This window comes from Mytilus galloprovincialis, chromosome 4 (assembly GCF_965363235.1).
Source record: "Mytilus galloprovincialis chromosome 4, xbMytGall1.hap1.1, whole genome shotgun sequence".
Classification (NCBI taxonomy): domain Eukaryota; kingdom Metazoa; phylum Mollusca; class Bivalvia; order Mytilida; family Mytilidae; genus Mytilus; species Mytilus galloprovincialis.
Genome location: NC_134841.1, coordinates 31,544,353 through 31,616,441, shown reverse-complemented (window position 1 = coordinate 31,616,441; position 72,089 = coordinate 31,544,353). Strand labels below are relative to the sequence as shown.

The 72,089-nt window shown below is 31.5% G+C and overlaps 2 protein-coding genes across 2 annotated transcripts; both read left to right on the top strand.

Annotated features, from left to right (window-relative positions):
- The first annotated feature begins 1,254 nt into the window (after positions 1–1,254).
- On the top strand, positions 1,255–5,412 carry LOC143071882 (uncharacterized). The gene is made up of 3 exons (XM_076246523.1): positions 1,255–1,895; positions 3,731–3,820; positions 4,943–5,412. Exons 1-3 carry the CDS (start codon positions 1,406–1,408, stop codon positions 5,101–5,103), a joined length of 741 nt encoding a protein of 246 aa, XP_076102638.1. The 5' UTR covers positions 1,255–1,405; the 3' UTR covers positions 5,104–5,412.
- A 16,385-nt stretch (positions 5,413–21,797) lies between these two features.
- Positions 21,798–26,836, top strand: LOC143070553 (fatty acid-binding protein, adipocyte-like). Its single transcript, XM_076244801.1, has 4 exons — positions 21,798–21,948; positions 23,760–23,938; positions 24,980–25,081; positions 26,717–26,836. The coding sequence occupies exons 1-4, from the start codon at positions 21,879–21,881 to the stop codon at positions 26,765–26,767; spliced, it is 402 nt and encodes a 133-aa protein (XP_076100916.1). The 5' UTR covers positions 21,798–21,878; the 3' UTR covers positions 26,768–26,836.
- The last annotated feature ends 45,253 nt before the right edge of the window (positions 26,837–72,089 follow it).

Sequence of the window (72,089 nt, the reverse complement as noted above, 5' to 3'; positions counted from 1 at the left end):
TGGTGGATAGACGAAAGATAAACTCGCAGTTGTGAAAACTTGGGGGGAGGGGGGAGGGAAAGTTTAAAATAATATCTGAAGTGCAAGAGCCGGGCTTGGAGTCGGGTAAACTCGCCATATATTTTTTTTAGATAACTGAAAAACTGTATAGCGCGTTCCGACGAGAGAATGATTTTCTTTTTTTAAAGTAGGCCAATCTTGGAATTAAAACAACTTAAATAGTACTATAATCAAATTCTTATATATTTTCTTGCGTATACTTTAAAATTTTAAGAATTAGAATCAAAAATATTATTTGATGTATATATAATTATATATATATATATATATATCTTCAACTAAATATGTTTAGCCGGCTATAATTAAACCGTTACACATCCATTTTTAACATAAGGATTTGAACAATACTTAAATCAAGGATTTATATAGAGTAAAATATAAATCTTTTAATATATTGTTCTTTGTATATACTTAGATTACTATACCATGTATATATATTACCATGTATATATATATATATATATATATATATATATATATATATATATAATAAATATGTTTTAGTTAAATCTAAGTGATTTATGTCAATCTGTATTATTCAACATAATTTAAATCCTTGATTTTGCACGTGTTTGGTTCTTTCTTAACTGCTTATGCAATAAGTCATCCAGTGGTGGATCCATAAGTTTTCATAATGGGAGGGGGGAAGGGGGGGCAACCGACTGCCTTGAGGGCAGTGGCGGATCCAGAACTTTTCCTAAGGGGGGCCCGCTCCAGTCATGCTTCACTATGATGATTCCCTATATAATCAACCAAATTTTTCCCACGAAAGGGGGGGCGGCCCCCTGGATCCGCCTATGGAGGGGCCGGGGCACCGCTCTGGACCGAGCTCTGGACAGCTGGTGATATTTCGATGATTCTCTAAATAATCAACCAAATTTTTAAAACTAAAGGAAGAGACCGAGACCCCTGCTCGATAAATCCGTCTCTGTGATCCGAATAATTTTCTGTTTAACGTATTCTCCTTATAGTTGTACTACTTTAGCAAGGATTTTTATTCACGGTCAATTGTAAACACAAAGGTTTAAAAATAATTTCGCGGTTTTTCAGAAACCACCAATAAAATGAATGAAAGAGTAAATTTGACGTCAGTTCCGCTATGTGACACGCCCACTGCTGCACGCGGTAGCACATCTACGAGCGTTTCAGCTACTTATTTTCATATATTCGAGCATGAGATAGAAGAAATTTGATTAGAATAATGAAGAAAAAAGTATGGAATAACTAATTCTTTAAACCAGATCAAATTCCCTATCAAAGAAGGAGAGATTCATTGTTGTTAAAAAGACAACAAAGGCTTCTGAAACACATTTGTTTACATGGACGATAGCTTGCCTTATTCAGTATGACATTGGAAGAAAAGTGTAACGATTGTTTTGATGACAATTTAGCTGCAGAATGTTTAGTGGAAATGTCGAATAAAGTGGTTTACTCAAGAGCAGAATCCCCTGATTCACAATTTGATGAACACGGGGTTGACTTGGTAACCAATACAGAAACAGATTCTTTGTTTTCTCTAGCAAGAGTACTAACGGATTTAGGACGATATAAGAAGAAAAACACAGATCATGACTATTACAAAACAGATATCAAACCAGAACTCCTTCGATCATTAAGACATGATGAAAATTTCAATGTCCGAAATGACCAAAACAGACGATATCGAAAGCGCGCTAAAATGACCACGCCCACTTCGGAAGACAACAGTGACGATGAAGATTATTTAGAGACGACTGGTATTTCCTCAAGAAAAGTACACAAATGTATTTACAAAGAGTGCAACAAAGTTTACGGGAAAAGTTCTCACCTGAAAGCTCATCTGCGAACACACACAGGTTTGTACAAAAATGGGCGTGGCAGTACGATTTTGGTCAATAGATATGTTTCCGAATTAAAACTCACAAATATCTGGTCAAGTTGGTAAAGTTTTTAAAATTAAGACACGAATAGTTGTAAACAAAACTCTATTTTACAAATAAAACAAAAAAATATTTCTCCTTATTTGTGCAATCTTACGAAAATCATAATATGGTTATGCACATGTACACAAGTATTTAATGCAGATACCTGGTGATATGTGAATTTTGGTACTGTAACTGTTTCATTGATCTGTTGATGCACCTGCATATCAATTATTTTTTGACTTGTTGATTGCTAATTGGCATCTCATCTGTCCAACCTTAGCTATTTACCATAAAAAATAAAAAAATAAATGGATCAGTTGCAATTATCTGATAATGACATATGATTTGTTGGATTTAGATCATCATAAATTTGTAATGTTGGACATATGCGATAAGATAAGATAAGACATATGCGATAAGATAAGATAAGATGAGATAAATTTATTATCCAATTTTGGGCTCCAAGAGGCATTTATAAAGATTATAACAAAGAAAGAAAGAAAATCCAATGAATGACCGAATACATATCAAATGAAAATACAAATTGTTAGAATATGTACATGTAAGCCTCAAATCTATGTTCTTTCCTCAAAATGGGATATGTTTTGTCTGTCTACCGAGATGATTTAGTTTTTGGGCACTGGCTACAATTACCTCGAAAAGTAAGGATGAGAAATAATCATTGTTACTTTTAATTTGCAAGAATGAATTTCCCAACAGAGACCTCATTTCATACTGAAATTGTAGGCAACACTGAGATATATTTTTAATGTCAATTACTAATGAGCAAGATTTTTCAGTCCATCTGTTACTACATGTACAATGATAAAAAATTTTCAGAATACAGCAAATTTTATATAAATTAATGATGATAAAATCCTTATCATGGGCAGGCTTGATAATTAATTTTACAGACTTTATCTCTGCATTTGAGATAATAAAAAGCATATTTCATTGAGCATATTATTTTATATAATATACACTCTATCCAAGAACCAGTGTATCCCAATCTCTGTCTATCCGACAAAATCATGAAAATGTCGGACAAAAAATCATTTGGTCGGACAAAAATATTAAGATGTTTTCGTTGAAAATAAGAAGAAAAGGTCAACTCTCTTTTTCGGTCAGAAAACTCTAAAACAGTTTGCCACATTTTAAGAAATTTACCAATAAAATTTATAATTTAAGTTACAAATTAATGTGTATATGTGTAGAACCATATTTGTCACTGATAAATGCAATAGAAAAAGTAATATTTAAGATTAGAGTTATCTTCCTTTGTTCATAATTTTAGTTGAATATAACTACAATTATAGACAATAGATTGATTGTTGGCTGCTTAACATCCAGTGGCAAATATTCCCTGCATGTTCAGGAGGAAAGGATAACCGAAGATATCTCCCAATTCATGATTCATTACATTGCTTTACTTTGCTAAACACGATGCAATCTTCATTTTTAGATCCCACTACAAAAAACTATACACCAGGATTCAAATTTCGAATGCCAGACAGGTTTTGTCAACAAAAGTCTCAATGAAATTCTCACAATATAAAAATAATACGATGTGGTATGATTGCCAGTTATTCAACTCTTCACAAGAAACCAAATGACACAGAAATTATAGTACCGTATATTGATTCAGATCATAGCCAAGAGTTATCTTTATGTACCCCCCCCCCTTTTTCCCTTTCTGAATTGACAGTAAAAGAAAGTTGTGTGGAAATATAGTAATGAAAAAAATAATTTCATGTTTACTCTTTTAGGAGAGAAACCATTTTTGTGCAACTGGGCTGGATGTGGTAAAAAATTTGCCAGATCTGATGAGCTAGCCAGACACACAAGAACCCATACTGGTAGGTACAGATCTAATAGAATGTTAATAAAAACTATATACCACAAACCAACAAAAACAACCAGACAATCACATACAAGAACCCATACTAGTATGTACAAATCAAATCAAATAAAATGTCAATAAATATTATATACCCCCATGACCACCAGGAAACAAAAACAAAGTAAAGAAATAAGAATAATTCTTCATTAATAACAAGAAACCATCACATTTTTTTTCTCAGAAAATTAAACATGTTAAATGCTGGAAATAAAGAGAAACACCGGTGGTAATTTACATGCTAAAAATGCTCTAGACATATGCCTTTATTTGGTAGCAGGAATTTAGGAGATACCACCTAAAGGAATAAAAAAAGTTTTTAATATGTTTAAAGTTCAACAAATATTTATAGATTATCATTGGTCATCTCAATAAGATTGGTTTTCTCGCTTGAGCTGGTACGGCGTACGGCAAAAGTGAGATGAGCAATTGAGTTGAAATGACCAATGATAATCTGTTTATCACTATTTTACCTGTGACAACATTGTTAATTTCATTGACAACAAGCACGTGCACCCTTAGTTCTAGCGATAATTTTTCAAATCGCTGTACTGTGCTGAGAAAGGAAATTAGAAGTTAGTGAAATCAAATGAAAATTTCATAAAATAGCGATACAAATTGTTAAAAGAAGTGATCAGATTTTATTTATACATGATACATGCAAATAAAAATAAATAGTTGGGTAAATGACCATGTGACAACAACCAAACAACAAAAAACATGTAGAATTGTGTCCATGCCAAGTTAAGTTCTTAATTTCCGTAGTGTAGAAAATATATAAAGAAATAAAAAAGAGACTCTGCATAGTTAACATGTTTAAATATTGCAAGTGGATTCAAAATTTGCATTTTTGTAATATACTTACAAAATTACAAAAAGGCAAGGCATATCTCTATGTCAAAGTTTATATGGATGAAGGGATTCACTACAAATGGTGAAATGACAAACATTATATCCAATGTTCCTGCGAATTATCAGAATCACGTTATACCCCATTCTTTAAACAGTATTAAAGTTGTGGGGTTATAGCTTTTTGAAACACCTGTTTATACATTTACTAAAAGCTTTCTTCTATTTTCAGGTGAAAAGAAATTTCTGTGTCCATTATGTGATAAAAGATTCATGAGGAGTGACCATCTTAACAAACATGCACGGAGACATCCAGGTTTTGATCCTTCCATGCTGAAAAAAAGAACTAAGACAATACCAGAAGAGACTTCAACACTTTCATCAAGAGAATGAGAACATTGTTCTGATATAATGCAATAGAAATATTTCTTGACGTACCCCATAAGACAAAATGTTAGAATAGCAATGCAAGTCATAGACAACCAAATATTTTTTTTTTATATCATTCATGTGATATAAACGTTCTTGGCTTGCCACATGTGCAGAATTTAAATTTCTGTCATGGAAAATCAAAAGGGAAACTGATGTGTTTATAATCCAATTGTTTGAGGATTATATTTTTAACATGTGAATTACACATTGATCAAATGTAGTAATGTCCAAATACACACAGTGATACAATAAAATGCCTTATTTTAATAAGTAAGAAACAAAAACGTAAAGAATGTGCTCATGTGTGTTTAATTTGTATGCCCCTATGATAGTAGGGTGGCATTATGTTTATCTGTTAGTGCATGTTTTCAACTGTTCATCTCATACCAGGTTCAAATCTACTAGTAGTTAAAAATAGATTGAAGCTTTAGTTAAAGGAAGGTTTCCATGAAGATTTGGTCACATGATCGTGAAACTTTTTACACATGTTCAGATTGATGTGAACCTTTTACCATAATGCCAAATTAATAGAGGTTTTACCTTGCTGTTTACTGAACCTAAGAAATGATAGTGCTAGCAGGGAATGGTGTCCTATGGTCAGAAATGATAGTGCTAGCAGGGAATGGTGTCCTATGGTCATATATTGTTGTTTGTCTCATTATTTACAGTGATATCAAAGTCACTCTATAACAATTATTTTTCTGTCTTTTGTTTAATCTGGCAGAATTTTGACTCTCTCAATTTTGTAATGATATTAAAAATATGTAATTGTTTGTAGTTAGAATTTACCATTGTGAACTTGTATATGGGAAGTCTTCGTCCAACAGATAAGATTTAATTTGATCATATTCCAAATTAATATGTTTATGCATAACTGTTGAAATTATTGAATGTATGGGTGCTGCACCCTATTATGTTAAAATATAGATAAGTGTATAAAAAATGTTAAAAAACTAATTGCCAGTATGTAGTTTAAACTGTAATTTAAATTTATTTTATTTCCATCTTCATGGGCCTAAGGTCACCATCAAAATCAAAAACTAAACTCAACTCATCAAAATCAAAACATGACAATGACTACATCATACATGTACCTTCATGCTATGATACCACTTGCACACATAATATACAAACATGTACATACATTGATGCTCAAATAGTCATTTCAACCAATATTTTTATTCCTACAAATTTTCTGTTATAGATGTTTGTTTTTCAACCTTAAAAATAAATATACCTTTTATAAGTTTAATATGACACTGATTTTGTAAAGTTTTTTCACTTTCTGGATTTCCCTTCAGATTTTATACAGCAAAATTTGTTTAATTTTGATGTGATTTATGCATTTGTCTCCCCTTGACCAGAATGTTAAAAAAAACATCAAAGGATTTTGCAAAGCTCTTATTGTTTTTTATCAAAAGAGACTGAAAATCACCCTTTAATCATAGTAAATAGAATTTTGTTTAGTTTTCTTTCATTTTAGCAAGCATATTTTTTGTATAACTATTTAGTTTTTGAAAAGGTCAAACCAATTTTAAAATTTCTACACAAGTTCATGTTAAAAGATAAGTTCATATATCCTGATTTGATTTTAAAAATAGTAATAGTTTTCCTTAAATCTGTGTGTGTTTGAGAATTCTTTAGCCAAATACCAAGATAACTTTTTATCTTGCTAATTAATATTTTGTTGTTGAGTTCTTTGAATTTTATGCCTGTCTATACTTTCCTGGAAGAATAAAAAATAATTTCTGAAAAATGAAGGGTACTAAATAAATATGAGGGTTAATATGTGGATTGATATTGGAGTTGATGTTGCCACATCAGGGACTAAAGTGATATTACATACGGTAAACCAACATATTTTGGCAGATACTTTATTTTAGCGTTTTACTCTTTCTTATCCATTCCCAGCTATTTGATTTCAATATTTTCTAATTCATATGTAGTTTAATAAGGAAAGATCCAAGTTTAACATATTCATGACAATTAGGATATAACTGTATTGTATTTTGTGCTCCAATGGCATCAATTTGGATTTGATGGTCGCAAATTAAGTTTACTGGCGACACGTTAGTGGAGACAGTAAATGGGTATTTGCGACCATCAAATCCCCAATTGATGCCGTCGGAGCTTAAAATACAATATTGTTATTTCCATTCTAATGAAACTGACACAAAACAATGTTAAAAGCTGTATTAAAAAAATGTCATATGCCGTCTGCGCTTGTGCGTACGTCCCATAGCATCAATTGTCATTTGATGCCATGTAAATAAGTGACGTTATCCAATCAAAATGAACGTTACAAACGTTGTTGCATTAGAATTTATAATAGCGTAATTTTTTACCTGCGAAATTTCGGTAAATAAATGGCTTGCCAAAATAAGTTGGTTTACAGTATTTGCTTCAGCTCATTTCACATGGCATACTGATGGTAAATGAGATGATATTTGTTTATTGAGTATGGCATACGGATGGTAAATGAGATGATATTCTGTTTATTGAGTATGGCATACTGATGGTAAATGAGATGATATTTGTTTATTGAGTATATTATTGATGTGATGATTGATATTATATGTGATATATGTTGATATTTTGATCTGTTGAACTACCTCACACAGGTAATTTTTGTTTTATTCTTTTCATATCCCTCTGGTTTTAGTTTTAACCATGTCTAAATGTAAATTCAGAAATTATTGCATGTGTTTATTATAACTTTTGTATCATCCTTTTAATGCTAACTTTTCATGATAGTTTTGTCAATGATTAAAAGATTGTCTAGCATGAATGTTATAGTGAAATTCAACATTAATTTCCTTCATATTCCATGCTACTTCAGCACTTTATCGAACTTTAAGATTTCTATATAGTTAATCTTCACAGAGTAAAGCAATCTCTAATATTCAGTCAGTTTATAAATGATGATTTTAAAATTTTGTCAACATTTTGTACATCTCGTTTAGTGTGTTATATCCTAATGTTTTGTGATGATTGTATATTTATATTGTTTAAGAGACTTCAGTTGACTTTATCTACTGAAATTACAAAAGTGCATTCTCACCTTTTCTAACCTACTTTGAGCTGTTTTAATGTTTAGTAGTTAATTAATATCCTTTCCTATAAGCGTTCCTTCCTTTTGTCCATGCATTTGAACATAACAAGCAATCAAATATACTGTGTCAGCAATTTGGAATACTTAGTATTTAATGCTTTAAAGTTTCAACAAAAGAGTATTTAAAGCAAAGTTATTGTGACAATATTAGCTGAATAACGGTAAATCCAATTGTTCTGGAAAAGTACATACATGCACATATTCAGAAAGCATTGCATATTACCTTTTAGTAAGCTAGCTTAAGAGTAGTTACCATATTAAGGATTTCTCTGTCTGACATTTTATTCCAATAGTTTTCTGTGATATTATAATAGTGCTTGATCTTGTCAGATTTATAATGCTCTCAAACCATAATGTCTCATGTTTTTGTTTTATGAAAACCAAAGAAAAATCTTATGTTTCAATTCCTACAAAATATCTGAATGATAAGGTGAGGGATATTTTTTTTTATCTTAATAAAGGCTATAGTAAGTGTATTGGGGAGAAATTATTGATGGCATTTATATAATGGAAAGATGCAGTCATTAAGTAACTACAGTCTAAACTTATATTTTCACTTTTACTGTGAAGTTGATGTTTGACAGATTACTGTAACCCAGTACTGTGATGAGGAGAATATACATATATATATATATATATATATTACTTTCTTACTTAACATTTTTGTCTCTTGAAACAGTGATCTGTTTTAGTAGTGATCTGCTATTTTTGAATCTCAAAAATCAAATAGGTTATAACTTGCATATTTTACATTTTGTTTTGATAAGCATGAATTATAGCATCAGATGCATAATACACATAAATGCATTACATAGAAAACCATCAACTATTTTTACACAATAAACCATACATGTATATTTTCTGCAAGAGAAACTGTATATTTACCATATTGTTGATTAATGAATATTTTGTGTATAAAGATTAACTGTATTATAACTATTTGTGATTAATGATCATTTTGTGTAAGTTAAACTGTATTTGAAATTTTATTGGTGATTTATGAATATGTGATAAAAGCTGTTTTCATTCTGTACATTGTTAAACAGTAAACATACTTTTTAGAGCAATAAACAGACTTTAGATTTGCTCATTAAGTGTTATGTTTAGGGTTAAAAATAACTGTCTGCTACCATTGACCTGGAAAATATATGCTTGTTCTGTAAAAAAGTCATTGACTACTGGCTCATCATGTAACAACTTTTTTCTTGTGCATAAGAAGGGATATGTTTTCCCTATGTAGGAGATAGGTAGATGCCTTCCCTAAGACGAAAAAATCTCAATATACGGTTTTCAACAAAAGAGAGGTGTTTAATCAATATGTATTGCAAAATCACCGCTAGTAAAGACCAGGAGTTGATTTCACAAATAAACTTGCGACTAAGATTTATCGCAAGTATACTGATGTGTTCATGACTTAAGGCCAATCTTAGTCGTAAGTTTTTTTTTTTGTGAAATCGACTCCAGTACTGCCTGAATCAATTTGTACCACATAATATTACAGATATGCTATCAACAGAAGGTTGGTAAGGACCAAAAAAATAATAGTCTGCTAAGTACAACCACTGACATAAGACAGGCACATATGTATTTTGCCCTGTCTATTTCACTCTTTAAGCTCACATGGCATTATGAGCAATTAGAGCCACCACTTAGCCATAGTAATTGTCTTAGGCTGAACCTGACGGTAACCAGTATACAGTTTGAGTTTTTTGTTCCTGCAATTAACAAAAAACACCAAATCGTGATTAATTTCACATAATTGCCTAATGTCCCAAAACAATAAAAAAAAAAACCCAGAAAATCTGATGAAGACAAAATTCTCAAAATGTAAAAAAAGTACTTTATTTTTTATTTTAACCTTATTTTAAAATCTGACGAGGATAAGCATTCTGATATGACAGGAACATCATACTTGCCATTTTCACCTTAACCACTTATAGGAGTTCTTGTCCTTTGATACATCGTGGGATTAGAAAATTATAAATGCTTTTGCTTAAAGTCTTGTCGAAAGATGATTGAATAGACAGAACTTATCATATTAGATGTACAAAAATCTACAGCATGATTGAAACCAGCTGCTGACTCCTTGGTGTTATGTCCCTTAAATAGCAATCTTTATCTGATTATGTTGTATTTGCCTACTATCTTAAAACGTATTGTAGATAAAAAGAAACTAAACCGTCTAAATGATCAGCAAGATGGGATCTAAAAAAAAGTGCACATTTGACTGAAACTATCAATCCTTATAACATGATCAGACCCTAATTTTCAATTCCACATGTCATTACGACTATCAATGTCTCTACGGTGTTGCTAAAGAACAAAAAAGTAGACCTAAGGCCGTTCAAGGAAACAGAGCATTGAATGACGGAGATGCATTCCTTAGTTTAATATAATTTCCAATATTTTGTAACAACAAATTTCAATAACACGAAATCCGTATTTTCATGCCAGTTCAGAAGTACTGACTACTGGGCTGGGTATACCCTCTTGGACTATCAGACCATCAAAAGAGGCATCGACCTATTGGTCGTAATAACATAAAAAGAAAAATAACAAAAATACCGAACTTTGAGAAGATTCTAAACAGAGGACCCCTAGGCAAATGGCAAAATCAAAACTCATACACATCAAACGAATGGATAACAACTGTCATATTCCTGACTTGGAACAGGCATTTTTCTTGTGTAGGAAACCTCTCACTTGTACGGCACTCGCATATAATTCATTATATTGACACCGATGTGTGAACAAAACAAAACATACATAATGGGTATAAATGTCGAAAATAGGGGTACAGCGTAAACGGTACCAATTTTTCGACACCAGATGTACATTTCGACAGTGATGCCCGAGACCAAAATATTAGAAAAATCCAAAGCTTATTAAAAAGATGAGGAGCTATAAACCAAAAAGTATAGCCAAAGCAGTATAATGAATGATTCAGTAGACCTTTTCGCAAAAAATCTTAAGTCTAAAATATTCTTTAACAATTCAACTAAATATTTTTATGGTAAGATTTATTTTACACTAAGATTTTTTGTGAAAAGGGCTACTGTACTTTACATGTGGGTTAAACAGTCTTTAGTTTAAAATAATTTCAAAAATTGTGTAACAGCAAATTTTAAGAACACATAGTCCATACAAACTATTCAGAAAGGATCAAAGACAGGATTGCGAGATTTAATACAAATTAAGAGATCACCAAAATGTGAGCAAACTAATAATAAGACAACACCGGCTGGTATTTATGTACTTGGAAGGGGTTTGAGGAAAAAATAATTGAGATCCCATTGATAAATTCTGAGGAAATTCGTGTTAAAAAATTTCATAGAAGGATCATAAAACCTAGACATTTTGAAGACTGAAGTGTACTTTATTGATGGAGTACTATTAGTATTCATATGCACTTGATACCACTACATATAAGACTGACATGAATGAATACTCCGTTTTGGTGAGTAACTGGCAATATCTGTAAGAAGATATAAAGTGCAAGAGTTTATTTCACACGAAACAAAGTGTGTAAAAAAAGACATAAATTACAGATTACCTTAATTATACGTGATGTGCAATAGAGTTACGATGTAGAACACGTTTTAAATAGAGTTATCACTCCTTAACCAGGAAAAAACATTAGCTAGAAAATAACCAAATATAAAATACGTTCTGTCGCCAATTTAATCCACCATTATTAATCTATCTAAAAGATACGATATTTAAGCCAACCTATGCCTCCATTACGTTCTTATGAATCTACTCTGGGCGTCTCTCACATTATAACCATCCCATTACAGATAGGTCAATGACACATTATAATTTCTCTTCTCCGGAAATTTCTTACAATAAAACCTTCTCATCATTGGTAGTTCTATGGTACATTATTATTTCTCTACTTCGGGCATTTCTTACAATAAAACCTTCAGTTCATTGGTAGTTCTATAGTATATTATTATTGCTCTACTCTGGGCATTTCTTACAATAAATAGATCATAGATACCAGGATTGAAATTTCATAAATTTCTAATTATGAACATATCAATGATAACTCAAGTCAACACAGAAATGCTGACTACTGGGCTGGTGATACCCTCGCGGAAATAAATCTTCACCAGCAGTGGCATCGACCCAGGGGTTGTAAACAAACTCATCATAGATACCAGGATTAAAATTTCATTATTTACGCCAGACGTGCGTTTCGTCTACACAAGACTCATCAGTGACGCTCGAATCCAAAAAATGTTAAAAAGGCCAAATAAAGTATGAAGTTGAAGAACATTGAGGACCAAAATTCCTAAAAGTTTTGCCAAATACAGCTAAGGTAATCTATTCCTGAGGTAGAGAAGCCTTAGTATTTCAAAAATACAAAATTTTGTTGACAGTAAATTTATAATTATGAACATATCAATGATAACTCAAGTCAACACAGAAGTGCTGACTACTGGGCTGGTGATACCCTCGCAGAAATAAATCTCCACCAACAGTGGCATCGACCCAGTGGTTGTAAATAACCTCATCATATATACCAGGATTAAAATTTCATTATTTACGCCAGACGCGCGTTTCGTCTACACAAGATTTATCAGCTCGAATCCAAAAATGTTAAAAAGGCCAAATAAAGTGCGAAGTTGAAGAACATTGAGGACCAAAAGTAGTGAAAGTTTTGCCAAATACAGCTAAGGTAATCTATTCCTGAAAACCTTTCGTTCATTGGTAGTTCTATGCTACATTATTATGTCTCTTCTCCGGACATTTCTTAGAATAAAACCTTCCCTTCATTGGTAGTTCTATGGTACATTATTATTTCTCTACTCCGGGAATTTCTTACAATAAAACCTTCCGTTCATTGGTAGTTTTATGGTACATTATTTTTTCTGTACTCCGGACATTTCTTACAATAAAACTTACCGTTCATTGCTAGTTCTATGGTACATTATTATTTCTCTTCTCTGAACATGTCATACAATGAAACCTTCCCTTCATTTGTAGTTCTATGGTACATTATTATTCCTCTACTCCGGGCATTTCTTACAATAAAACCTTCCCTTCATTGGTAGTTCAATGGTACATCATCATTTCTCTTCTCCGAACATTTCTTACAATAACACCTTTCCTTCATAAGTAATTCTTTAATGCATTATTATGTCTCTTCTCTAGACGTCCCTTGCATTTTAACCACCCAGACATAGATAGATCTGATTCATTATTATGTCTCTACCTTGGACGTCTCTTACAAGTAAACCTTCCCGACATAGGTGTTTCAATAGTACATTCTTAATCACCCTCTACTCTGGACGTCCCTTGCTGTTTACTTAACACTTGTATCATTTTACGCATACTAGTTAAGTTGAAAATGTTCGTCACATTTTTCTCAGGAACTACAATACAAGGATTTTTAAAATTTGGTTTCAGGGTTTATATAAATCTGCTATACCGTATGATGGGGTTTCAGCTTCATCACTCAACAACTACCTGTTTACCGAACAGCTGTATCATTTAACACATGATAACCAAGTTGAAAACTTTCTTCACATTTTTCACACGAACTACCATACAAGGATTTCTGAAATTTGGTTTCAGGGTTTATATAAGTCAGCTGTACCGTGTGATGCGTTTTCATATTCATCACTTAACAACTTCCTGTTTACCGAACACTTGTATCATTTTACACATCATAGTAAAGTTAAAAAGTTAAAAATGCTCGTCACATTTTTCTGAAGAACTACAATACAAATAATATTTTGACCTCAATAACAAAAAAGTAATGATAAAATAAAAGTAAACCCAATCTAATGATTGGCTTGTTATAACCGACCGTGCACGTGATAGAGAGCTAGCCAAGAATAAAGATAAACATGGAGAGCTAGCCAAGGTCGTTTTAATCTTCCATTTGAGGTCAAAGTACGGCTCACTGAAACTTTAAAAGACAGAGAACTTCTTTAAAAGCAAAAGTGATCAGCTATCCTAAATCATCAGTCGACTAGTTATTGTAGTATTGCCCTTCATTGATAGAAACTTTGAATAGCAAATTGATAAAAAATACAGGATCTGCAAACAGGTCAGTGTAGATGGCATTGTCAGTTGTTACAAATGAAAGTTATTACCCTGAAATGGCAATGTTTATACTTTTGTAAGTGTACGGCAAAATATTGAGATAGAAAGAAATTGAAAAAGAAAAATGAGATTTTAGTCATGAATTATATTGTAGTCTTTATATTCCTCTTGTTACTTTTAATTCGATAACCTGATAGAGAAGATATAATTTGTCTTTGAAAAATTATACATAGAGCTATAACTGATAATCATATCGTACTCACTTGGCATATTTTCTTTTAGGAAAATTAATTGTACCCTCGGACTAGAAGTTTTTCTTTAAAAAAAACTCCTTAAATCACTATGCTTTGTAAATTTTAGAAACTTATCCTTTTTTAAAACACAACAGTTCATATATCTTTTTCGCAGTAACCCAAACAAAATTTTCTGTAAAATCCAATCATGCCTAAATATCTCATAAGTTGTTTTCTATTTGTAGGAGGAGGAAATTTGGAAATGGCTTCCACTTTGGCCATAATAGGTTTCACTTGACCTTTGCCAACTGTATGCCCTAAATAATCAACAGTGGCCTGACAAAATTCACTTTTACCAAGATTAATAGTCAAATTTGATTGTGACAATCTATCAAAAGTATCATACAAATGTGTTAAATGCTGTTCCCAGCTATCACTACATACAATTAGATCATCAATATAAGCATAACAACAGTTTAAATCTTTTATAACATTATTGATCATTCTTTGAAATGTAGCTGGTGCAATTTTCATGCCAAATGGCATTACAGTATATTGAAATAAGCCATCTGGTGTAACAAAAGCTGATATTTCACGAGCTCTCTGTGTCAATGGAATTTGCCAATAACCTTTCAACAAATCAAATTTGCTCACAAATTTTGCTTGACCAATGTTGTCAATACAATCGTCTATCCTTGGAATCGGATAGGAATCAGATTTTGAGACTGAATTTACTTTTCTGAAATCAGTCACGAAACGAAAGGTTTTATCTGGTTTTGGCACAAGGAGACAAGGAGAGCTCCATTCACTGTTACTCGGCTCAATAATATCATTGTCAAGCATATATTTAATTTCTTTTCTCATAGCTTCAAGTTTGAGTGGATTGAGCCGGTAAGGATGTTGCCTAATTGGAGAAGCATCTCCTATATCAACATCATGACAAACAGCAGTGGTTTTGTTTGGCACATCTGGAAAAAGATTTTTAAAAGAAAATACCAAAGTTTTTATTTCTTCTCTACGATCAAAAGACAGATGTGCAAGTTTTGAGTCTAAATTTGACAAAATTTCTGAATCTTTCAATCTAACTGTCTCTTCCAAAGTTTTAGAACTAAAAGGTGGTTCAATTACATCTGGTTTGTCATGATTGTTCTCAAATTTAACCATGCCTAAAGTGGCAACTGGTTTACTCTCACATTCATTAGTACGCTCAAAAAATGGTTTTAACATATTAATATGACACACTCTGTTTTGTTTACGCCGACCTGGAGTTTTTACAATATAATTCAAATCATTGATTTTACTCTCTATTGTATAAGGACCACAATATTTAGCCTGTAAAGGATGTCCAGGGACTGGCAAAAATACAAGTACCTTATCACCAGGCTCAAAAACTCTTATCCCTGGCATCTTTATCATACCAAATTTTCATCTTGTTCTGTACATTTTTTAAGTTTTTCTGAGCAATTTGACAAGCAGTATACAATATTTCTTTAAATCTAGATACATAGTCTGAAAGATTCAAGTCAGTATGTTCAGTAAGCCACTTTTTCTTAATCAATTTTAACGGTCCCCTTACAGTATGGCCAAATACCAACTCAAAGGGACTAAATCCAAGGGATTCTTGAACAGCCTCTCGGACTGCAAAAAGTAGAAAGTGAACTCCATCATCCCAGTCTCTGTCAAATTGAAGACAAAAAGTTCTAATCATGTTCTTCAATGTTTGATGAAAACGTTCTAAGGCACCTTGAGATTCTGGATGGTACGCACTTGATCTATACTGAGCAATCCCTAACTGGTACACGACTTGCTGAAATAAACCGGACATGAAATTTGATTCCTGGTCGGACTGTATAGACTTAGGAAGTCCTACTAATGAGAAAAATTTGATAAGTGCTTTGAAAATAGTAGGTGTCTTGATATTTCTTAGCGGAATAGCCTCAGGAAAGCGAGTTGATGTACACATGATTGTCAATAAATACGCATTTAAGTTTTGGTCTTTGGTAAAGGTCCAACGCAGTCAATTAAAACTCTGCTGAAAGGTTCGTCAAAGGCTGGAATAGGCAGAAGTGGTGCTGGTGGTATTTTCTGATTAGGCTTACCAACAACCTGGCATATATGACATGATTTGCAGTATTCTGCAACATCATTTCTAAGTCTTGGCCAGTAGAAATGCTGCAAGATCTTAAGGCAAGTCTTCCTTATACCTAAGTGTGCAGCCAAGGGGGTGTCATGGGCAAGACCAATAATTTCTTGCCTATAAACTTTAGGCACCACCACTTGGTATACAACTCTCCATTCCTTCTCTGGGGTAGCATCAGGAGGCCTCCACTTCCTCATTAAAATGCCGTCCTGATGGAAATAGCATTCAGCCACTTTGTCTGATTCCTCCTATGGTTGAGCCCTCTTGCAGAGCTGAAGAACCTCAGGGTCTTTATTTTGTTCTTCCAAAAAGTTCTTTCTGTTTAATGAATGGCTGTTTACGTCTGGCCATGGCAAAATTACATTCTTGTTAACATAAGTTGGTTTTATTATGGCCTTTTCTGAACTACCAGGACCTTCAATGTCTGCTAGGAAAGTGTCAGAAAGGTCCATGTAATCAAACTGGTTTTCTTGCAAATCCTCATCTTGTTGTTTTCTAGCCATCGCCCTAGTTACAACACAAGCTGGATACAATTCAGCATCATCTTCAGGTAATTTAACATCCACCAACGCTTCACTGGTAACAATTGGTTCAGCAACCACTTTGTTCCTAGCTAGATCATTTCCTAGCAATAACGTAACACCCTCAATGTGGAGATTAGGACGAACACCCACAATAACTGGTCCAGTTATCAAATCTGACTTCAGATAAATACGATGGAGAGGAACATCTATACAACCTAACTCTACACCTTGTAACAAAACGGAGGCACCAACAGAAGTCTTCTCGGACAAAGGCAACACACCTTCTAACAATAAAGACTGAGAAGCTCCAGTGTCCCGTAAAATCTTAATAGGCTGAAGAGTGGTATCATTAACAATAGAAATAAACCCATCAGACATAAAGGGTTTATATTCCTCCATGTAATCACAAAAACTGGACTTAAAAGCCTGACTCGCAGGACATTCCAACGTACTGGTAATATAAGGTGTCGTACAAGCACTGGACATCGGCTTATTATCTCGTTCATTCTTCTTCTGGAGTCTAAAACAATCAGCCATCAGGTGACCATTTTTCTTAAAATAAGCACAAATCATTGACTTCTTCTCAAAAGTATCAAATTTTGGACTAGACATATTATAACTGGACTGACTCTTATTCTGTGCAACAGGCTTACTATCAGTACGCTCAGTGCTTTGATTTTTGTAATTTCCACTTGAAGTATTAACATTTTGACACTTGAAACTTCTTTTATGTGAAAGGGTATAATTATCTGAAATAATAGCTGCATCATGTATTGTCCCAACAGTTTTGTCGTCTAAATGTGTTTTTAAGTCTAAATGAACACATTGTTTGAACTCTTCTAATAACATCAATTGTCTTAGTTTATCAAAATTGTTATCTGTTTTCTTTGAAGTAAGCCATTTATCAAATAAATCTTCTTTTTCCCGAGCAAATTCCACATAGGTTTGCGAATCAAACTTTTTATAAGATCTAAATTTCTGTCTATATGCTTCTGGTACTAGCTCATAAGCTTTCAAAACTTCCTGTTTCACCGTGTCATAATCGGAACTTTTTTTCTGATGGAAGTGCGGAGTATATTTCAGCGGCCTTACCCTCAAAAACACTTTGTAGCATTGTAGTCCAATATGGCTTTGGCCAATTCAAATTATGAGCAATTTTCTCAAACTGTAGAAAATATTTATCGACTGTTTTTTCACAAAATCTGGGAACCAAACGTATATTTTTTGCTTCATCAAAATATTCTGATTTCGGCTGGACTTTGCTTTCTTCTTTGACCATTTTAATTTTCAGTTTCTCCATCTCTAGTCTTTCCCTCATTTCAAGTTCTTTTAATTTAAATTCATCTTCTTTTTCCTTTTTATCCATTTTCAATCTTTCCTTCATTTCTAGTTCTGCCTGCTTTAACTTAAATTCATCTTGTTTTAGTTTAAATTCATCTTCTTTTTCTTTTATTTTCTCCATCTCCAACCTTTCCTTCATTTCCAGTTCTTTTAATTTAAGTTCATGTTCTAATGCAAGCTGTTTTAATTTGATAGCGTCAACAGTTTCCACCTTAAGTTCAAGAGCCTCTTCACCTAAAATTTCTGAGTCAACTAATTTATCTATTACCAAATTTTTTATAATTTGTTTTCTCATAGATACTTTAAAATCTAATTTCAGATGTTTAGCAAGCAACACTAATTCCTCTTTCTTTAAATTATCAAAAGTCTCCAGGTCTGGCGTTTTCAAAAATTTACCGGCATCAAATGCCATTTTGTAGAATTTTGTTGACTAGTTATAATAAAAATATTGAATAAATTTTGAATAAGATATTTTCGTTCTCCCGGACGAGCCCCCAATTTCTGTTACGGCCAGAAATTACCTTTAAATTGTAGCCAACAAAAGACACAAATCAATACTAAAATTTAACAATATTTATTATACAAAAGTTTACAAGAAGTATTACACAAATATTACTGTCAACTTAACTGTCAAAATATGAGTCCAATCTTTTATCTTTATCTGTATCCGGATATCTTTCGGAATCCAATCTGAATATTACGGTCACAATCCAGTATGATGTTGTTTGCAGAATAAAAATGTCAATCCAAATGCTATGAATATTAATGTCTATCGATGTCTAAGTCCAAATCTAAGTCTGAGAGTTTAACTTGAGTGTCTGTATATATATAATTGTCACGGAAAATTCTAGAACACTCTATAATGGAACGTCCTAGAAAGTTACAACGGAAGTTTCTAGTAAAATGTAGAAGTTTATATAACGCATCTTTTATTATGATTATTCTGGAATCATTATGTAAGTCAAATGGAAAGTTCCAATCATTCTGTGATTGTTCCAGTGATTTCTAAACTGCACAGTTATAAGATTATTTTGTAAACAACTATCAGGCCATACAACACAAATTAGGCCAACATAAATAAATACAATAATTACAATATCATAACAATATTAATGTTATAACATTATTTAATGATATAATAATAAACGAGATGAATAATATCGTAATGATAAATATTTCGACTCAAGAAATGGTGTTCGTTAGTGTCATAAAATTTATAATCATTCCAATTCCAAAGTAATATAACCAGCAAATATTTCTTTTAAAATAATTTAATGACAGTTTGAGGAACATCCACCCAAGAAAGTTCAGTGACAAAATATAAGGAAAAAGATGGATCGATATTTTCTTAATATGTGTTGCGTTTAAGAAAAAGTTTGCTGCAATGATCGAAATATAAGTTAATTTAATTTAACTTAATCATTTTAATGAGAATTCAACACAATTTTGAACACAATTTTGCCAGTTTAACGTATACTAGTTATAACGACACCAGTAGGATATTATTAATAAATAATTTCTAATTATTCCAAATTCTATTTAAGTATTAGAAGACATTCATTATTCTATTTTTTTTTTTATAAATATACACAAAAAATATCAAAACCAAACAAACAGAAACGCAAATCTATATTTAGAATCTAAAGATCGAGGCAACTCAGTTCCACTAAGGACTATTTGATTCATTTTCTTGTGCAGAAAATAAATATTTTTGTATAAAATCACGAACAAAGTGTTCTAGAAGCAGTGAAATCGGAATTAAATAAAAGATTAACTTTTTTTATCATGATGAATACAACAATCTTATGCATTAAATGATATCTCCAAAACAGCATCAACGGTACCAACCGTACCTGATACGTAGCAAATCGGGAAACCTCTATTTACCGAAATATTTCGGCGGAGGTATCACCAGTGAGCAGTAGCTCGCAGTTTTACTTGTTATATCTCTATTCCGGACGTTTCTAACAATACCCCGTCATAGATAATTATATGATACATTTCTCATTCTTTTCTCCGGACGCCTTTTGCATTAAAAACATTTCCGTCCTAGTTCTATGATACGTTTGTATGTCTATACACCGGACGCTTTTTACACTAAAACCTCCGTATCATAGATATTTCATTAATACATCATTCTTGGTCTACTCCGCACATCCTTTGCATTAAAACCTCCCCATCATAGCTAGTTCTATGATACATTCTTATGTCTTTGCTCCAGGGATGTCCCTTGCAATTAAACCTTCCTGACATATGTAGAGTAATAAAATACATTACTACTCTGGACGTAATCTTATATCTAAATCTCCTTGTCATAGATACATTTGTATTTCTATGATACATCTTTAGGTATCTACTCCGGACTTTGCTTACATTTAAACCCCACCGTCATACATAGTTCCATAATAATTTCTTAAGTCTCTGCTCTGAATAACTGTTACATTAAAATCTTACCGTCATACATAGTTCTATGATATATTCTTACGTCTATACTTAGACCGTCTCTTACATTAGAACCTCGCTATCATTGAAAATTCTATTATGCATGCACACGTTTCTAATCCGAATTCTCTTAAGCTTACATTATAACCTTAATATTACATTTAGGTCTATGATAGATATTTATCTTTGCCCTGGACTTAACTTACATTTGAACTAAACCGCCATATAAAAAATGGAAAACAACACGTTTAATAATTACATGCGTCCGAAGTGCTTTTCTGGATTTACCTTCATCATTTGAGGTACAAAGCCAAACATTTGAAATCCGAAGATGTATAAGTATGACACATTGTTATGTGTCTATTTCGGATGTTTCTTTCATTAAAATCTCACCGTTATAGATAGTCCCATGATACATTTGTATGTCTCTTCTCTTGGAGTCCTTTAAATTATAACCTTCCCAACACAATTAGTTCTATGATTAATTCTAATGTCTGAACGTCATTTATTTATAACCTATGTCACGGATAGGTTCTGGGGAAGTTTAGAAATCAGGTATGCTATGCTTTAACTATATTAAAGCATGAAGGTTTATTCATTTGTTTGTATTGCACGAAACTGTATAATGTTTATATGATAGCCGATCACTGTTAAAAAGTGCACCAGATCTATTAGCTGAAATATCAATTTGATATCTTCTGTCTTTCATATTTGTCAGTTATTGTCTGGTCAAACGAAATGAGACGCTATACAATAATCTAAATTTGATAAAAAGCAGGTGCTGTCATTGTACTATCGGTAGACCTATATAAAACGTATTTGATCATATCACCGGAAGCCCCATGAAATACACGGTATTTTCAGTTAACAATTTATTATAGGAGTAAGATATGTCTCAATTTCAAGGAAAATGGAAAGTTGTTTCAGAAGAGAACTTAGATGAATTATTTATGGCTTTTGGTGAGTACACAGTTGTCTTTCGAAGGCAGGAAGGGGGTAGTTTGTTTTATGGTTTATGATGTGTTTTTTGTGCTAAACATAATTACGAAATTAATTTAAAAAAGAAAGAACGACTTTATTATCAGCTCCTAGACTGAAAAAAGACTCAGAATACATTGTGTCTCCTAGTCGTGGATTTTCTGATTGTCTGAAATTGATATCACACACAGGCGTAATTACGATCGTCCTATCTCTAACATTTAAAACACAATAGTACATATTATCCAAGTGTAATAAGGTAAAGTGAAAATACATTTGAAATCACACATCAAAACCATAAATGAAAAAGGATTATATGACCTATCTGGCGTACAACTTAGGTTCCAACATTGAAGTAATAGCAGCCTAAAATACTGACCGTGTGAGATATTCTTATTGGTACACCGGCTGTTAAACGCCCCTTTCGTAGTTCTATAAGATAAGATAAAAGATATATGATTCATTATCAGAAATGTTATTTAAAAATCAAAATACTAATTAGTCATTGAATGCATGTTTTTGTTATAAGTTAAACACTTTTGTTCATGTTGTTTGTAAGATGAAACATAAAAGAATACGTATGAGCAAAGAGCAACAGGCCTGACACTTATAAAAAAATCATAATTGTTAATTCCAATTGATATTCATTTTGTACTTCCCCTTACTTGCTGGTTTTTGCTTCTTATTACCAAAATTAAAATCACAAAACTACTGAACTCCAAGGAATGTTAAAAAGGAAAGTACCAAATTGCAAAATTAAAAGCTCAAACACATTAAACGAATGGATAGAAACTGTCATATTCCTGACTTGGTAAAGGCATTTTCTTATGTAGAAAATGGTGTATTTAACTTTGTCTCAAAGCTAGCGTAATCTCTCACTTGTATGACAGTCACATCAAATTACATTATATTGACAACGATGTGTGAACAAACCAATCAGACATAATAGGTAAAAATGTCAAAAATAGGGATACAGCAGTCACTATTGTGTTATCACATGTTGTTGTCTGCTTGAAATCAGTTCTTCAATGGTAAAATAAAACTCTGACAATTAATTCCACGTCTTTCCTCAGACACAAAAACGCGACCTAATATGCTTCTGTAGCGTCAAAGAATCTATGGACAAAAGATCACACTACCCCATCTCGTGCGATACATTATTTTTCACCTCTTGACAGTTCAACTTTAAATATTTAAAAATAATGACTAATCTTCGTTTTAAACTGCACCTAGTCAGAAATACGGCAGTTGTTTTCCATTCGTTTGATGTATATGAGGTTTTGATTTTGCATTTTGATAAGCGAATTTCTGTTTTGAAATGTCCTTGGAGTTCGGTATTGTTGTTATTTTACTTCTGAATTTTGACTTTTTAAATGTCTTGAAAGTAGATATATCGTATCACACTCAATGCAGAAGAAGAATCTATGTATATTAAAAAAGAAATGTATTTACTAAATATCTGTAATTAAAACCAAATTCATGATTTTAACGATTTTGAATATATATATTTCAAAACAGATAAGTTCCAGTCAAAGATAGATAAATAGTCTTGATAAACCTCAAACGAAAAAATCCGTTTAAAACAAAGATTTGTGAAAAGAAAAGTTAAATAAAAAAAATACCAAAAAGAGGAAAATTCAAAACGGAAAGTCCCTAATCAAATGTTAAAGTCAAAAGAAATATTTATTTTGAGTTATTGTGAAAAACATAATTATGTAACATTGTTGTTCACATTTGTCATCGTCATCCTTAATTAAAGAGGTATAATTAGAATTACTTTTCATTGCAAGCAGGTGTTGATAGTGAGATGAGATCAAAGACTAAGGAAGGACTTATCAAACCAACACAAGAGATAAATGTGAATGCTAACGAGTACAGAGTCAAAACGATAGTAGGACATTTAAGTACAGAGGTCACTTTCAAGTTAGGAGTTGAATTCCCAAGTTCATCAATGGACGGCAAAAAGATTATGGTATAATCTCTGTCAATTGATTAGAGAAATCTATTAAAACTGCACATCAACTTTACACTCTTACTGCCTGACTAAAAAAAAAATATCTTTAAGAGCAAAATTAATACAAAACTTTCAAAGAGACACAATGAAATAAAATCAAACAAAAGTGACTTCGATTTCACTTAGACATATTGATGATAGTTTAGTTTAAACATATTTGTATTGTCAAAGAACATCAACAATAGGATTAGACACACAAGTTTTGCAACTTAGAACGTCTTCACCATTATTGATGATATCCTGTCATTTAATATACAACATACCAGTATGCTTGCATATCATAAATCCGTGTGAACTATTGAGGTTAGGGATACTGCCGAAACTGTTTCATATATTGATCCTTCCCTTGTGTTCTTTTCAGCAGTTAAATACCATTTGCCCAAATCGTATGTCGTTAACATATCCCAATTAATACTTTACGATCGTGTCTGATCATGGTAATTTAAGCAACAGTAATATACCACTGTTCAAAAGTCATAAGTCCATAGAGAGAAACTAAATCCGGGTAAGAAACATAAACCGAATGAAACACTTCAACATATGTTTGCTACTTTTTCAAAAACTGCACCAACAGAGTTTTGAGTAAGAAATACTGACATAATATTAGCTGTATGGTCATCACCACGAATTATAAACCGATACGATTTATATTTGTCTCCACTGCCTTTCGCCAAGGTTTGCAGTCTGAGAGATCTTTATGTATCAATGTAGTCAACGATTGTGTCCTTTTCAACATGGTTATGGTTGACTGTAAGGGGAATTGCACAACGATTGTTTCACGCTTAGGAGGAGATTCTTGTAATGTATAAGGTCTGCTCTTTTTGGAATAAAGGTGATTTTTTCATTTTATTCCATAGTTTTCATCTTTTTAATCGATAAAGGATATCTGAACATAGGTGATGCTTTTTTATAAAAGAGGAACGAAAGATACCAGAGGGACAGTCAAACTCATAAATCGAAAAAAAAACTACAAAGATGTATTCCATTTCTTTCAAACAGGTTCGCTATAATTTAGACGGTAACAAACTAATAGAAGTACAGAAATATGACAACCAGGAAGCCACAGTTACTCGAGAAGTAATAGGAAACCAATTAGTAACCGTAAGTATGTACTGTCACTACGTATTTTATGAAATTAGCTATACTCCGTTTCAAAATAACAAGCTTTTCATAACAGTATTGATAGGGGATTAGTAAAGAATTCAAAAGAGCAAACAAGTATATAGGTCCGTGTGCTTGTATTTGACGTATTAGCCATTACAATTTTGGCGGGAACATTTTCTCTATTGATTTTTCATAGCTTTATCATTGACATATTTAATTTCTCAAAAACTTTAAAAAACGAACAAAGATGTTATAAGAATTTCACAGATGGCTTATTATTATACATGAGAAAGATTTATAAAAAGAAAATTGGGGGTTAGTGGGCAAAATGTTTTAAGTCATTCAAATGAACAAAACCAGATGATTCTGAAAATCTGACAAAAAATCCAAAACATGACAACCGAAGATCCTTTATAGTGGACTCAGTTGTATAATTTGTAAACGAGACGAGATATGAATCCCTTGTATTTTTTCAGAGGGAATTTCTAAAACTAATTCAAGTTGCCATAGTCTAGGTAAACAAGATTTACTGTTGTAGACATAGTTTTGAAAATAAATAGAAGCGTAGATAAAAAAATAACCGACTAAAGGTAGTAAGGAAAGGAAACTGTTTGTCGACACACTCTTTCTTTACATTTTCTAAAAAAGCTTATAGAAAGATATTTAAGATACTTAATTTGATAATTCTTCATTCAATATGATGTCTATCTGTTTATTAATGCATTGTCTCTTGTATAAGGCTTACAAGATATGTCAACTTCTCACAACCTGCAACTTGATATAACCTCGTTGACCTATATTTTTTAATCCTATTTAATGCATCTATCCCCTTACCTTACGAAATTTTATTTTGTAGGCATAGAAGTTACCCAAGATATATACTTTTGATGCATTTGTAACCGACAATTCACCCTAATGACAATGGTCACAAATTACATTTAAAAAAAAATTGCTTATATGAGCACATTCACCTAGAGTTTTAAAATCAAAGTAAAGAAAACACGTTTTAGTATATATTCTTGTTTTCTCAAACAAATGTTGAAGCTGGTGAATATGTCAAACAACTTTGACCTTTGTCACAAAATCATGCACAAATTACGTGCAAAAACAGATTGAAGACGTTTCTTGACTTGTGTCTTCATTTTCATGATTCATTATTATTAACAAGTCCAATTTATAAAAGTAAACCATTATAGGTCAAAGTCCAGCCTTCAACACAAACTCTTTGCTCACACCGAACAGCAAGCAATAAAGGGCCACAATAGTGACTAATGTAAAACCATTCAAACAGGAAAACCAACGGTATAATCTATATTAAAACAAGAAACCAGAAACACTAATGAACCTCATCAACAAACGACAGCCCCCAAACATTAAGTTCCTGACTAACGACAGGTGCAAACGAATGAAGCGGGTTTTAACGTTTTAACAGGCACCAAAAGATTACTATCAAAAGCCTTTTTACATGTAGTATTTCGGTGGTGAAATAATGGCTGTTTATAAAAAAAAAAAAGTTTAAAGGTTGTAAAAACCGCTAATTCAGTATTTTTGTTATTTATTTTTTTCTGTACAAGGAAACATTACGCTTTGTAAGATATTTTCATCTCACATTGATTATTTTGTAATTTACAGATAATATCTGGAAATGGAAAGACGGCAAAGATTATATATTCAAAGATTTAAGAACTATTGCAATCCTCTGTGTCGTTTAGCTGTGTTTTTGATGAATTTAATTCATAAATTTAAACCTTTTGTCATTTTGATTGTTGTAAGATGCAGATGGTTCTGAAAATTTTGTTTTGGTGAGGTGGTGAAGTGTCTTCCGATTCATGAATGTGACCTACTGAATTAGACTATTAACCGGATTTTTTATAACATAAGCAACACGAGAAGTGCCACTTTTGGAGCAGGATCTGCTTACCCTTCCGGTGCACCTGAGATCACTCCGAGTTTTTGGTGGGGTTCGTGTTGCTTATTCTTTAGTTTTCTATGTTGTGTCATGTGAACTATTTTTTGTCTGTTTGTCTCTTTAATTTTTAGCCATGGCGTTGTCAGTTTATTTTCGATTTATTAGTTTGACTGTCCCTCTGGTATCTTTCGTCCCTCTTTTATCACATATTAAAAACATTGTTAGTCACACCTTTGGTTCTAATTATCACAAGCGTTAATTAATAATGACTTTTATGATTTTATGAAATGACTTACGGGTGCAAGATACGTGACTCTATGAAAACTTTCATCAGACATGCTAAATGACTAATTTGTGAAGCAAGCATATTAAAACCATATACAAATAGACATAAAAAGAGCAGACATAACCGTTAGGTAATTAACAAAAAATAGATACGAAAGATACCAAAGGATATTCAAGCTAATGATTCCAAAACGAATTTGACAATGCCATGGTAAGAAAACAAAACGATCAAAAGACAAATGGACAAATGATAGTATACAATAGACAACACAAAATACTAAAGACTGAGTAACACAAACCATACAAAATACCCAGGGATAATTGTCGGTACTCTGAAATGTTAAACAGATCCTGCTCCAAATGTGAAACTTGTCGAATTACTCTCATACAATTTGTTGATAAGCTATATGAAGTGAAAAGGCAAGAAAATTGTGTGTAAGGACACGTGTGCAATGTATGTATCCAATGCAGTGAAAGAAGTACCAGTTCTTTATTGTTGGTTGAAATTCGAAAAAAGCACAGAAAAGACCTATAATTGATTAATAGAAGTAATAAATAAATATCTTTCTATCTTTTTTATTTTACAAGGAGCAACTAGATTTCATACAACAGGAATATTGTCAGTATAAAAGATAAACAGACAAATAATAGTTCAAAAGACACAACATAGAAAACAAAAGACTAAGCAACACAAACCCCACCAAAACTGGGGTTGATCTCAGGTGCTCCGGAAGGGTAAGCAGATCTTGCTCACATGTGGCACCCGTCGTGTTGCTCATGTTATTACAAACCCGGTCAATAGTCTAATGATGTAGGTGACATTCGTGGTGAAAAGTATGAAAGATATTGATTGTGTTTTTTTTCCCCTGTCAATTGAAACATTATCACTGCCTTTGTACGGTTACTAGTACATGAATCCCTGCTCTATCTTGTCTTTTTGTGGGTTTGATTGACTAAATTTGGAGTTTTTGATAAGCGATAACACTTCTATATAAGTTTTATTACTAACAGATATTTTCATCTGTTTATTTTGTGATTTACAGATACAATCAGGAAACGGCAAGACGGTAAAGATGATCTTTTCTAAGATTTACACTCTTCAAGCCTTTGTTTCGTTAATCTGTTTATTTCTTAATTTCCCATTTCCTAGATTTAACCTGATGTCTTTTTGACATGCTTTAGCTGTATCTGGAAAAACTTTTAGGAAGTTTTGGTCCTCAATGTTTTTTTTTGGCCTTTTTATTTTTTTCTGATTCGAGCGTCACTGATTTTCTTTTGAGGACGTACGTCTGGCACAAATTCATAATGTCAATCCTGGTATATATGATGAGTTGTTAATTTTATTGTTTAATTAACGTATTCCAAATGAAATAAAGCAGGTGGTATCTGAAATCTTTGTTTTGGTGAAGTGTTTACAATGACATATATTATAAAGTATTGTTAGTCACACATTTGTTTCTAATTGTGACCAGTGTTGTTTTTATAATGAAATTGATTAATAGAATGATATATATCTCCCTCATGCAAAGCTCTGATTCCTTTCACGGATTTGGCTATACTTTTTGGACCTTTTGGATTATAGCTCTTCATTTTTTATATAAGCTTTGGATTTCAAATATTTTGGCCACGAGCATCACTGAAGAGACATGTATTGTCGAAATGTGAAACTGGTGCAAGAAAATTGGTACCGTTAATTTTATTACTACCACTGGGTCGATGCCTCTGCTGGTGGACTATTAGTCCCCGAGGGTATCATCAGCACAGTAGCCAGTACTTCGGTACTGGCATGAAAATACGGATTTTGTGTGTTATTAAAATTTGCTGTTACAAAATGATAGAAATTATTATAAATTAAGGAATGTATCTCCCTTATTCCTCTCACGGATTTGGCTATACTTTTTGGACCTTTTGGATTATAGCTCTTCATCTTTAATATAAGCTTTGGATTTCAAATATTTTGGCCACGAGAATCACTGAAGAGACATGTATTGTCGAAATGCGCATCTGGTGCAAGAAAATTGGTACCGTTATATTAATTTTATTACGAAATCAGAAATTCTCTGTAAAAAAGTTAATAAAGCCGACGGTATCAAAAATCAAAGTCACACCAAAGACATGAAAAATTAAGCAAACATTGTCAGAGATGGAAAGAGAGAACCCAGAGATACCAAAAGGAAGTTAAAAAACAGACTGACAAGAAAAGAAAAACTCCAAATAACAAATAACAGTTGCAAAACAAAACAATTACAACTAATTTCTGAGAAACAAAACCTTGGTTGTAATTTCATGAGCTCCGTAATGAGTATTCACTGCTTCTCTTATGCCACCCGTTATGTTACTCTTGTGAAATACGTTGATAATCTGTATAAAGTAATAAGGCATAACACCATAACGGATTGATACCAAATTTGTAACCCATCGGTAATGTGATTGTTTGAATCCCAAAACTTGACTAAGTGTTAAATTTTGAATTGAAACTTGTCTCATGACAAAAGATAGACAACATTGATAGCTGTAAAAATAAGAACGACATTCGAAAATTCAAATGAACAAAGAACAACATTTAAAACTAATTAAGCAAGTGAATCTTGTACATTAGTTTTAATATAAGTATATAATAAAATAACCATTTTGTTTTCTTAAAATGAACTATATCAAGTCAGGGAAATGGCCATTGTTTGTTTCTGTGTGTGTTTACATTTTAATGTTAAGTTTCTGTTGTGTCGTAGTTCTCCTCTTATATTTGACGTGTTTCCCTCAGATTTAGTTTGCAACGCGGATCTGTTTTTCTCAATCTATTTATGAATTTCGAAAAGCGGTATACTACTGTTGCCTTTATTTGGAATAGTCTTCACCTAGGTGTGTGTATATTCAGAGGTGAACTGGGCAGGTTTACAGGACTGAAGAAATATTTAAACCTTTCGACTATTGAATAGGGAATTATCTTGTACACCACTATAAAATAACCTGCACTTTAACAAATATCAATGCATGCTAGATAACAATGAAATTCAGGGAACAACTATTGGTAGAAATTAGCTTCTGGCGCAGTAATTGGTATCGTAAATGTTATTGCAAAGTGATAACCCTTTTTATTTGGTCTTAACCGTCATTTTACTTAAGAGTAGTAATAGATATTTTCATCTGTTTATTTTTAAGGTTTTAGATAATATCTGGAGACATCAAAATGACAATCTTTTCTTATATTGGGTTATAATTCTTACCCTTTGTGTCATTAACATTTCTATTTTTTAAATTCCCATATGAAAGATTTTACCTTTTTGCTTTTTAGGTTGATTAATAAATGTCGTCAACATGAGACAAACGCAGGTTGATCTATAACTTTTGTTTTTGTTGAGGTGTTTATTATCACATATTTAAAAAGTTAAAGAATTGTTAGTTCAATAGTTGTTTCTAATTATCACAAGCGTTGTTTTAATAATGAAATTAATTAATGGCATGATATTACTTCCAGTTGTCAAATACCTGCCCTTGAAATATTGTCTCTCCCAAATGGTCAATTACAACGATTGTGAATCCAAATATATTAAAAATGTAATAAGCATACAAATCAAAAAGACATAGACCGAGCAGCAAACACCGTTACAAAGTTGTAACCTTCAGTTATCAAAAATTAATACATTTTAGGTAATGGAAATAGTCAGACAATAAATATAATTTTAATTCACAAAAAACACACTAAAAACCGACCAATTAGCTTATGGAACGTATAAACGTATGCTATATTTTTAGAGCAGTAATACCGACACAGTTGTACGCAAAAGTGTATATCATGATTTCAGTGCAAAACACATGTTTCTCGAACATCATTCATCACGTGAACTCGAGACAAAATCAATGTTTGAAAAGTTAAAGATATGAGATATATTAGACAAATAAATAATCAAAAAGATACAAAGAGAGCAGATGAAAAACAGTCTTTCATTTTTTCATTTTCATTTAGTCAAAGGAATATGCCAAGCTCCAAATTTGCATGACCCTTATACAAACCAAACCGATAGCGTTTCATTTGCATATATGTTTTTTTCTTTTAAACTGTATCGCATGTTATCATCTGGGGGACTTTATAGCTTACATTAAATAAATCAGATGTTACTCTTTGTTGGTGGTCGTACCTGCAGTTGTTTCCATTCTTTTCCAGTGTTTATAGCTCTTATATGTCTTTATACCTTAAATCATTATATGTTTATCCATTGTTTTTCGGTATATTTATCATATTTAAAATGTTTTATTCAAATAAAGTTATTTGTCTTTCATTTTTTTTCAGTTACGCTTAAATGACAAAAAAAAAACCCATCTAACAGTGCTTTTAAAAATAAGAAGATATCAATAGGTAATTAAAAATCATAATTCAAAGAAAGAAGACGGACAAAACCAATGACCAAGGGAAAAAGACGAAACTACAAAACACAATAAAAACACCCATATAGAAAAACAATTGTCCTAAAACTAATTCTCAACAACAGCGACCATCCACTAAGTTGCTCCGAAAAAAGAACTGCAATTGTTTATCCAATACTCATAGGTATACAAGTCGATTTGATCATATTCAAATCAGTTAAATTTTCTGTCAATTTCAAGGGTTACTATTATTAATAATTGGAGGATATCTCTTTCTCTAGTCCTATTACATAAACAAATTCATAAAATATTATCATCATTCAAAATATAACTATCATTTAAGACACATTATTACCAGCAACTACCGTCAATGCTGTTGCTCCAAAACATGTATCAGTTATTGCTCCACTAGTTATACCAAGCGGTTTACTCATATTCAAATTGGTTAAGTTGTCTGGCAACTATTAGGGTTCCTATCTTAAATTATAATTGGTAGATGTCTCTTTCTCTGATCCTCTTACATAAATAACTTCATAAGTCTTATCGTTCAATATATGAATATCATTTAAGACTTGGTAGACATCACCTTCTATTCATGCTTTAAGGTCCCGCGAATCCAAACGCACTCTTCATATCCCGATATGGAATTACACTTGATCTGTTTATTTGCAGATCAGAATACTTTGCTGGTATTTTAAAGTTCCTCATAGGAAAACCATGTCTCTATTAGGTTGAAACATAGACACTTTATATCCGCCAGCCAAGTTCATGAGCGTGACCGTTGATCTTCTGCAGTGTCGATTTCAGTTTTTTTCCTGCATTACCCCTTTATTTGGACGAGTTGATGAAAAACCACATAATCGATACAAACAAGACACACCAAAAAAAGTTAAAGCAGTTGCAACTTGATTGTCAATAAACAGCTTTGGTTGATCAGTTTTGTAGACTGCTGAACACAGCAATTCTTACTGGTAGAACTTTATAAAACATAAACAAGCTTTAAACAATCATTCTTATAAATATTATTTCAATGTATGTATTTCCACATCATGAATGTTACATTAACCGATAAATCAATTTCCATGTCGTTCTTTTTATATGAAATTGTACCGTATGATATTAAAGTAAAAATAATTGACGTCCGGATTAGCAGATAAAAAACTTTTATTTTATGTTCAGTATCTACGAAACCTTGTTGAAGTTTAAGTAATACAATACAAGTACTCAATTTTTGTTTCCTTGACTTTTATCTTCCTCATAGATTACTGAGATTGCTGGTTACATCTTTCGACTTCGTATATATGTTTTTGCAGATATTTTATATATTACTGTGGTACATTTATTTTCGTGGGTATCAATTTTCGTGGATTGCTGAAAACGAGCATTTTCGTGGATATTTGTTTTCGTGGTTTTGCCAATCACTGTATACAGATCCTATTGAAAAATGTTATTCGTTGAACATTTAAATTCGTAGTTCACCTCTACCAAAGAAACCAACGAAAATTGGTATCCAACGAATAATAATAAATCCACAGTATTACTTTCATAAATGTCTTAAAGAATGAGACAAACGCAACACGACTCCTACTAACAAATATGGGTGAACCATTGTATTGACTGCTAAACACACATATTTGTTTTATAGATGACCACGGACATATTCCATCTGTCGACAATACACCTCTGTCCTTTTTCTTTGAATTTGACACCGACTAGTAGGACTTATTAACCAACATGTATGTGCATCGAGCGACACGACTGGTGCAACGAGCAAAGAAGAATCCGGTTACTACAGCAGAGCACATGAAATAACCTTAGTGTTTCCCGTGTTACAGTATTTAGTCTTCTGGGTATCGTTTTGCAGACTTTTTGTTCTTTTCTTTAAACCATGGTATTGTCTCTTTTTCTTCGACAACGGTATGTGTACATAACAAAAAGACACAATAAAATGTATAAAATTGTGTTCAGTGTTATAATCTTAATCACTTTTATAACAAAGAAATATATAACAAACAGAAAAAAACCACGAAAAAGCATAACGATAAGGCACATTAGCAAAAATGAAAGACTAGAATACAAAATACTACTATAGCACAATAACACAATAACACAATGACGGGATGTTTAAGTAAAGCCACGTCAAATGGATATACAAAAACAACCAGACTTAACAGTAAAAATAATATTCAGAAAGACAAAAAAGAAACCATAATACGTTATTAAGATGGTTGACAACATCATTATCCAGAATCTATACTTCATCGTGTATTATTTGTGAAAAAAAATCAACAATTAAAAGTATTGTCAGGTAAATCATCTAATATAATATATCTCCCATATGCATAGCTCTGATTTCTTGATGATAATTGATGATATCAGTGCAAGAGATCTGTTTGTTTGAATCTATTTGGTGTGATTTTAAGTGTTAAACAAATATTTGTATCTACATTAAACATGTATGTGCAACCAAGTTACATTTATTCCTTTGATCTGTTTTAAAATTAAGAATGAAGAATAATGGTATAAATGGTAGGTTTTTTTACTATGGCAATAATTTTTTTTTATGATTGACAATTGACAATTGCCTTACAATGTCCCCACATTATGTAGTTTCAAATGGTCTAAACTTCTAAACGAAGACAGTTAAGCTGATAAAAATCTTATGATTACATTAATATCGTACATTACAAGCGGCGGTTCAGCAACAAAAAATGTTGTAAATAACAGTTATCCCGTTTACCATTTATACAAGTTCTAGCTTTATTTCACATTTTAGATATTAGTTGTACATATCGTATTATTTTCATGAAAAAGCTTTGCTTGTTCGTTTAAATAGTTACAACACAATGAGCCATTTTCAAAGCTATTAAAAATGTTATTAAGATGAGTACACAAATTAAATATATCAACTCAAATTATACTTTTCAATGGTTTTCAACAACAATCAATCTGTTTATTCAAACTCTGAAATAATCTAAATTCAATTATCCATATTTAAATGTACAAGCAAGTTAGCCTATTCTAAAAGCTAAACGATGACGGTTGGTTAATAATTAACTGTAATGTACCCAAAATAATTTGATTCTCTTTTGATGTAATGATGAGTCTAAAGAAGTTATCAAAATATCTATTTACACCTTCTCAATGTGAGAATTAAGCACGTATCATGCAGGCGCCGCAGAAAATATATTTAATTTTGTTTGTTTCTTATAACACCAAATAATAAAACTCTTAATAGAAGTTATATCTTATTTTAATTTCTTTTTGGCCATATAAAGGTATTTGACATGCGTTTATAAATATGCTAACACAATAGCCCATTGAAGTTCGAAAAATGTTGAAAACGAATATATAATGAAGAATAGATTTTTTTGAGAAATATATTAATATCATTTCATGTAATTTCATAAAGATAACATGCGATTTGAAGGGAATGTTAATGTAATATGTATCTACAATATGAATTTCTAAAGAAATAAATAATAGGTTCGATAAATGTTGAAATGTTAACATAATAAATAGCAGTTCAATCTAGTCTTTTTTGGTATTTGATAAGTAATGAGTGGATTTCATTTCATGATTTATAAACAACATAAATTTTTCTTATATTGGCAAAATTAAGTTGAAAATAATCAGAGAGTTTCAACTGTTCAAACATACGAATGTTTCAAATACATCATTTTGCTCGATCTAATTTTATTTTGTCAATGTTCCAATCAATGCGATTAAAGGTGTTGGAAGCTTGCATACAGCTATTAAAATGTGTTATGTACAGAGTTTTCAGTTTACTATTACAATTATTTAAGTCCGTTAAACTTACTGTTTACTACAATCTGTCAACAACTGTCAATACAGCTAGTTATCACTAGTTGAGTGAGACACAGACACACTATATAGTATCAGTTAAGCCAATTGGTGATAATGACAGTAAAACTTTAGATTCGGTTTAAGTCGGGTTTTTTTTCCAAGAAGTATGTTGAAACACTGTGGAAAGAGTAATTCCTGCTAATTAAGTCGGTAAAAAAGTATTAACTAATACCAAACTGTAAATCAAACCAGGGAAAGTCCGTAAAACATATGACAAAATAAAACAATAGACTATATCAACCAAATGAACGAATGGAAAAGAACTACTAGTATAATATTCCTGAATTTGTATTTCCAAAGAAAATGGTGGATAAAAACAGATTAAAAACCTTAGCTCAACCTCCAACCTGTATGACAACTGTTAATAGTTATTTTCAAATTATATTGATAAATATAGGTAAGCAACCAAAATAGACATAATACGTTAATATGACATTAATTGGAATTAAACAGCTAAAACTAAGTGCACATACACCAGAGACATACTACACATCTGATAAAAAAATTCATACATACATACAAAGAAATCTAACAGGGACGGAAACAAAACTTGTTGTAGTCACTCTAAAATCTGCAACATTTTTTTGGCTTAGTTAATAGTACATACAGTATTAAGTATACATTTTCTCGATAGAGAACGCAAAGAATAAAGATAGATACAATTGTAATCAAAATGAAAACAACACTGTTAAATCTACATGATAAAGTTTCGTTAATGTTCATGTCCCTACAAGTGTCTGAAGAAACTCCGACTCGTTAATTTTTTAAAAGAAAAATCAACTAGAAGAGGTAAAAAAACAATTCCCAAAGTAATGCCGACTACCTGCTTGAAAATTCTACCTACAAATTTAACAAGGATATTGCCAATGAGAAACTTCAGCATACTAATTTTTCGATGAAGACTTTTGTATTTTAGGTCTCATTTTGAACAAAATATGCCGAATTTTACCCCAAAACAACAATTTTGTAGCCCATGGTACTATTGTTGTAAGGAAAATTTTTTGGATATTTTTTTTTTCAAACAGCTTTTCAATTGTTGTTGGTTGAGATTGGTTGTATGAGCTGTAATATTCTGAATCTGGAAATCAACTTTTCTTTTTATCTGATAATCATATATACAAAGTAATAAAATTTGGTATAATTGTCATTTTTTTAATAGAAGTAGGAGTAGGAGTTTTATTTCATAATCAAAATCACAGCCAGGCATTGAAATGCGTACATAGACCCATTTGTTATCAACATTAAAACATTTGTGATATTTGTTTTAAAACCATACTTTAAAGAGACGAACAAAATTTAGAAATAAGGAAGAAGTGGAAAATCTAAGAACGGTACTTTGTGTCTTGAAGATCTGATTTCGTTTAGGCTCAGGACCGATGTGTTAAGTCAACCCTTTTTAAAACTGATATTTATATTGTTCTAACTTATGAGGATGTTCATTACTATAACCAGTTTTTGTTGTGCCATAAAAGCGGGAAGTTTTGCATGCCACAAAACCAGGTTCAACCCACCATTTTTTTCTTAAAATGTCCTGTACCAAGTCAGGAAAATGGTCATTGTTATATTATATTTCGTTTCTGTGTTTGTAACATTTTAATGTTGTGTTTCTGTTGTGTCGTAGTTCTCCTCTTATATTTGATGCGTTTCCCTAAGTTTTAGTTTGTAACCCGGATTTTTTTTTCAATCGATTTATGAATTTCGAACAGCGGTATACTACTGTTGCGTTTATTTAAAGGCGCCAAATTTTCAAAACCACCATGATTTTCTTCTACTAATTGTGACTTAGATGGAGAGTTGTCTCATAGGCACATACCATATCTTCTTATATCTATATATGGTATTCGTTTTAAATAATAAACTTAATTCAGAAAGTATATTTCCCTTTATAATTATTTTGCATTTCGATATAGACATAAGGTACTATGTTGTTAATTTATCGATATAGTTTGGTCTGAAGGGCATAGTCGTGTTATTGAACATTATACTTTCATTTAATAAATATATACTTTTATATTTCCTGTAGTCCGATTTTGATAAGTTTTGATTGTTCTACATGTCATTGTTTCAAGTTTTTTCACAATTCACTCAAATTATTTTTCTGATTGAAAATTTAGATTTGAATTAAATGTTACAAAAGATAAAAAGCTGCTTCAATATAAAGCATAGAAAGGCAATTTGCATTGTCGGGCGAAACTGTTAGTATATTGTAATGAATAACAACAAACAACTACTGCAAATGTAAATCTGTTTGTGTGAAAATACATGTGAAAAACAAACATCACCTTTAGTTGATAAAGTTCTATTTCTATTCAAAATAGAAATATATGTCTACATTTTAAAATGTAAACATTAATATTCAGTCTTTATAATAGACTTTTGTCAAAGTATAAATCAATGGTGAAAAACAATATTCGATAACTATGTATATTCATAAATTGGAAGTTACGATGAACAGTTGAAATGTTTTGGAGTAAATTTTGCAATTTGATATTTTTACTTAAAAAATGTATACTAACATTATGACTGGATTGATAAGTACAGAGCCACGTCATTTGTATCAAATAAACACAAAATGGAATATAGACAAAGCACATTTGCACAGATGAAAGACAATAATACAAAAATATCATAGAACATTAACACAATGCTAGGATGTATATGTACAGAGCCACGTCATTTGTATCAAATAAACCTAAATAGGAATATAGACAAAGCACATTTGCACAAATGAAAGACAAGAATACAAAAAAATCATATAAAAATAACACAATAATAGGATGTATATGTACAGAGCCACGTCATTTGTATCGAATAAACACAAAAAGGCATAAAGACAAAGCACATTTGCACAAATGAAAGACAAAAATACAAAAATATCATAGAACATCAATACAATGAGAATGATGTATAAGTACACAGTCACGGCATATGTACAAAAGAAACACAAAAAACATATTAGCAAACATGAAAGACAAGAATACAAAAATTATCTTAGATCAATAACACAATGAAGACTAAGTAAATATAAAGTCGCCTATAATGGATATCATCATAAACAGACTAAACATTAAAAGTAATAGTTGTGAGAAAAAGAATAATATAACACGTTTTTAAGATAATGAACATGGTCAGTACCCAGAATTTATACTTCAAGACCATCGTGTAAAATTTGTGGAGTTGATATTGAATATTTACAACAAGGTCTTGGTACCCTTCAATCCTAAAGATAAGAACATCTTTATTCGGCATTTATCAAATGCAATTTCATTTAATTTTGTGCTTTTATGGTTTAATTTGCTCATGCAAATGGCGTTTATTGAATTGAAAAATAAAATATATAGCTGCATAAATATTCAAAACATTAAAATTTAAAAATGTCTATTACAATCATGATTTGGGACAAATCATTTATCAGAGTTGCAATAAAATTTAAATACAATATTGTATCCAGCGTATTATATACGTAATGTTTTACATTGATTGATTGTTTGATGTTTTATGCCACTTTAAGCACTAATTTTCTATAATGTTTTAAATAACTGTTGGAAAAGTAGAACAAAAAAATATAGATTGGAGATATAATTGTTTAGCCCCTTTAAGATTACATAGGTGATTGCATACCTATTTGTTGGCTTTCAACCCCTAGCAAAAATGAAAAAGTGGAATAAAATAACAATTATAGAACAATTTGTAAAAATCATTTCAACAGGATTGCTTGCGCATGACAAGGTAAAACAAATATTAAGAAATGACCCAAAGTCACCTTTTTAAAGTATATGAAAACTAGTTGAAAAAGTAAAAGAAAGTTAACAAATTCAAGGGTCAATTCATAAAGAGCAGTCCATAAAATTTGACATCATCAAAAGCTAAGGCAAATTCAACTAACAACTGTAGCTTTTGTTCAAACCTAAGTTATGGCTGTTGTTCTTTATAATTAGTTCATAGATATAAGTAGATGTGGTATAAGAGTCAATGAGACAACTCTTCATCAAAGTCAGTCCTTTTAACATTATCAGAAGTTATTAAGAGTGAATCTTAATGTTAATCAAATTGGAAAAACTAGTCACACATTTGATTTTGAATTGCATTTAAAACTACACTCGATGAAACATAGAATGGACAATGTCTGATGAAGAAGCGTTAGTATGTAGTAATTAATGACAACAACAAAACATCTTCTGTAAAGGTTGATCTGTTTTGTGTGATTTTGGGATGGAGATAATGAAACAAAAAATTAACACCTCTGATTCTTTAAAATTTCATTTTAATTCAAAGTGGAAATATGAATGAATACCGTGTTTACGATAGCATTATGTAATAGCATATGTCTTCTTTTGGTTTCTTTGTAATTTTGTAAACATGATGTTGCAAATTGAAAATTTAAATAGAAAATTCTTATAAAGTAGCATGTGTGTATTGTCAAAGTATTACTACGAAACTATATCCTATTTAATAATTTAAAGCAAATAAAGCAACTGTTCTAACAAATTAAAACTACCAAAAACTATCAAACAACTGTCATATTCCTAACTTCGGACAGACATTTCCTAATGTAGCAACTGATTTATTAAATATGGTGTTATAGCTGCGATAAACCTCTCACTTGTAATGCTCCGAGTTAAAGACCTTACTTTGGCCTATACTGTTTTACTTTTACCAATTGTGACTTGGTTGAGTTTTGTCTCATAAGAACTTTTACCTTATCTTCTTATATCTAGATATGAATGTAATCTGTAACTTCCATATATCTCGTCATTGTGTTATCGTTCTATGCTAATTTTTGTATAATTTAATGCTTTCATTTTTCTTATATGTGCTTTGTCGTTATGCTTTTTATTGCTTCTTTGATTCAATATTGCGTGGCTCTGTACCTATATAATATATTCCCAAGAACTAGAAATTAAAGAAACAACAGACACGGCTTCCTCCATCTCATTTTAAGACTTATTCCTCGAATTTGACATACATATCGAACATCCTTTATATAAATCTAGTATTTTTTTCTGAATTTACAATACCTCCAATAGTGAAGATACTTTATTGTCTGACAGTCACATTGAATCCAATTATATTGACAACAAAATGAGCAACACAAACAGATATACTAGGTAAACATATCATTAGTTGGGATACAGCAGCTAATATTGTGTATAATTCTAATCACTTTAAAAGCAAATACCCTTGTCAAAACAGAAAAAAACAAAATAGCATAAAGATAATCTACCGACAAAGCACACAGCAAAATTGAAAGACAAGAATATAATAAAACCCCAAAAAGACTTGTTTTTATATCAAAATAGGCTAAACATTAAACATTGAAAATATTCAAAGACATAAAAGAATACTTTTATACCTAACGAAGAACTTTATAACAATTGTCTCTTGGTATGCATGGATCCCCCAACAAGAGAATGAATTAGTTGCATTTGACAAAGTTATTTAAACAAAAATAAACGTTTATTGAATATATTAGAGAAGGGAAAAAATTCTAGAAAAAAAAGCTTTACCGCAGCCACTTTAATCAATATTGCGATAAAAATATATTAAATTACAGTTGAAAAAAAAAAAAAAACTCTTGATAGATCGGAGATATTATTGTATAGTCCCATGAAGATAATATAGATGTTATTAAACCTCTTTTTGGGCGCTGAACCCTATCAAAGACAAGAAAAAGGGGAATAAAATCTAAATTATAGAACAAATTGTAAGAATCACTTGAACAGGAATGCGAATGACAAGGTATATAAAAAATTAAGAAATGACCCAAAGAAATCTATTAAAAGTATATGAAAACTAGTTGAAAAAGTAAAACAAAAATAACTAACCCCGAGGCAAAATTCATTAAGAGGAGTCCATAAAAATTGACATTATCAAACGCTAAGGCAAATTGAACTAACAAATGAAGCTTGTTTTCAAACACAAGTTATGACCGTTGTTCTGTATAACTAGTTCATAGATATAGGAAAATGTGGTATGAGTGACATTGAGACAACTCTACATCCAGGTCTGTCCAAGTTTAACATTATCAATAGTTATTAAGAGTGAATCTTAAAAAAAAAGTCGCACATAAAATTTTGAATTGCCTTAAAAACTACACCATAATAAATATAGGATGGACAGTGTTTGAAATGGAAGCGTTTGTATGTTGTTATTAATGACAACAACAAATAATCTTCAGTTAAGGTTAATCTGTTTTGTGTGATTTGGGGACGGAAATAATGGAGATAATGAAACAAAAATGTAACACCTCTGATTAAATATTTTCATTCAAAGTGGAAATATGAATGAATACCGTGTTTACAATAACGTTATGTAATAGCATATGTCTTCTTGATCTCCATGATATTTAATTTTTGTAATTTTGTAAACAGGATGTTGATCAGACTCCGTGTTGAAGGCCGTATTTTGATCTTTAATGCTTACTTTTTACAAATTTTGACTAGGATGGAAAGTTGTCATTTTGGCACTCATACTACATCTTCTTACATCGTCGTTTAAATTAGTGCAACTTCTGAGCACTGAAAATGTAAAAAAATTGCGTAATTTGTGTAAATTCTTGTTTAATGCACTTAATCATAGGACCGAACTGTTATTGGTCAATACTTGATATTTATTTGCTTCTCTGATGTATTATGACATGTTGTGTTATAGAAATGTATTTGTATTTATTGCACTGATAAGCATAATGTGCTTAAAGTAATAAAGAATTGAATATCTAAATATATGTAGAGAAGGTCTAAAAATGTTTTTTTTCAGCTTCAAGCATAATCTTGTCAGACCTCTTACAACTTCAATAAATCACCAGTATATCTTACAGTTCATGACTCATTGTAGTGATGTCTGCATGCTTTGATATATTTTTTTTATCTTGATTGAACTATACAAAATTTCTTCGTTTTTAACGATGAAATTCAAGTTTTTGCATTGATACTGAAAAATTAACCAGGATAATTGATTTAAATAGTTGAATATTTATGTGTTAAAATTTTGACTTTTACCATGATCTTATGGAGGATTAATTGTTCGTTCATTCTTAAAATGAAAAACGATGGAAAGTTATTTTCAGCAATATACTGAATCTAGAGATTTTGAATGTGACATTGGGAACAGGATTTTTTTTACCATTCTGTTTTTTTTAATGAGAATTTGGATTAATTTTGTAGTTGTCTCTTGCCGATTTATGTTTTATGTGATGACGTTTTTCGTTTGTCTGCCTTTGACTAACGAGTTAGAATATATTGTTGGTATCTCCCGTTTATTTCTTGAATATTTGTTAAAGTTCTTCAAGTTGATGTTATAATATGTTATGAAATTAAGTCTGCTGAATTGAGCTGTACGAATACTTTGTATCTTTCTAAAATATTTATTTCTCTTTCAGTAACATTTTTCATGATCAGGCTTTGGTTTATATTTAAGTTATCTTTAACAGCCATAGAAAAGCATGACGTTTAGCAATGTTAAAATATATATACAGAATCTATACAATCTAACGAGTGGCCTACTAATCTTGAAAGAGTTAAAAAATCCCGGAAACGAAAATTTTTAACTGTACACATATTTAATAATGATGACAGAAAACTCATAAAAAAACATTAGTGTCTTCCCGTTAATCAAGGAATAACCTTTATAACTTTAAAGGTCAGTTTGTTTTTTAGATTCAGACACACAATTTGCATTAAAAGACGAGATACACAAGGTTTTTTTAATTTATATTGCATGTATCTAAACTTAAAACTGAATAAAGGTTTGCTGTACTTCATCAATAACTTCAATAAATATCAGGATATAATGTCCTGCCATTTCAGATCAAATTGACAATATATAACAGGCGAAAGATACCATAGGGGCAATTAAACTCATAAGTTGAAAACAAACTGACAAAAACATGGATGAAAAAGGAAACTACCAACAGACTAACAATAGTACACAAAGCACAACATCTAAAACTAAAGACTGAGCAATATAAACCCAACCAAATATGGGGATGATCTAAGATGTCTCGAAAGAGTAAGCCCATCCAGCTCCATATGTGGCACCCGTCGTATTTCTCATGTTAGTAGAAACAGGATGACAAGTATAATTCGGAAGGTCGTCTCGTGAATAGGGGACTGGATAGTTGTGACGACATTAGAAAACACATCTGCTATCATCTGTGAAACGAATATTCTATTACGGTCAACAAATTCTTGATAGCGTCTGTAAAACTTAAAAATGATTTTCAATATGTTTCTCCATGATGTTAAACACATGAGTTTCCCTCAGTTTTAGTTTGTTACCCCGATTTTATTTTTTGTCCATCGATTTTCGAGTTTTGAACAGCGGTATACTACTGTCGCCTTTATTGAGACATCATAAACTTTAATCATAAGTATCATTGCATATTTAAAAAATAGTTATAAAAAGTACCAGGCTTATAATTTGATACGCCAAGTGCGAGTTTCGTCTACATAAGACTCATCTGTGACGCTCAGATTAAAATTATTCAAAGGCCAAAACAAGTTCAAAGTTAAAGAGGACCCAACGTTCTAAAAAGGTGTGCAAAATTCGGCTAAGGTAAGACAAGGATGCCTGAGATAAGACAAAATGTTTTTTGAAAATGTTTTTCTCGCAGAATTGAAAATAATTGTATACATAATAGAGATTGTAAAAATGATCTAATAGTCCATCACAAAAAACAAAATAATCTGTTCGTATAGAAACAGACGAATAACGAAAAATGATTTTTCGCCAACTCAATTTTTTTTCATTTTGAGAAGCCCGTAATAAAGTGGGGCGTGAAGGGGCGGGGTGTATCTGCACGGAAGAACGCAAAATAAGATTGCAGTTTCACGATGAACGAACAATTTAAAATCTCTTGCACATTGATATTTTTACCGATTTCACGAAACACGGTGAATAACGATCCTTTTTCACGACTGCACGTGAAAAAAAAATGGCAAAACATGTTGCACGAAAATAACCCTTTACGACCCTCGATAAAGGTTAACGTGTTTGTACATTCGTCGTTTTCGGTTATTGCAATGGCATTGCAAATGCATTAAGACTTATTAGTTATAAATGGCAATCATGCTCCATATTCCTAATGATAAAAGTAAGCAGCTACATTTCTTCCTTGTTATATTCTTTTTACATGTACAATATGGAATGTCAACACAATATCCACCAAATTCAAAATCATCATTAATTTTCATTTTTTCTCAAATATGTTTTCTTAGAAATAGAAAAAGGGTTTTAAAAGCCATAGATACACATATAGTCTATGTTAATCTGAAATGACTAAATATTGTATGCTGCCTGTTTGCACATTTTCAAATGCAAATTAAGGAGCATGTAATAAAAGGTCAAACTTTAAAATTTTAGATTTACACGTTCTATTTTAAAATACGATAATATCTCCTACTTTGAATGCAAATAGAATCATCGAACTCGTATGCTGGAAACAAATGATATTTTCATATTTGCATTCATAATAAACAAGAAGACCCCAACGTGTTAATCATATTTGTATTTTAAAAAATTCCCTGCAACCTTTTGGACTATTTACGAAAAATGCAGTCGACATTTCATAATTATCTTCATGATATATTTTGGTTTATTCCACCATTTTTTACATCGTTTTATGTATTTGAGCTTTTTATTTTTTGGATAAGACAAGATGTTTTTTTGACAATGTTTTTCTCGCTGAATTGAAAATACATAATGGGGATTGTAAAAATTGATTTAATAGTCCATCACCAAAAACAAAATAATCTGTTAGTATAAAAACAAACGAATAATGAAAAGTAATTTCTCGCCAACTCAAGTTTTTTTTTTCATTTTGAGAAGCCCGTAACTCAAATAAAGATTTACGTGTTTCTACATTTGTCTTTTTCGGTTATTGCAATGACACCGCCAATTCATCTACACGTATAAGTTTTAAATTTCCCCTGTCCTTGGCTATCATGCCACATATTCTTATCTTAATATTGACAGAAGTAAGCAGCTACATTTCTTCCTTGTTAAATTTTTTTTACATGTACAATATGGAATGTCCACACATGATTTACCAAATATTAATTGAAACTCATCGATAATTTTCATTTTTTTTCAAATATGTTATTTTAGAAATAGAAAAGAGTTTAAAAGCCATGTTAATGTATAATTGTTATCCTCTTGAAGCACCATACGTGTGCCTAAGTTGCAATAAATTGTCTTGTCTTGTCTTGTCTTGTCTTGTCTTGTCTTGAGAACATATATTCTATGTAAATCTGAAATGACTAAATATTGTATGTTGCCTGTTTGCACATTTTCAAATGCAAATTAAGAAAAATGTTATAAAAGGTCAAACTTTAGAATTAAGATTTACACGTTCTATTTTAAAATACGATAATATCTCCTACTTTGAATGTAAATAGAATCATCGGACTCGTATGCATGAAACAAATGATATTTTCATATTTGCATTCATATCATATTTGTATTTTAAAAAATTCCCCTGCAACCTTTTGGACTATTTACGAAAAAAGCATGCGACATTTAAAAATTAACTTTATGATATATTGATATATGAAAAACTGAATTAAGTAAGGAATATGACGTTTGTTATGCATTCGTTTGTTGTTTTTGAGCTATTAACTTTTAAGTTTGTTTATGGAATTTTCGTTTCGAATTTCCTTGGACTTCGGTATTTTGTAATTTTTTGGTTGACAAAATGTTAAATATATTTGTGTCCGAAGTACATCACTGCTAATGATTTGTATTATTATAATATATTACTTTGTGTGATTTTTTTTAAAGGCTAAGGATAAAAGTTTACGTCCATGTCTTTTTGTTACTTTGAAAAGTTTTTTCATAGATAATTATGCAACATATCTTTATTTTAAATGTGATTTATGTGATACGAAATCTCAAGCACACCTTTAAGACCGGTCATTTAGGTCATTGTAAATGCAATTTGATTGAGGATAATTAAATTGGTATGCATTTAAACGGGCACTTGCTGTCAAATTCATATTCACCGATTGGACTCAAATTCTCTTATTTGATTTATAACAATGTAAAACATTTATCCTAATTATAAAAAAGTATATAAAAAAACAATTTACAGAACCTTGTCTCGACGCCATCTATTTTTATCTATAGAGCTGACCTCAGTAGAATTTTAATGGCCGTATAAACGATTTTAACATAAATACATATAGATAAAAATAAAAAAATAGAATTTGTGCAGTTGGATTTTTCTATTCTATGTCTGTTTAATTTCATAGTATAGATTAAAATATATGTTAATAATCGTTTTACCTGTATAATAATGATGTTTTGTGGATCGAATCTGTCAGTCAAATAGTTTACCTCTGTTACACTTTCAATGATGATATGCTTTTCCTTTAGATAACTGAACATGCACAATTCGTGTGTTATCCGTCTCTAGCTAAGGTTTTAAATTAAAGTTCATATCAATAAGGATTTAATGAGGTCGAATTATTCACTTGCAAGTGAATAATAAATCATCAGTGTTTCTTAGCTTATTTTGACAAAATTGAACCAGACTGGCGGCTAAAAGCGAAAATAATTATCTAATTATTTCACTTTCATTAATGATTGAACAATAAAGATCACATTTTAGATTTTCCATATACATCGTAGCTAGTGCTCCTTTAACACAATAAAATTTTTGCGTCGATTAGTCAGAACTTTGATAATGGAGCAGAGACTAGAATAATGAGATACATTTGATCTCAAATACATGTATTCCCTACTTTGAATAATTTAAAGTATCTAGCCTTATCAGCTCAATCATAATTCAGAAGATTATTTTTGATTATTAGTGCTAACAACGATTTATTGTAAAAATAAAAAAAAATACATATGTACAAAACAAATACGCATACATTCTATTTCATTCAGAAACAAGGAGTTTTTTAATGGCAATTAGAGCTGTATGATTAAAAAAACAACAGCAATGGTACGTAGCAAACATCCATTAATTTAGGAAACGATGACAGAAAATCGTCTATAAAATGTTAATGAATATCGAATTTAATAAGAACTCAAACTCTATATGCATGTGCTGCTGCACAGAAATGGACAACTTAATGTCATGGAAAAATTTAAATCATCACTTTCGTCAAAACATTGAGTTTTCTGTTGGTCATTAGTTGTCATAAAATTAAGTTATTATGTGTTACGGAGTATTATTTGTATCCCTCATTTAAATTCAAATGGATAGAATCAATAAACATTCTCGTCGAACTATTATTCAATAAGATGACATTTTCTTTATATGGTAAAAGTAAAATACTAGTTTCTATTCATTCTTGAGCGGCTCGCTTATTAAATGTGCCTGTTACAAGAAAAGAAAATAAGAAAATGTGGTAAGGCAATGAGACAAAATTACGTAGAAGGTAGCTATGTCACCGTACAGCTTTCACTAATGAGCAAAACTAATAGTAATGTATAACAGACAACGAAATGAAGAATGTTAATCAAATCAAATGAAATAAACAACTGCATGATGTATGTATAAAACATATACATATACAGCACCAAACGACAACCAGATAAACTTGGGATCACTATAGAATTCTTTTAAAAATCTTGAAATTGTCAACAAGGGTCGATGAGAACTAAACATTACGACATAGATGATGCCAGCATCCCAAATAATAACTGTCCATTTCTATCTAGAAAAACTGAAGAAACACGTTATAAAAATTCCATGCGTTCGAAGCGCTTTTCTGGATTTGCCTTTACCAAGAACGCTCAAAGCCAAATATGTGTTAGCCTAGGATTTATAAGAACCGAAACAATGAAGAGATAGATGACTAAAAAAAAATTCTGATTACTATGGATTCATTTCTTTTCGTGGATACCAATTTTCGTGGATAAAGGAAAACGTGTATGTTCGTGGATATTTGAAATCCTCGAAAATTGGTATCCAACAAATAATAAGGAATCCACATAATGTAGCAAAATCCACCTAAGACCAACTTTGCCTGAGGGAGTAACATTTCAGCTGCGCCTGCATATGAAGTATATATCAGTTAAAACGATATTCTTGGACTTGTGTTACCTATAAAGATTTGATTTGTTGACAGAGAGTTGCTGTTAAAAATGGACGTTTTAAACAGAGAAGTCCAGGTAGTGAAATTGAAATCAGCCCTACGAAAATCCAAAGGACATCATCGCGAGTTGTGCAACCGTTATGGAAAGTCTACTTTACAAAATAAAACGAATATGTTCCAATTGTCGTAAACCCCAATCTGACCTTCTTTCCCCCTAAATTTGACCTACGGATAAAGTGTAATCGCCCGTTTGGATTTACATAAACAACACGACGGGTTCCATATCTAGAGTAGTATATGCATAACCTTCCGAAGCACATAAGATCCTTCCAGTTTTGTTTTAAAATCAAACTGAAATTTTCTATGGTGTGCTTTGTTTACAGTGGTCTGTCTTTTGGTCCTTTTTTTTTTATCATGGTCAATTTATATTCAAATTATGAGTTTGAATTATGCTTCGGTATCTACTGCCTTTCCATATCAAATATTTAGGAAGCCATATTATGCTCTCTGCTCAAGAGAAAATTGTTTGTGGTTGTCCTGCCAAGAAGCTCTTATATTCAGATGAAAGGTTGTTAAATTTTTCAGCACTAGCCATGATAATGTATAGTTTTGACATGAAATGTATGTCATTTTATTTTAATTGAAGACAAGGTAAGGTATAGTTTTGACATGAAATGTTTGTCATTTCATTTTAATTGAAGACAAGGTAAGGTATAGTTGACATGAAATGTATGTCATTTTATTTTAATTGAAGACAGCAACACTATGATTGCTGCTGTTTCAAAATTCAAAACAATTAACAATAGTCTATGAATTAGCAGTTTCATTTTCTTCATTTTAATTTTTCCATCTGAAGTACTACAGAAAAAAAGATTTAAACTAACCATATCCATAAAGTCTTACTTTTAGACTTTTAAGTCTAGTTTAGATATTGTTCTGTAACTTTTTTTTATTAAGTGTTAATTCTTATGTTGTATATCTGTCATCTAATACTGGGAGATATCTTTGCAACACTTGATAATTATAATGCACACATGATGTTAAATGGTATAAGCTGTCAAATTCATATTCATCGATTCATGCCAAATTTTCATTATTCATTTATATATTACTAAAAAGTATATTATAAAAATGAAAAGGTCAAAACAAACATTTCAAAATGCATAGGCACACTATAATTCAAAATTTGATAACTGTTGAATGCATTTATCCCATCGAATTAGAGATAAAGGATACAACAGATAAGTTAAGTCTGCCTTACATCTTGACTTACATATAGAAATCGACAATGAGGGTCGGTTGAAAACAAAACTTTACGACAATCGAGATGATTTCAGCTTCAAATTGTAAACTTTCCATTCATTTCTATGTAGCACCATTCCAGCAGCGCCTACATACGGAGTATATGTCACCCAACTGATACGATATCCTTGCGCTTGTATTTCCTATCATGATTTCCTTGACAGAGGGTTGATGCTCACAAGGAAGCTATTAAACCAATAGTTCCAAATGGTGGAGTTAAAATCATTCCTTCGTAAATCTAACGGACGCCATCACTAGTCGGTTGACCGTTATAGAGTAACCGTTTAACAGATGATATCAGATATGTTTCTTACGTCGTCACTACAATCCCCTTCCCTTTTCATGAATGTGCCCTACCGAATAAGACTATTTACCGGGTTTGTAATAAAATTAGCAACACGACGGATGACACACGTGTAGCAGGATCTGCTTACCATTCCGGAGCACATGAAAGCACCCCCAGTTTTGGTGGGGTTCGTTTGGCCCAGTCTTTAGTTTTCTATGTGGTTTGTTGTGTACTTTTATTTGTCTGTTTGTCTTTTTCATTTTTAGCTATGGCGTTGTCAGTTTATTTTCGATTTATGAGTTTGACTGTTTCTCTAGTATCTTTCGTCCCTCTTTTATTAGAATTTTGTGCTTATTTTAAATAAGACATCATTTAATTATCAATCGAGATTACCTCCGGAGACAGCCGATTGTATCAAAACCCAATAGGCAAAAAGACAAAGGAATCAGGCACAAGTTTAACCACTTAGTAACGTCTCCCGAAAATCCGTAACGTGCACAAACCCCGATATATATATAAAAAAAAACATAAATAGACAGATACGTACGTGCAATTAAATTTGACCAGGTCTGTTTGATTCCATGTGATAGGTTTAAAATAAATTAATCAAAGTTTTACATGTACATGAATGTTTTTTGTAGTGCTGGATCAGTCAGGGAATTATTATTATCCTGGTGTCTGCTTTCTTTAGATTTTCAATGTTGACTTTCTTTTCTTTTTAATTAAAGAACATTTTGACCACTAAATGCTGAGTGGATGCTCAATAGTCACAATTATTGGTGGCATGAATATTTATGTAACTGATTTGAATTATTGACTTGCAAGTTAATGATACACGAGTAAGGTTTTGTTTAATCTCATTTTGCGAAATTGAACTAAGGGGCACTAGAGATCAACATCATATTCACCGATTTGACTCAAATTTTCATATTTGATTTTTAACATACTAAGACACATATTCAACTTATGATAAGTCTTAAATAAACAGTGCATATACTAGATAATATATATCAGAATTTATTGTGCATTTTAGATTAGACGCCATCTAATCATCTATGTGATGACCTCGAAATATACCGACGGTCACATAACACGATATAAACATAAACATAAATATAAATACACATGGTCCTCGTGCAAATGGATTTTTGTATGTCTATTTGATTTGATGTTTTAGTTAAGAAAATAAGTTAATTTTCGATGTTACCTGTATAAAAATGATTTTCTTGTGGATTGAATCATAAAGTTGAGAATGGAAATGGGGAATGTGTCAATGAGACAACAACCCGACCATAGAGCAGACAACAGCAGAAGGCCACCATTGGGTCTTCAATGCAGCGAAAAACTCCTGCACCCGAAGGTGTCCTTCAGCTGTCCCCTAAACTAATATGAATACTAGTTCAGTGATAATGGACGTCACACTAAACTCCGATTTATACACAAGAAACTGAAATTAAAAATAATACAAGATTATTTACGATTAACGTTTGTTTCACTTTCAATGTTGAAATTCTTTTCTTTTAATAAATGAACATGACTCAACCATGTGCAATCCATCTCTAGCTAAGAGACACCACATGAATACGGATTCAATGAGGTACATTTTCCACTTGAAAGTGAATAATTCATCATCGATGTTTTTTTAGCTAATTTTGACAAATAAAGGCAACAGTAGTATACCGCTGTTCAAAACTCATAAATTTATGGACAAAAAACAAAACCGGGGCAACAAACCAAAACCGAGGGAAACGCATTAAATATTAGAGGGGAACAACGACACAACATTAAAATGTAACACACACAGCAACGGACTAAGCATTAGACAAAATCCGATGAGAATAACCAATACAACACCAAAACCAAATACATGAATTTGGGACAGAAAAGCACCGTGACACGTCTTATAGTACACTAAAATATAGGAGAAAACAAACGACACAACGGAAACACAACGTAAAAATGTTACACACACAGAAAAGAACTATGATATAACAATGGCCATTTTCCTGACTTGGTACAGGACATTTTTAAAGAAAAAAATGGTGGGTTGAACCTGGTTTAAAATTGACCATACTGGCTGTCATTAGCAAATTTTATTTCACTATTTCCGTTTCATTAATGACTGAACAAAAAATTGGGATTTTTTTCAGGTATCTCATGGCTAGTGTCCCTTTAACAGTTTCCTTCTTTGGTGTGTTTAGATATCGTAACATATAACCTTCTCAACACAATTTGCAACATATTTTATCGTTCGCTGCACTAACTCAACTGAAATGTTCGCATTGTAGCTCTCGTGAAATACTTTACGAAATTAATGTTTGGTGCAAGTAAGAATTATCATACTGTAGAATTTAGGATCCTCAATGCTCTTCAACTTTGTACTTGTTTGGCTTTATAAATATTTTGATTTGAACGTCACTGATGAGTCTTAGCGTCACTGATGAGTCTTATGTAGACGAAATATGCATCTGGCGTACTAAATTATAATCCTGGTACCTTTGATAACTATTAACACCACTGGGTGGATTCCACTGCTGGTGGACGTTTCGTACCCGAGGGTATCACAAGCCCTGTAGTCAACACTTCTGTGTTGACATGAATATCAATAATGTGGTCATTTTTATAAATTCCCTGTTTATAAAACTTTGAATTTTCGAAAAACTAAGGATTTTCCTATCCCAGGCATAGATTACGTTATCCGTATTTAGCACAACTTTTTGGAATTTTGGATCCTCAATGCTCTTCAATCTTGTACTTGTTTGGCTTTATAAATATTTTGATTTGAGCGTCACTGATGAGTCTTATTTAGACCAAACGCGCGTCTGGCGTACTAAATTATAATCCTGGTACCTTTGATAACTATATTCATGTATAACAGAATGAATCGTCAGTTGTATACTAGAAATTGTATCTCCTTTTGAACCATCGGACACTGGCGCAATTTAATGGCATATTCATACAAAGATGTTAGGTTGTAACAGAATAAGATAAAACAAAAATGATATGATTTTTGTGCAAAATAACGTGTTTTCGGAGTGAGGCGTATCAGGACGGCTCGTGTCTGGAATACTAAGTATATCAAATGTTTGAGACCTAAAAAAAAAAATTTAAGATCACAAAAAACAACCAGAACATCCTCGTCAAGTTTTCCTAGTGTAATTGCAACTAATTTTAGTTAAAATATAATAAACAATTATGTATACTCTTCATACAGCAGCTGCTGGAATCTACTGTAATGTTAGTTTTATGTTCACTTATGATCTAATACCCGAATAACTTGCAGTTATACTACACTATCAAAAAAGTTCTTTTTTTCGGCTGGAGCGGAAGCATCTGTTGCGCGAAAGCCCATCATAAAGTAGCGACAAACATAATAGTTGTGATTGTTGAAGCTGCCCTCTTATCCACGCATAGAATTCTTATCTCGACACCGAAAGTGCCAACACATTCGTGCAATTATCATTAATTTAGTCGTGATTTTTCAAACTTTCTTTCTTCTACAGAAAAATAACAGAATCTATAAAAGCTGAACGTCAAAGTTTATTTATTTCACGAGTTTGAGAATGACTAAACTGAAATGTTTAAAAAAGGGGTTCCCCTTGTAGTACAAAATAAATCAGATGATGTCCAAATCCAGCTAGACAAATTGAAACGGGAAAACATCGAGTATGCATACAGCACAGCGCTATGTAAACAGGCAAATAAAGCTATATGTACAATCCATTCCAAATATTATCAGATAGATTTAGTTTCAACAAAAAGTAAACAACGAATTTTGCAATGGCGTTGTTCGTTTTCAAGACTCATACGTGTGATTATTCTTTTGGTACCTTCTGAAAAAGGATAACAAAAATACAATTTTGAATAGAATACAAAAATGTTATTTGAATAAACTTATTCTTTATTGTTATCAAGGTATCATAGGAGTTTTTTTTAAAATATTGTTTTGATTAGTACTGATATTGAAAAATCAAAACATGACTAAATACATATTACTATATGTGTACAGTTATGTGAACTCATGATCCTGTACCATATCGACACTGTGTACTCGTATGTTTGCATTGCATAATAAGGGGGAGAACGATACACGAGGGACATTCAAACTCATAAGTCGATAATGAACAGACAACGACATGGCTAAAAAAGAAAAAAGACCAATCGACAAACAATATAACACAAAACACAACATATAAAATTAAAGACTACGCAACCCGTACTCTTCCACAAACTGGGTGTGATCTCAGGTCCTCCGGAAGAGTAATCCTATCTTCTAAGGTCATGCGTTTCTCTAACGGTTTATGTTGACTCGTGGATGTGTACTGATGAATACTTAAGTCTTGAAGAACATAATATATTTATAAATTGAATTTGGTTTTGAAATTCAGAGTGAGTACTCTTTTTTTGTTGCTTCATGTCTTTTGTGTTCATGTTATTTGTTTTCGTAGATTAAGTTGGAGCAATGGTTATTTCAAATGTTTATCAGCCGTATGTATCGTTCACGCTGTCCACCTTTATATAAATTGATCTTAATTGTTTTGTTGTAACAAAGTGTTTGAAAGACATTAATGACATCCACTAACTGTTTACAATTCAATTTAAACACTAACATTAACATACTCTTGAATCCTACCATATGTTTCGTTCAAATTGGAGTAGTACTACATCCTTCTATTATTGATATTTAATGCTGATTGAGTATCATACTTTAACTCCTTTTAATTTTGTTTAATTTGTACAAATTGACGTTAAACAAGTATTATTTTATGATTTAGATAATCTTGCACTCAACTATGTGGTATGCACCAAAGCCGTTATCGGACATGGGCATAACATGCAAAGTAAAATTTTGTGTGATTGCAGATTAAATTCTGTTTGCATCTTCAAGCCAAAATTTAAATGTTCTTAATACGGCATTAAAACTTTAGAGAGGATATAGGGACGAGTTTAAAACCCTCAATGTACGTCAATAAAAAAAAGTAAGACAAGATAAAAATGTTTCAATACAGAGAAGGATGTTACATTTAAAACGATCTAAAATCAAGACACACAAATCACCTCATCGCACTATAAAAAAGCATCACCAACAACTACTAAAATAAGGACTAATGTCAATAGGGTATGCATATCCTTTTCCATTAGTGATAGTCACTAATTTGATTTGTACAAGCTCAGTGAAAATAGACGTCATACAAAACTCCAAAACATATTTTGATAATGCATGTCCAATATAAAAATGAACTATCGACGAGTGCTTTTGTTCTTTGATATCTGGTATATATGGTATCTAAAAGATGAAGGCCGATTTGATAACATGCAGATATATAAATTCAAAAAATGAAGTGCTTACAAACACTTTTATTTTTAGTGATACACACATTTAAGCATACGTACCAAATGTTAATACAACCATGTTTTCTTGATAATGCAATAAACACGAATTTGCACAATCTATTAGAAAAATCACTTTGATAGAGACATGTTAATCAAGACGTCTCTTATTGTGCAAAATATCATTATCGATACATGTAGTGCAGTGAGTCATTATTACGGCCACTATCTGATAAAATAAATGTTGTATTGACTAGAATATGACATTTTCCATTGCAAAAAGTGAATTATCAGCATATATAATTTAATTTTTTTTTTATTCCAAAACAAGATGCAATAGAGGTCCAAGTCAGGAATATGACAGTTGTTATCCATGAGGTCCAAGTCAGGAATATGACAGTTGTTATCCATGAGGTCCAAGTCAGGAATATGACAGTTGTTATCCATTCGTTTGATGTTTTTGAATTTTTGATTTTGACATTTGATTAGGGACTTTCCGTTTTGAATTTTCCTCGGAGTTCAGTTTTGTTGTGATTTTTTTTCGTAGATTAAAGGAGTAGGGGCAATAAGGCCCTTATTTGGCCCAAAAATTACTGCATATTTAAAAGTTATCATAACATATTTTAAAATTACTGAAAAGTATCTCAGGTAGAAGGTTTTCAGAAAAACAAAATAATTTTGGACATTAAACAAGTTACCATAGCAACAAATCATGCCGTAATTTGCATATTTTGTAAAATTTTTTGATTTTCCTTGTTTTTCATCAAATTTTTAAGTATATTTTCGATTGGAAAAGTATCTGCTCACCCAAGAAACAACTTTATATTTGGTGAGATTTTGTCAATAGTAATGATAAAGTTTCAGTTAAATTATTTTGTTGTTTCTTGGCTGCGCACGATGTTTCCACAACAGAAATAAAGATAGAAAACTGCATAAATTCTGAATTTTCATCGTTTTTGTGAAAACAGTATATATTATGACGTAATTGTGACGTCATCACATAAGAATCTTAATGTTTTTCATTTATATTTCTTGACCCTATGCATTTCTAAAGATTATGTTCCAATTTGAAAAAGTTATCAAACATTTTATTTTCTTGGGCCAAAACCAGGCCTTAATGCCCCTACTCCTTTATTCGTTTAATGTATGTTCACTTGTTTTTGTTAATATGTCACTCGTAATTTTATTTTTGATATACAAATTGATAAATAACATATGATCAAAGAAGACCCATTGGTGACCTTGGGTTGTTTTTGATCTTTTGACGGGTTGTTGTCTCTTTGATACATTTCCCGCTTCTATTCTCAATTTCAAACTTATATATTTCAGTTTAATACACTTAAACATACAGGAAATCAATTTAAATTCATTTTTGTTTAGGGACCAGGTGAAGCCCGCGTCCGGGCGTGGGATTTTCTTGCTGTGTTGAAGACGCATTTGTGGCCTTTTGCTGTTTTCTGCTCTTTGGTGGGGTTGTTGTCTCTTAGTCAGGGAAAACCTGGTTTGAGGTTTATATTTGTTTTTTAAGAGAACAAATTGTTCAACAGGAGCCTGTAATTCAGTGGTTGTCGTTTGTTTATGTGTTAAACATTTGTTTTTCGTTCATTTTTTTTTATATGAATAAGGCCGTTAGTTTACCCGTTTGAATTGTTTTACATTTTAATATCGGGCCTTTTATAGCTGACTATGCAGTATGGGCTTTTGCTCATTGTTGAAGGCCGTACGGTGTTCATGTTAATGTCAGTGTCATTTTGATCTCTTGTGGACAGTTGTCTCATTAGCAATCATACCACATCTTTTTTTTTTTTATATTTTAGTCTTTCATGTGAAAATAGGAGGGATTGAATACTTCACCAAAAATATCGTTTTAATCATTCATCAGCAAGGACATGGCTGCGTATGTACGTTTCCTGTATAAACAATATCCTCAGAAATTTTAGGAAGGAAAGAAATCTGATCCAATTTCCTATATTTTCTTATATATAAAACATAAAGCCATTCCTAGGGTTTATATATAGGTTCATGAAAACATATGAAAATTACTATGAGAGTTCGATAGATAAAAAAGCTTTCAGAAGAAATAGATGACGGCAGCTTTCCAATTGTAAACTTGTCATTTCCATGTAACAACATTCAAGAAATACATGCAAATGCAGTATATATATCCAAGTTAATACAATATTCAAGGAAGGGTTTGTTTTATATGTCATGATTGTGTTGGTAGAGTACTGTTGCTCGAAAGGAATATATAAAATCAATAGTTGAAATCAAATCTTCGAGCTGGTTAACCATTTTGGAATACCTTTTTCACAGATAATAACGGTAATGTTCCAGTTGTCGCAATTACGATCCAAGCCTTCTATCGAACGAGTGCCACATGTGGAATAGAATCTGCTTAAATTTCAGAGTACATAATATCTGTTTATTGATTTTTTTAAAAGTGGTTCGTGTTGCTCTTGCATTCATTTTTTACTGTAGTCCTGTTATTTAATGTTGTCATTTTAATTTAATATTTAACATTGTCATAAAACCAGCAAAACCATGTTCAACCCACCATTTTTTCTTAAAATGTCCTGTACCAAGTCAGGAAAATGGCTATTGTTATATTATAGTTCGCTTCTGTGTGTTACATTATAATGGTGTGGCGTAGTTCTCCTCTTATATTTGATGTCTTTCCCTAAGTTTCACTTTGTAACCTGGATTTTTTTTCTCAGTCGATTTATGAACTGCAAACAGTGGTATATTACTGTTGCCTTTATTTCTTGCTTAAGTGTTTAGTGTTGTTCATTGTGTTTTCTTTCAATTCATGTGACGATAACAAAGGTGTCGGTCTAGTCTTTGGCATAAAGAGAATGATTTCAATGTCAAAATGTCAAATGATTAAGTTTTAGGGTTATAAAATCTACATAACCAATTCCGTAATAATTTGGTGAAGTCTTACGGTTAGATAAAAGTTATTTACCAATCCGCTATTGCATTAAGCCTCATAACTGGATATAACTTATCATTATATTTGATATGAGTAACACGATGGTGTAACATATGGAGCAAGATCTGCTTACCCTTCCAGAGCACATAAGATTACCTTCGGATGTTTTCGGTATTGATATTTATCAGGCGAAACGTAGTGTTCAAAATCGGGCAGACGACACAGTACTTCTTGATGGTGCTATTTTTAAAATAATTTGTTCATGTATCACTCATTATTAGAAAGATTACATAACATAAAAGTTTAGCGGACCCCTTTATTTTTCTTTTCATATTTTTTAGATCGAAAATGTTCAATGCCATTAAATATCTTTTTAAACACAGTGTTGCTGTCAGATTTTCGAAAAATGCTTTTATAATTTAACACATAAATGGTTACTAGTTTATATCATAAGGCTCATTTTATACTTAAGCTACGATCTCGAGCTTATCTGATGGTTTATGCTGCCAAAATATTTTATGTGCACACAGACGTAGTAACCATAGAGAAAATTCCTTATTAGGTCTTTCCACTTTTCGTGGAAAAACCTTTTGTTTTTCTTCTGATTATTTGTTTTTCTTCTGCCTTCTGAGATGCTTTTTTGTCTTACAACATATCGAATGGTTTTTTGGCCAATTAAGTTGTACAGTAATGGGGGTTTCAAAACTCACCCTGTGTGACCGAACACTTATTCTTATAGGAGTTATCTTATTTTTTTTTATATCAGTTTGAAGTACCAAATTACATCAACAAGGAGTGACATTTTCTAACACCGTTTTTTAAATTTCATTCTTATTATCGAGGTGGAAGTATCTTCAATTGTTCTCTGAAGAATTGGTTTTTAATTTAGTTCATAATATTCTTAACCAGACCATACATTAGCCAGTACTCTAACTCACATTGTTAAACATGTGAAAATATTTCTGACGTCTTAAATGACATTTGAAATTAATTTAGTTATTATTTTGAGAATAGTTTCTATCAAACAGATTTACAAACAACAAAAGAGCAGAAAGAGTTATTAATGCCATATTTAAGTGGGTCTTTTGTCACAAATAAGAATACCAAGTTTGGGGAGATTTTTGTTTACTTTTTTGTATTTCACATGTATTTTCTTGGATTTTTTTATATATGAATTTCTTTATTTATTTAAGAAAAAAATATACTGACTTTCGAACAATACTGTTCTCAGCTATCTACCACAAAATCTTCCGTCACAATCTTTACAATTGTATAGTAATACCAACATTTTTTTTATTTTCAATCTATTTCCCGATTTTTTCTCTTCATTGCTTCAGACTGAACATATCAGCTCACTCAACTGAGTTTTATGACTACGAAATCGGATCTCGTAGATACAAAATTCCTTTTTAATGTCAGGAAAATTGTTTCTTGAAAAGAACCACCTTACAACAAAATAATTTACATTTACCTGTGTAATTTTTTTGTTGCATTTTGTCCAAGGTTATGTTTGTTTTGTGATATCGTTAAACATGCCAACCCTTATTTTATTAATTTTGTATGTACATTGTGTGAAAAGAATTAAAAGCCACTTTTATACATGTGAGAGGTTTAGCTAGCTATAAAACCAATTTTTATTCACCATTTTTCACATAACGAAACGCTTGTACCAAGTCAGGATTATGACACTTTTATACATTCGTTTGATGTGTTGGAGCTTTTGGTTTTGCCATTTGATTAGGGACCTTTCGTTTTGAAATTTCCTTGGATTTCAGTACTATTGTGATTTTTTTTCATAAATAAAATTTATCCGTTTAGTGTATGTTCACTTGTTTTTGTTAATATGTCTTTAGTTTTAGTTAATGTGGTACCTAACACTACAGGGAGATAACTCTGTAAAATCAGCTAAACGTTTTGATTATGTTGTGTTGTTAAGGGGATATTTAGCTTCTCAATGATCAAAATTAGTGTTTGTCAAACTACTATATAACCAGTGTAATTTTTCTGATACAACGGTTGGTTCAATTTTTTTGAAATTTTTATATTTTTGTCAAAGGGTCAAAGTAAATACTTTGTCAAAATTTTAAGAAAATTAAACGCGCCAAATTAATTTTAGTTAAAGTGTTGGGTACCACCTTAAGTCATTTCAATTGATATTTTATAACATGTTTTTCTATGATGTGATGTTATGTTACACTATTGTTACAGGCAAAAGTGAAGGTTGTTACCTATTTAAAAAAATGTTTAAACCCTCTGCATGTGTTTGCACATTTTCTAAATCAGGAACCTGATGTTCAGTGGTTGTCATTTGTTGATGTGCTTCATAAGGGATTCTCGTTTTTTCAAAATATAAATCAGACCGTTGGTTTTCCTGTTTGAATGGTTTTTGAGTAATTTCGGGGGCCATATATAGCTTGCTTTTTGATGTGAGTCAAGGCTCCGTGTTGAAGACGACAGTACTCTGACCTATAGTTATCAAAGGTACCAGGATTATAATTTAGTACGCCAGACGCGCGTTTCGTCTACATAAGACTCATCAGTGACGCTCATATCAAAATATTTATAAAGCCAAACAAGTACAAAGTTGAAGAGCATTGAGGATTCAAAATTCCAAAAAGTTGTGCCAAATACATCTAAGGTAATCTATGCCTGGGATAAGAAAATCCTTAGTTTTTCGAAAAATTTAAAGTTTTGTAAACAGGAAATTTATAAAAATGACCACATTATTGATATTCATGTCAACACCGAAGTGTTGACTACTGGGGTGGTGATACCCTCGGGGACGAAACGTCCACCAGCAGTGGCATCGACCCAGTGGTGTAAATAGTTATCAAAGGTACCAGGATTATAATTTAGTACGCCAGACGCGCGTTTCGTCTACATAAGACTCATCAGTGACGCTCATATCATATCATATCATCGCTATGATTGTTTACTTTTACAAATTGTGACTTGGATGGAGAGTTGTCTCATTGGCACTCATACAACATGTTCTTATATCTACACACTTATTCAATAGACAGTTGGTTTTCAAATGGATACAAATTATTACTGGCCGACTTGTTTTTATTATAACATGAATGCGAATTCAAACATATTACTACACAATAATCTTGCAATGTCCCTTAATTTACCTTTGAGATATGTTAATGATGTCCCGTCAATCGGTTACCAGATTTGTTGTGAGTGCTGCGACTGTTGCACAAGTTAGAGGTTTAGCTAGCTATAGAACCAGGTTTAATTCACCATTTTTTACATAAAAAAATAGCTACACCAAGTTAGGATTATGACACTTATCAATTGGTTTAATATGTTGGAGCTTTTGGTTTAGCCATTTGATTAGGAACTTTCTTTTTGAAATTTCAGTATTTTTGTGATTATCATTTTCATAAATAGAATTTAATCTTTTAGTGTATGTTCACTTGTTTTTGTTAATATGTCTTAAGTACACTATTGTTACAGACAAGAGTGGAGGTTGTTACCTATTAAAATGTTTAAACCCTCTACATTTGTTTGCACATTTACTAAATCAGGAAACTGATGTTCACTGGTTGTCGTTTGTTGATGTGCTTTGGTTTCTTGTTTTTTTTTATATTAATCAGACCGTTGGTTTTCCTGTTTGAATAGTTTTAAACTAGTTATTTTGGGGACCCTGTATAGTTTGCTGCTTGGTGTGAGCCAATGCTCCGTGTTGAAGACGACAGTACTCTGAATTATCATGGTTTACTTTTATAAATTGTGACTTGGATGGAGAGTTGTCTCATTAGCACTGTTACCATATCTTCCTATATCTATATTTGACAAAAGAATAATATTGCAATTTCCCTTAATTCACCTTTGAAATATGGAATCCACCATGTGTAGCATGAGAAGTACTAAGTCAGGAATATAATAGTTGTTCTTCATTGGTTTGATGTGTTTGAGCTTTTGATTTTGCCTTTTGATTACAGACTTTCCGTTTTGAATTTTCTTTAAATTAATTGATGAAATCTAGACATCGGTAAACTACTGCTATAATTCAGTACAGTATACAGTTTGAATATACCTTGTTGAAATAATGGTATTGTTAGTGTGATTTCAATTGAATATTATTCACAGCATAATAATATTGATATTTTTAGTAATGATATAATGAAAAAACTGAAAAAAGTATTAAAAAAAACATAATTACGTTGAAAGTTTTTTAATCAAAGACCACAAAATAATCACTTTTGACTTATTTGTTGAACTAAAGATTATGGTTGAAAAAGCTACTCCCCTGCTATTGAAGTAACTCAAAACTATTTTTTTCTCAATTGAAGTTGTTACAAAGGATGTACTTTCGAGTTTGATAATGTTGTTATTTATATACTTTAGAAAACACATTGTGAAACATGTGAATTAAATCTTTCGTTTTATATGGCATTTAAAATAAATTTTATCATTTGAAATTAATTATGTCACAAACAGACTTATTAATGTCAAATACATGTCTGGTTTAGAAGAATTCCAGGTCTCGTGCTTAAAAGCCTCCTAGGTAGAATTTAATTAATAGGAAACACCTTTATTTTTTTTGTAATGAAACAATTGAAATCATGAAAAGCAGGATAAAAATTGAACCTGGCAAAAAAGATGAAAAAATTAATAAAGTCAAACTTTCAATTAACCGAATGTTTTAAAGTTTTCTTAATTTGTTTTAAAATAACTTATAAATTGCGTTCATTGATTAACATTAGTAAATGTGTTAAAGTTGTTGGATTGCTGCCTCTTTGTTGTATACTCGACATATCCATAAAGTATATTCCATTTAGACGATGAGAGTGTAGATAACTCAATGTATAGTATGGTGATTCACCATTATTTTTTGGGTTTGTTTTTTTTTTGGCTGATTTTGTCAGTTACTTGTAGCAATGCAATAGCAAAAACAATCGAGAGACCATTTGTTTTAAGAAGATATGCATTTTCGAGGAGAGGAAGGGGGACATTTTCCAGATGTTTATGATAATATGTTAAAGACATGTTAGTTATATCTTTTGTTGTTGGGCACTGTAAAATGATTCTTAGGCACCTCTAATCTTTCCTGCACCAAGAAAATTCGATTTCAAAAACCTGGGTGTACAAATACCGATAACGTCGTGAGCCAAACGACCAAACGTAACATAATAAATGTAGCACATAGACAAGTGAAGGGAAATCAGGGAAGTAGCTTGGCGGAATAGTTAGAGATCGAAATGCATGTTGTACATTTTGTTTGTTTTTTCTTTAATTTCCGACATTTTTTAGAGAGGTAGTTCAATCAAATTCTTCATGTATACTACACCGCTTACCAGAATTATAAATTTACGGTAAGTATTATCAAACTTGAAATGGAAGTAATCGTGTTTTTGAAATCTTCGCTTTATAATCAAAGGTAAACTTACAAAATGTCAACTTTAAAGGAATATTAAAACAGAAAGTCCTTTATAAAATGACAAAATGATAGCTCATTGATTGTTATATTTGTTACAATGTATTATGACAAATCAAATAGTAACATTTTGTTTATTTTTTTGCCACAGCTGATTCAGGGGTTAAATGGGATCATACGCAGTAATAAAAATCAGCGGAGTACTTTCTCGACTGTGATATATCCCACGCCAAAAGATCACGAGTCTTTTTCTTAGAGTAGGACTGTTCTTACACATAGTCCAAATGGTAATCATCATTAAACCGCATTTTTGAACAAGCTCAATTAATTTGAGGAACTATGTGAATTAAAAATGAGTGATTGTCCATTGTTATTCGAAAAAAAAGCTTATGACATTTTTTAATTTTTTTTATCTTTTCGTTGTTTTTTTTTCTGCTGTGGTATTCACGTTTTGTTTTTTTTTTTACTTTCGATGGTTTTTGTCATTATCACTTATGTTTTTCAGTCCTTTTTGTTTTTACATATTAGTCATCAAAGAAATTCTAATAGAGTCAATACTTGGTCTGATTTATTGATAATTAACAAATCTTATACCTTTTAACTTTAGAATAATTTATAATAATGTCAATTGAATAAAACTCTATCCTTGAGCAACAGGTGATTTTCATTGCCTACGCAGAATAGACGATGTCCGATTATATTTAATAGGTTTAGATAGTTATTCTAATTATTACTAAATGTTAAGTTAATACGTATTAATTGTAAGGAAAACCACACTATAAAAGGTTATAGTGCGGTGACAGAAGTGTAAAAAGTCGTCTAGATCGCGAGTTTAATCTCCCCAAATAACACACGGCTAAAAATGGTCTTAACTTAAAGAAAAATATTTCTTCTTTAGTTTTTGCCCTGTCGTCAGAACTTCGTACGGTCACATTTTTCTAAAAAGTCGTTTTAATGACTAGTAGTATATTGGAGAGTTTCAACCCCCCTTTTTCAAAATGAAAAATTGTGTACGTTTGCTTACATTTAATTGAAATAGTTTTTCCTGAAGCCATTTTTATATGTCAAAATATTCTATTTAGTATTTTATTTTCTTCTAATCTATAAAATTTGCGAAGTTTGGACTGCTTAAAATTGAGGTAATTTAATTGCAAATTCAGACACAAACTTTAGTTTCTTCTTCATATTAGTAATAAAAATTATCCCATGATATTTTAAGCATATAGTATTTCATAAAACTAATAAGTGATAAAAATTTCGGAACTAAAATATGAAAAAAAAACATAAGAATCAATGGAAAAAGAATGGACTAAAAACTTCAATTTCAACACGGAACTCAATCACTTGCCTTCCGTCACATTTTGTGTATTAGTCAACAATTTGCTCTCAACTGATATATGAAATTACTAGCTTTTTCGCTTTTATATACACATATTTTCAATTAAAGTGCATGTATATGCCACATACTTTGTTTGTATATGTTTATATTCTATGTTTTTTTGTTATAAAACATCAAATATACTTTGTCAGAAAAGTCTTATTGTAAAATCAAAATAATTGACGGATAGTTTCAGTAAATATTCCGTGACATGTCAAGTCCGTTGCAACTTGCTCCAATAAGTCCAAAGAAAAGACAAAAGTCGTTCAATTTTATGCAGTGCTTAATATGCAAAAAAAGCAAACTCGATTGAAATTTTGAGTCAATTTACCCATACAGCGAAGTCGATTTTTGTATCTGCATCGAATAAAAAATTGGATGAGGTAAACATCAAGATGTTTCATGCACAGGCACTTATTTCTGTCAATATGGGTTTACTATCCATACCCGTACGAAAAATCACCCTTGTGATTTTCCGTACAGGTATGGATAGTAAACCCCATATTGACAGAAACAAGTGCCTGTGATTTCATGCGATAGCTGTTAATTCGAAGAACTCCGTGCAGGCAGTTTATCATCGTTCATGCTACAAAAGTTACACAAGTTAACATATTTGTGCCCCTTTTAGAGTGAGGAAGCTTCTTATCTGATATTTAATGACGACATACAATTATTGGACTGTTGTCCCTCAGTTTCGAGTATTTGTATGCGTTCTAGAATGCAGTCGTTCAACTGGAGCGCTTGTATATATTTTGTTGCAACAAAACATTTTAGAAATATCAAAAACTACTCAAGTTTGAATCAGATGAGCGTATGAAGAATGTTTTATTCGTGTCAGATAAAGTTAAAATTGAAATAGTTTTTCCGTCCATCTTTTAAACTTCAAGCACTCTGTCATTTTGGTTGCATTACAAATCATTTGCTAAAAACGAAAAAAGACCAAAAAAATCCAAACCCGTGGAAGCAGATATCTCAGATCACGATACTGCTTTTACTAATTTTATGTTGGCTATTGGCAACGATTTAATGGTCATTCCTCATGACACCGTTACTTGATAAATATAGATCTTTTCTTCCGACTGACTCTAATCTAAAATATTCTACTTTTAACATGCGGTCTAAACTTATTGATTTCTATAGAAATTCAGTTGTCAAACAACTTCAACAAGTTCAAGGCAAATATAACATAATATATAGTAGCAAAATAACTATTTGAGATGCCATATCAGCTGCTAGGCAATTGAAAACTGACCTCAAAATCTCAATGTACACAAAAAACGGACAGATATTTCATTCCGCTGCAAGTATACTTAGAAAACACATCGAAACTCTAAAGAAGAATACCCAACTTCGGATGAATTGTCTCTTCCTTCTTCAATTCAGTCAATGCCTTCGTATTTATTACAATTCATTTCATAGTTACTTGATGAAACTGCATACAGCCAAGACTATTCTCAGGAAATGGCACCAGAGAAATTGCGTAAATGCTAAGCAATTGTTAAGTCAATCGTTTGTGTGGCCAATTTTGTTTTACTCTTTTTCATTTAGGATTGGTTTTACAAATGTACCATGCGTTTGGTTCAAAACACCTTGTTGAAACATTGAATGCCAATGGATTTTATGCTTCTTAAAGTAAAGTGCGATGCTATCTAATGTGTTGCCAACCATGAAAATGAGCGAATTCAAGATAGTGTGTATATCTCGTATATTTGTTTCCTCAGCATCTTTGCAGACACGTATATGGATGTCATCACACCTTCCTAAACTCCCTTTTAGATATCTGTTAAATCTTGGATGAATTGATAGGGATGGTTTGAAGCTAATATTTTTTTTTAGGAACAAATGTCTTCGGACAATACCTTGTCTATACTTGTAAAAAACCTCAAAATAACGTGTTTGCTTTGAGCAGAACCTTTCATGTGTCTTGTCATGTCTTGTGACGGTTGATGAAAATGAAGATGATGATGATGAAGATAATGGTTGATTTGGTATAAAGCTTGTTGCACTGGTACACCCAGGTTAGGGGAGTGTTGGCGCACCCTTAGAAAAGCTAAACCCCGCCACATTCTGTATGTGTCAGTTTCAAGTCACGAGACGGTAATGCAGTGTTTGTCGTTTGTTTCTATATACTATATTTGTTTGTTTCTTATTTATTTTGTACATTAATCGGGCCGTTAGATTTTTCGTTTGTTTTACATTATTTATTTCGGGAATTGAAGACTATGCAGTATGAGTTTTACTCATTGTTGAAGCCCGTACGGGACCTATAATTGTAAGTTAATGTATGTCTCATTTGCAATCATATCACATCTTCTTTTTTATATGGAATACTTTTGAAGTTTGTGGTACGTTGCAAGGAAAAAAAGGGGGGATATAGGTACAAACCCTATAATGTACTAGATTTTAACCAGAGTAAAATACACAACAACAGATAATACTATGGAAGCAATAATAATTGTGAAAAACCCAAAAGCAACGAGTAGTCTATAAAAAAACCTGAAGTATCCGCAAATTCAATTTTAGGTCATATTTGACTGTAGTGTTCTATAGCTTTGGTTTGATACCTCACCCAATATGATAGTTTAAAAAATAATTTTAAAGTATTGTCCTGCATGACACTTGATGTTTACCTGAAATTGAAATTTGTCAGAATAACCTTCTGACAAATGGTGCTTTAAACAATTTATAGGTTGAAAACTTGATTTTTGAAGTTTTGTTTATAAAACGTCGTTTTATGAATTTTTTTGATAAAAAAATCTCAATGATTAAGGTTTATGTTTAATAACAAACATTACTAAAGCCAAAACAGTATCATTTGTATTTAGGTAGAGTTTAGAAATATAAAAAAATGTCAAAATTGAAACCCTCTCAAATTTTCACAGATTTTTACATATGACCTTTGACCTCAATTTTAAAAAGATGTGACCATATCAAGTCTTGACGACAGGCATATTATTATAGTACACGATTTCCTCTTTCCAATGATATATTATATAGGTGTGTGTTCGGTGGGGAGATTAAATTCAAAAAATTCTGCCTTATGTCACCGCACTATTATCCTCTCTATCCTAGCTGACAAGTTTTAGTTCAACGGTTATATTTTAACTAGGCACATTTAATTGATTCTGGTTCGTACAAGCTATCTTTACTTTTAACTGATTAAAAAGTTGTTTTAAAATGAATATCTATTAAAAGGACAAAGTAGATTACATATGTTAAAATCTAGTAAATATTCGCCGCTGTAATAAATTGAGCAAAAATCAGCCAATCCGATAAATAATTTGTGATATTAAATTCAATGTTCAGTATTATTATTTTAATATTCTAATAAATAATTGAAATATATAGAACAACATAGTAATACGAACTTTCAATAGGTCTGTTCTTTGGACTTCTACTTTAACTTTAGTTTAAAAAGTCGTCAGTTTTCAAAAGCTGGATTACAATCTACGAAAACGTAATTTTAACAGAATCAAAGAACATAAAGAGTAAAATAACAAAATATCGACTTTCGAGGGAAACAGAATGTCCGTAGTCATATGGCAAAATCAAAGTCTGCCTCATATCTTGACTTACATCTAGAAATTGACAATGAGGGTTTGTTGAAAATAATACTTTACGACAAAAGTGATGATTTTAGCTTCCCAAGTGTTCATTTACTATTTCTATGTAGCAACATTCCAGCAGCTCCTGCATACGGATTATATATCTACCAATTGATACGATATTCCTGGGCTTGTATTTCCTATCGTGATTTCCTTAATAGAGGGTTACTGCTAACATTAAGCTATTACATCAAGAGTTGCAAATGGTGAAGTTGAAATCATCCCTTCGTAAATTTTACGGACGCCGACACGAGTTGGTTGGCAGTTATGGAAGAATCGTGTCAAAGATGATCCCCTTCCATTTTCACGAATGTAACTCCGAGGCAGACTATTTACCCGGGTTTGTAATAAAATTAGCAACACGTCGGGTACCACAGATTGAGCAGGATCTGCTTATTTTCGACCTGAGATCACTCCCAGGTTTTTGGTAGGGTTCGTGTTGCTTAGTCTTTAGTTTCCTGTGTTGTTTTTTGTGTACTATGATTTGTCTGTTTGTCTTATCTTTTTTTAAGTCTTGGCGTTGTCAGTTTATTTTCGATCTATGAGTTTGACTGTCCCTCTGGTATCTTTCTCTCTTCTTTTCGAAAACACACCAAACAAATGGATATCAATTGTCATATTCCTGACTTGGTAAAGGCATTTTCCTATTAAGAAAATGGTAGATTTAACATGATTTTATAGATAGCTATATCTAAATCGGTACTTCTTTGTGGTTCAGAATGTTGGATAATTATACAAACTGACTTAAACAAAGTGGCTGCATTCCACAATACCTGCTTGAGAAGAATATGTAAAATCTTTTGGCCCAACAAAATAACCAATCAGGAACTATTCAAACTGACAGCACAAAGAGACATAAGAGATGAAATAAAATCAAGAAGATGGAAATGAATAGGTTATGTCTTAAGGAAGGAACCAGCAATATCGCTAAAGTGTCACTGAGGTGAACTCCAACTGGCGAGAGGAAAAGGGGAAGGCCAAAATAAACATGGAAAAGAACAGTGGAAAGCGAAATGAAGGAGGTTGGGATGTCATGGCGAGATGTAGAGAAGAAAGCACAAGACAGAGTGTTATGGAGAGAGCTAGTGTCGGTCTTATGTGCATCAAAGCACGAAGAGTATTAAGTATGAAAGTATACCTATCATTTGTATGACAGTCGCATAAAATTGAATAAAACTGACAACTTTGTGTGAACAAAACAAACAAACAAAATAGATAAAAATGTCAAAAATAGGGTACAGCTATGCTTCATTTCTACTTATCTAAGTAAAAGGTTAAGGTAATGATTATAATCTTTTTTAAAATAATCTTACAAATCAGCAGAAAGATTGAAAACGAAGGTAAATTGATACACTAGCATGAAAGTACAGGTGCTTTATATATGTTGCATTCTGTATTGTTTTATATTACAGAGTACTGTTTTTTTTTTTAAATTTTGATTGCTTTTGTGACTTATTATAGTCTTTATATATAGCTTTCCTTGTACTGAACAATGATGAATACATCTGCACCAATAAAAAGTATAAAATAGATCCTAGTATTAATAAAATGTAAGAAAGCAATACAGGATAAATCATTTATTAAACGTCATTGTCAACGCAGATGCATATGTCTGATGTAAGAAGAGACAAGACGAAATCATCAGTATAAACCAATACATTTTTCCTTACTTTCCATTTTCTGTATTTTAAATAAAGTGCGTTTTTCTCTGTTAAGCAGTAGTTCTTTTCTTTAATTTATGTATTTCTTATACATTGTTTTCGATTGTTTTTCCTCAGTATCCTTGTACGTGTAAGCCTGTTGGATGAATATGCTGTTTAGAAAACAGCGTTCGTATAGTTTGATTCCACTACGGACTTTATTAACAACGGTGTGCTACTGCAATCAACAATTGTCACACATTCGGAATTTCAGGTACAAGTAAGAATATGACATTTTTTCATTCGTTTGATGTGTTTTAGCTTTTGATTTTGCCATTTGGTAACGGACTTTTCTGTTTGAATTTTCTTTGGAGAGCGGTTTGTGTGTTCTTCTACTTTTTTCTGATACAAAAACTCAAATAGAGTTATTGAGCAGAACGTATCAATCAAAACTACAGTTACGAATTGATTGACCATAACGATGTGTAATGTTGTAATCTATAACGGAAGGTGCATGCATATCAGGAAGAGACGCGTAAGAGAAGAAGTCAGAAATATGACAGTGTATATCCTTTCGTTTGATGTGTTTTAGCTTTTGATTTTGTCATTTGAATTGTATTCGACGTCGGTATTTTCATGATTTTATTTGTTAAACTGGCCATGCTCCAATTTCGCCTCTTTAGGATTGCGTTTGTTTTGTTTTAATACTGAATGGATTTAATGGAATTGACTATTGGTAAACTACAGCCTCCAATTTATTTACATCTATACATTATGGATAAATGGATATATATTTTGGTGAAATAAGTATGAAACCATTCATTCATGTTGCCTACTAAGATCAGCCACTTTATATAATTACTTGTGTCTATCAATATATTCATTTTCATGTCTTCATCTTTACTTATTTTGATATATCTGACAACAACTGTCACATTTATGTAATGGTAAAAAAAATCAAGCCATTCTATTACAATAAAACCAATGTTTCATAAAACTTTTATTTTCTTTTTAGTTTTACGAATGTTTTGGTAATATTCAATTATACAACGAAAGACATGTTTCCTTTTCCCCATTGCAAATATGTGCTGCAATAAATCAGCATGATTAATTTATAATCATCTGTTTAAATGATATCTGTTGACGCTTTGTATACAAATAAACTATATTGTATGGAAATTAATTTATTTGTTTCTATTTAAGTTTGTTATCATAAACTTGTACTTCCGTAAATTTTTCATCCGTATTTAGACACTTTTCAAGGGTATATTTCAAACTATTAAAAACTTTCTGATGTGATAGACAAAGTGTTACTATTTGGAATAAAGATTTTGCGACTTTGTTTTTAAATGTTCTGTTTGTCACACTTATCATTGATCTGACGTAGTTAATTCCCCTCATGCAAAGCTCTGGTTACTTTCCGTCTTCAACAAGAACTTACTGTCCTTTTTTTTATTTAAAAGCACACTAGTTTTTTAAATAAGTTTTAAATTTTAAAATATATTGGCCTCCAGCCATTAACAGTCGCAATGTGCATCTGGTTCAGTCATATGTCAATGTTATGAATTCAACCATTTTATGTTTTAGAAAAAAATTTATATGAAAAAAACTTTTTTTCGATAGAATATCTTAACACATTCTGTTTTACTTCTTTGAACTTAATGATAGACATATAAAACTTA

What these genes read in the sequence shown, in the direction of transcription:
- LOC143071882 (XM_076246523.1), top strand. Translation starts at nt 1,406, where the DNA reads ATGACATTGGAAGAAAAGTGTAACGATTGTTTTGATGACAATTTAGCT. An exon ending in TCATCTGCGAACACACACAG is followed by an intron (nt 1,896 to 3,730) that starts GTTTGTACAAAA and finishes TTACTCTTTTAG; the next exon opens with GAGAGAAACCATTTTTGTGC. An exon ending in ACACACAAGAACCCATACTG is followed by an intron (nt 3,821 to 4,942) that starts GTAGGTACAGAT and finishes TTCTATTTTCAG; the next exon opens with GTGAAAAGAAATTTCTGTGT.
- LOC143070553 (XM_076244801.1), top strand. Translation starts at nt 21,879, where the DNA reads ATGTCTCAATTTCAAGGAAAATGGAAAGTTGTTTCAGAAGAGAACTTA. An exon ending in TGAATTATTTATGGCTTTTG is followed by an intron (nt 21,949 to 23,759) that starts GTGAGTACACAG and finishes CATTGCAAGCAG; the next exon opens with GTGTTGATAGTGAGATGAGA. An exon ending in TGGACGGCAAAAAGATTATG is followed by an intron (nt 23,939 to 24,979) that starts GTATAATCTCTG and finishes TCTTTCAAACAG; the next exon opens with GTTCGCTATAATTTAGACGG.